At 42.9% G+C, this 71,241-nt stretch overlaps 3 protein-coding genes across 8 annotated transcripts; 2 read left to right on the top strand and 1 right to left on the bottom strand.

The window, feature by feature from the left end:
• Nucleotides 1-1,609: 1,609 nt before the first annotated feature.
• chchd1 (coiled-coil-helix-coiled-coil-helix domain containing 1) lies at nucleotides 1,610-4,883 on the bottom strand. Its single transcript, XM_082557733.1, has 3 exons — nucleotides 4,547-4,883; nucleotides 3,956-4,074; nucleotides 1,610-1,995 (listed from the first exon to the last, which is right to left on the bottom strand). The coding sequence occupies exons 1-3, from the start codon at nucleotides 4,683-4,685 to the stop codon at nucleotides 1,885-1,887; spliced, it is 369 nt and encodes a 122-aa protein (XP_082413859.1). The 5' UTR covers nucleotides 4,686-4,883; the 3' UTR covers nucleotides 1,610-1,884.
• Nucleotides 4,884-19,264: 14,381 nt separating this feature from the next.
• LOC309720193 (rap1 GTPase-GDP dissociation stimulator 1-B) lies at nucleotides 19,265-47,485 on the top strand. 4 transcript variants are annotated; one of them, XR_014280429.1, is made up of 15 exons: nucleotides 19,265-19,487; nucleotides 24,404-24,508; nucleotides 26,421-26,543; nucleotides 27,125-27,250; nucleotides 28,332-28,460; nucleotides 29,889-30,014; nucleotides 30,582-30,725; nucleotides 33,423-33,554; nucleotides 36,550-36,684; nucleotides 36,845-36,970; nucleotides 37,608-37,747; nucleotides 37,877-38,003; nucleotides 41,849-41,977; nucleotides 43,429-45,911; nucleotides 47,063-47,485. XR_014280429.1 is itself a non-coding variant. In XM_082556862.1 (15 exons), the coding sequence occupies exons 1-14, from the start codon at nucleotides 19,475-19,477 to the stop codon at nucleotides 43,554-43,556; spliced, it is 1,683 nt and encodes a 560-aa protein (XP_082412988.1). In that variant the 5' UTR covers nucleotides 19,265-19,474; the 3' UTR covers nucleotides 43,557-43,590; nucleotides 45,685-47,485. The 4 variants fall into 4 exon arrangements, 3 of the variants coding, with proteins under 3 accessions (XP_082412988.1, XP_082412989.1, XP_082412987.1); XM_082556862.1 differs by having other exon boundaries at nucleotides 43,429-43,590; nucleotides 45,685-47,485; XM_082556863.1 differs by having other exon boundaries at nucleotides 41,849-41,936; nucleotides 43,429-47,485.
• A 4,037-nt stretch (nucleotides 47,486-51,522) lies between these two features.
• On the top strand, nucleotides 51,523-64,840 carry galm (galactose mutarotase). 3 transcript variants are annotated; one of them, XM_082557535.1, is made up of 9 exons: nucleotides 51,523-51,623; nucleotides 52,526-52,712; nucleotides 53,568-53,722; nucleotides 54,691-54,804; nucleotides 54,943-55,035; nucleotides 56,659-56,740; nucleotides 61,447-61,597; nucleotides 61,713-61,887; nucleotides 64,509-64,840. In XM_082557535.1, the coding sequence occupies exons 2-9, from the start codon at nucleotides 52,526-52,528 to the stop codon at nucleotides 64,584-64,586; spliced, it is 1,035 nt and encodes a 344-aa protein (XP_082413661.1). In that variant the 5' UTR covers nucleotides 51,523-51,623; the 3' UTR covers nucleotides 64,587-64,840. The 3 variants fall into 3 exon arrangements, with proteins under 3 accessions (XP_082413661.1, XP_082413662.1, XP_082413663.1); XM_082557536.1 differs by lacking the exon at nucleotides 51,523-51,623 and adding an exon at nucleotides 51,628-51,694; XM_082557537.1 differs by lacking the exon at nucleotides 51,523-51,623 and adding an exon at nucleotides 51,719-52,433.
• The last annotated feature ends 6,401 nt before the right edge of the window (nucleotides 64,841-71,241 follow it).

The raw sequence follows: 71,241 nt of genomic DNA, 5'->3' as shown, positions 1-71,241 counted from the left end.
CCAGGACTTTCAAATGCTTCTTACGGAGCCACTCCTTTGTTGCCCGGGCGCTGTGTTTTGGATCATTGTCATGTTGGAAGACCCAGCCTCGTTTCATCTTCAAAGTTCTCACTGATGGAAGGAGGTTTTGGCTCAAAATCTCACGATACATGGCCCCATTCATTCTGTCCTTAACACGGATCAGTCGTCCTGTCCCCTTGGCAGAAAAACAGCCCCATAGCATGATGTTTCCACCCCCATGCTTCACAGTAGGTATGGTGTTCTTGGGATGCAACTCAGTATTCTTCTTCCTCCAAACACGACGAGTTGAGTTTATACCACAAAGTTCTACTTTGGTTTCATCTGACCACATGACATTCTCCCAATCCTCTGCTGTATCATCCATGTGCTCTCTGGCAAACTTCAGACGGGCCTGGACATGCACTGGCTTCAGCAGCGGAACACGTCTGGCACTGCGGGATTTGATTCCCTGCCGTTGTAGTGTGTTACTGATGGTGACCTTTGTTACGTTGGTCCCAGCTCTCTGCAGGTCATTCACCAGGTCCCCCCGTGTGGTTCTGGGATCTTTGCTCACCGTTCTCATGATCATTTTGACCCCACGGGATGAGATCTTGCGTGGAGCCCCAGATCGAGGGAGATTATCAGTGGTCTTGTATGTCTTCCATTTTCTGATGATTGCTCCCACAGTTGATTTTTTCACACCAAGCTGCTTGCCTATTGTAGATTCACTCTTCCCAGTCTGGTGCAGGTCTACAATACTTTTCCTGGTGTCCTTCGAAAGCTCTTTGGTCTTGGCCATGGCGGAGTTTGGAGTCTGACTGTTTGAGGCTGTGGACAGGTGTCTTTTATACAGATGATGAGTTCAAACAGGTGCCATTCATACAGGTAACGAGTGGGGGACAGAAAAGCTTCTTACAGAAGACGTTACAGGTCTGTGAGAGCCAGAGATTTTCCTTGTTTGAGGTGACCAAATACTTATTTTCCACCCTGATTTACGAATAAATTCTTTACAAATCCTACCATGTGGATTCATGGATTTTTTTTTCACATTCTGTCTCTCACAGTTGAAGTGTACCTCTGGTGCAAATTACTGACCTCTGTCATCATTTTAGGTGGGGGAACTTGCACAATCGGTGGCTGACTAAATACTTTTTTGCCCCACTGTAAGTACATGGATGGAAATCACAATGGAAATCTATAACATGGAAAAGATAACAGCTTCTGTTAACCACAAGCTGGAGAAATTTACATCATACTGGGAAAACTGGGTCAAATATATCACGCCTCACAGGCCAGATTTTATTTTTACAAACCAATAACTGTGATGTATGAGAGCATATATTTATAGGATCACCCCCTACCAACACATCCGTTTTTGTTTTGTTTGTTGGTTTTGTTTGTTTTCTTATTTCGGATTATGTGATTGTTTCAATTGCTTCTATAGTTGTAAATATTCTCTCTTTATGACTTGGATGTAAATTAAAATACTATTTTGGTATCTAAGGCAGATAACCTAAGCAAGAAGTATGCTTACATGATGTACAGACTGTGAATGCCTGCTTTTGAAACCTTAATAAAAAAAAATATAAATCAAAAAAAAGAGTTTCAATTCAGGACATGAAACAGTTCCTTTATATTTTAAAACTTGTTTTAAAATAAGACAAGAACACAAGTGCACATTACAAACTACCAGTCAGAGGTATGAAGGAACCTTACAGTAATGGGTAAAAGCAACAATCACCCTTTTCAATATTCCACTCATTTGTTTTATTTCATTATTTGTTTGGCAACTGGCAGCTCGACACACCAGGACATAATCCAAATTCATCTCCGAGAGCGTCCTAGTCCAAAGCTGTACAAGAAGAGCATTAAAATGTTTGTGTATCAGATCTCTTTGCACAGGTTGGGATATCTCTTCAGAAGCGCCGTGGCTTGCTTTGGTGGCAGACGTCCTCCCTGGATGTTGCTCTGTCCAGCTTTATTCTTCGCATCAGCCTACGAAGGAAGAAGAAGATTTATTACAGATGTGTTTATGAGAGTAATGTTTCTAAACTACAACAAGGACACTTCTGCCCACTTTCAGCCCAACATTTTGCAGGAGTTCAGAGTTTAGAAAGAATAATGAGGAAGAAGCACAGGTGTGTGCTTCTAGTCTCCCAGGGCTGTTGCTGAGCCGGCCGGTTCACGGAAATGTAACTGTACCTTCTATAAAGTAACCGAACTCTCAGCTCAATGTCAAAACACAGAAAACTGATGTAAACCACCAGTCAAAGGTCGAATGTTTTTTCTTTATTTTCATAACTATTTACATTGTAGATTCTCACTGAAGGCATCAGAAGTATGAATGGACACATTTGGAATTATGTAGTAAACACAAAAATGTGAAATAATTCAACTTTTTTTATACTGTAGATTCTTCCAAATCCCCCCTTTGCTTCGATTAATGCTTTGCACACTCTTGGCCTTCTCTCCGTGGGTTTCACGAGGTCGTCACCTGGAATGGTTTTCCAACAGTCTTGAAGGAGTTCCCAGAGATGCTGAGCACTTGTCGGCCTGTTTGCCTTCATCCCAAACCATCGCCACTGGGTTTAGGTCAGCTGACTGTGGAGGCCAGGGCACCTGGTGCAGCACTCCATCACTCTCCTTCTTGGACCAATAGCCCTCACACAGCCTGGAGGTGTGTTTGGGGTCATTGTGCTGTTGAAAAATAAATGATGGTCCAACTAAGTGCAAACTGGATGGGATGTGTCTGCAGGATGCTGTGAGCCACGCTGGTTCAGAATTCTGAATAAATCCCCAACAGTGTCACCAGCAAAGTACCCCCACACCATCACACCTCCTCCTCCATGGTCACGGTGGGAACCATGCATGCAGACCGCAGTGGACCATCAGACCAAAGCACAGATGTCCACTGGTCTAATGTCCGTTGCTTGTGTTTCTTGGCCCAAACAAATCTCTTCTGCTTGTTGCTTCTCCTTAGTCGTGGTTTCTCTGCAGCTATTTGACCATAAAGGCCTGATTCACACCGTCTCTGAACAGTTGATGGTGAGATGTGTCTGCTACTGGAGCTCTGTGTGGCATCTATCTGGGCTCTAAGCTGAGGAGCTGTTAACTTGTGATTTCTGAGGCTGGTGACTCGGATGAATGTATCCTCAGCAGCAGAGGGGACTCTGGGACGGTCCTCATGTGAGCCTGTTTTGTTGTAGTGTTTGATGGTATTGTGACTGCACTGCACACAGTCAGTTTTAGCCATTTTTAGGACTGACTGACCTTCAGTTCTTAAAGTCATGATGGGCTGTTGTTTCTCTTTATTAGCTGATTGGATCTGTCAAATAGGGCTGTCAACTATTTACCAACCTGCCCTGCACAACACAACTGATGGTCCCAACAGCAATAAGAAGGCAAGAAACTCCACAAATGAACGCTGACAGGCTCACCTGTGAGGTGACCATGTCAGGTGACAACATCATGACGCTCACTGAGAGAAGGCCGAGGGTTTGCAGCCCTGTCAACAAAGCAAAGTGTGGCTGCTTTGAGGAATCTAAAATATGAAACATATTTCTATCCATTTATTTAGTTATCTTTTTTTTTTTCTTTGCTACATAATCCTGTGTATCTTGCTTCATATATTTGATGCCTTCAGTTTGTATCTACAATGTAGAAATGAGGAAAAATAAAGAAAAATCATTACATGAGAAGGTGGTTCCAAACGTTTGACTGGTAGTGTATATCTGTTAGGAATGGTTGTTTTCTGCCACTTGGTTAAGGTAAGTTGTACATCAAGATCACACGAGGATACATAATTTGCATATGATGCATAATTTATTTTCCATTTGTGTTACTCTAAAATAACAGTAACACTCTTCTCCATCCCCATTCTTAGTTTTTCTGTACTGCTAGAGTCACAGTTAATGCATGGGCATGTTTCACTGAATTCTGCAGAGCATGGACATACCTGAGCCTTTTCCACACACATATAAAAGCTGTTAATCTCATTAGAGCACAGAGTGTCCACAAAGTTGTTCTGCTTCCAACAGGCCATCAGGACTGACATTTCAGTGATACAAGAGGCCTCTGTGGAGAAAGACATTCGTGTTTACACATTAATCCAACTTGAGTCATTCATAATAAATCATTTAACTGGACTTCTACAGGCAACTACAAGTGTAAAGTAAATCCAGATACTTGTGTATAAACACGTAACTCTGTTGTAGTTCTTTGAGAAAAACGTTTAATAAATGAATAAAATGTCTATTTGTGATTGATCTGAAACATCCTGCAGATCAAACTGACGTTTTAAATCATCTAAAGGCGGAGACATCTGTCAATTAATATTGCTCTTCTATTCTTCTACCACATCAGTATCCGGTAACTTTTGCAGCATTTAGTTCAATTTGAGTGGAGCACAGCCCCAAGCTCCACCCTGCTGCTACCATCAGCACTGAACTACGCTGCATGTAGTCAGCCTGTGGTGGGCCTTCTGCAGTCAGCCCTCTCGGTCCGTTAATCCTGCCGCGCTGATGTATTCATGTCTTTATGTTCTTACCCCCTTTCTTGGGTTTTCGGTTCGCTACAGCGTCTTTCAGAACCAGAGCCCTGTTGGGTTTGAGCACTGGTTTTCCGTTCTGTCCGCGGAGCAGTCTGCTGACCTTCTCCTGGAACACGATGCCTCCCTGCGTGGCCATCGTAGTGTGAAAGTCCTCCCCTCACTGTGCCTCAGCTCCACGGGGAGCTGCTGCCTCGCCGAGGAAATATTTTGAAACTTTGAGAATGAAAAAGCAGAAGAAAAGCTCTCAGTGTTTGTCTCGGTGCTTCATTACCTCACCAAGCTTAGCTGCGCGGCGCCATGTTTTACCGTAGAAAGAAATTAATTGTCGTAAAGGTCTTCTTCTGCTTTATATTATTATTGGCATATATTAGCATTGCAGCAAAACGCTGCATTACCGCCACCAACTGGCGTGGAGTGTGGACCGAAATGTCAAAAAATAAAGATAAAAAATCAAATCCTCCCAAACAAACGAGTCTGCCTTAAAAACAAACTATGGCCTGATAACTCTCACTTCTCCAGTTCTTACGAAATAAATCAACCAAGTCCAGCTTCACGTTCACATCACCAAGCTTTTGGATCATTGTCTTTTTTACAGCATCATATTTCTGACGATGCACTAAAACATGTTCTGTTGTTTCTTCTTCTCTATTGCAGAGTCGGTGTCGTAATGTGTACGTGTGGCGTGACATCATTTGCAAACGTTTTTTTAAATAATTGAAGGAAAACAAGTTACAAGAACACAAAAACGTTTAAAAGACAAGCCAGGGACTCACAGCAATAGCATTAAGAGTCAGAGAATATAATGAAATGAGACAGTAATAATGTTTTCATAAATAAGTAAATACACAGCAGGAGATTTTAAATAAAAACTGCAGTTTCTTACACAATTCAAGTTGTTTTCACAGCTTTCTGGTTGATGCAGCCAGCAATAGAGCTTCATTAATGTAAAAAATAGGACAGGGTTCTTGTTGCTAAATTTACAGTTATGAATGAACAGATTGATGGCATTATAATGGCATGGTCCAAAGCCAACAATAAAAGGATACTCAGTGGTAGCATCGGCTTGATACAAATCTTTATAAAAATCAAAAAATAACACAATTATTACTTTCAATGAGATGAGAATAATTATACTCGATAATAATCAATAATATAAAATATACAAGTTTTCTATTACTGGAGATATGTTGAGTTAGTTTTCCAGAAAATAGCTTCACCATTCCAGGAAGATACATCAGGGTCTAACTCCTCTAATACTGAAACCAATGAAGAAGTGAAATGATAAAATTCTAGCATCAAGCAAAAATGTAATTATATGCAACATTCTCTGACTGGAAGAAATTAGTTTAACATTTAAACCTATTTTCTGCACATTCCAGCTCATAAAATAAAATATTTTGTGTGTTTACACTCAGTCTTTCAAATAGATGCAAGTAAAACACAGCAGAAAATAAATAAAGTCAAAGACTCAGCGGTCCTGTTGCTCTATTTTCACCTGTAAAGCAGGCGGAGGTTTACCCTGGTGCAGGTGTGCCGCGGTCAGTGGAAGAATCCGCGAGTTTCTCTGTGAGTTTCCCATCACGTCGTAGCTACTCGGTGCTTGCTCGGAGGTTTAGGGGTTTTTTCGCTGTAAAAAGAAGTTTTCTTCCCACGCACAGCGGACACTAATGTTTTTGTCACTTTTTATGGAATCAAACTCAAAGTAAGGTCAGTGCTTCCACGCTTTAAACGCTGCACGCTCATACTCTCTCTGCACTCGATATATGATCCATTGTTGATCTGCACACAGCTGTTGTCACTAACGTCGCACTCGCTTACGTCACTGTCATGAGACATTCTCGCAAAATAAATCATGGTTTTAGTAACGCAGTAACGCAGCGTTCCTACGGGAAAGTAACGGTAATCTAATTACCGTTTTTGCAGTAATCCCTTACTTTACTCGTTACTTGAAAAAAGTAATCGGATTACAGTAACGCCATTCTCGTCCTTTTAGATCTGAGCTCAGCCTTTGACACCATTTCTCACTCTGTCCTTCTAAGCAGACTTTCCTCTCTCGGCATCTCTGACACACCCCTCGCCTGGTTTCAATCATATCTCCTCGACCGCTCCCAGTTTATTCAACTAAGATCATTCCGCTCTCGTCTATTCCCCGTCACCTCTGGTGTACCCCAAGGCTCAGTTTTAGGCCCTCTTCTCTTTATAATATACATCCTCCCTCTAGGTACCATCTTCCGCAAATTTGATCTTCAGTTTCACTGTTTTGCTGATGACACCCAGTTATATCTCTCTTGCAAACCTGATTCCTCCCTCCCACCTTCTTCCCTTACAGAATGTCTATCCAAGTTAAAATCCTGGTTTTTTAATTTTCTAAAGCTCAATGAGGATAAAACTGAGATCCTCCTTATTGGCACCAAATCCAGCCTTTTGAAGGCTAACCTTTTCTCACTCACCATCACTCCACAGTTTTCCCTTCTCCTCAGGTTAAGAGCCTTGGTGTCATCCTAGACAGTTCGCTTTCCTATAAATCTCACATCAGTAATCTCACCCGTTCTGCCTACTTCCATCTACGTAACATTAACAGATTGCTTCCTTCTCTTTCCACCCAGTCTACGTCCATTCTTGTACACAGTCTTGTTACCTCCCGTATTGACTACTGCAATTCTCTTCTGCATGGTCTCCCCCAAAAATCCCTCCATCAGCTTCAACTGGTTCAGAACTCTGCTGCTCGCATTATCACCAGAACCCCTCCTACCAGCACATCACCTGTTCTTCAGGAACTTCACTGGCTCCCAGTGGAGTTCCAGATAATATACAAACTTCTGCTCACCTTCAAGGCCATTCATAACCTCGCTCCTTCTTACCTTTCTGACCTGTTAACCACCACCTGTTCTGCCCGCTCACTTCGTTCTTCTTCTTCTATCCAGCTTGCTGTACCTTCCTTCTGCCTCAGCACCGTGGGAAGCAGAGCTTTCAGCTGCTCTGCTCCCAGGCTGTGGAATTCTCTGCCCCCTGAAATAAGAAACACTGGTTCTCTCCCAGTTTAAATCCCAACTCAAAGCTCATCTGTTCAAATCTGCATATTCACTGTGAATCCACTGTTTGTTCATTTTATCTTGTGCTTTTGTTTTATTGTTCTTATTCTGCCATTGTTTTACTAAGTGTTTTATCCTATTGTAAAGTGTCCTTGGGTGACTTGAAAGGCGCTCATAAATAAAATCTATTATTATTATTATTATTATTATTACTGCCCATCTCTGAACCCTAGTAAATACAAAATGCAGACTCTTTTTGATGATGGTTTCATTTATTGAAGGAAAAACGCTATCCATCTACCCGCCCATGTGACAAAGTGCCTAACCTTGTTAAATTCTGAATTTCTTTAAATAACAATATATTTTGGAAAGCTCAGATCAGTTTCAGGTGTGAGTACTGCCACACCTGCTGAATCAAGAAATCCCTTAAGCAGAACCTGTCTGACAAACTGAAGCAGGCTAAAAGATTTAATTTTGGTTGATTGTCAGTTGTTGGGATAGGATATCTTTCTAAGCCATGCTATAGCTATTAGGAATGGTTCTTGGTCAAAGTAGACATTCATTTTACCCGAATCTTTCCACTCATAATTGTTTCCCTCCATTTATTTTTCACAACATTAATTTCACCTTCCTCTGTATCCTCCTCACACTTTTGTTGGGACCATGGGTGCTTCTGCACAGCTGGTGCTAGTAACAGCAGCCTCCTGTGAGCCTTGTTGTTGCTGCTACAGTTGATGGTGCAGCTGCTGCTGCAGCCCTGACTTCTAACACGTCGGTTCATCTGACACACTTTGCTGCATTTATTCTCAATTTTACAGCTCCACCATTTCCCCATTTCTTCCACACTATACTCTGTTGGAGCGCGAGCTCACCGCAAAGGCCAGGAATGAGTCAGCTGCGTTAAGAGATTTAACTGGGTAATCTAATGAAAATCAAGGAATGGTCAGCTGTCAGTGTTTGTAAGGCCAACCAAGCAATTTGCAATCACGTTTACCTTCTGGTGCTTTCAATAGTGAGACATACCCTTCCCCCCAAAGTCCTTAGAGAAGAAGTATAAATACAAATATGTGGTGCTAATTATGAGATATTAGCCTTAAAGATAAAAGTGATTCCCAACAGTTACTCAGTCCAGCTCTGTCCACAAATGGAGAAAACCTGGAACAGAAGAGAACCTTCCCAAACCAAATTACTCCAAGATTGCACTGATGATTCATCCAGGAGGTCACAAAACCCAGGCGTCCATGGGAGCTTTCCAAGGAGAAAACTCACATTTAGTCATATTACTACCACACACCTGTATTTGTTTAGGATATCATGATAAACCAACACAAAGTACTGTGGAATTGTGAAGTGGAAGGAAAATACTACAGGGAGTTTAAAATGTTTTACAAATAAAAGTTTGACAGATGTGATGTGATTATTTATTAAGCTTCCTTTGATACCCAGTATGAATCCAGCTGATCTGTGAAGGCCTCAGATGTTTGTGAGAGAACATTAGTAAACAAACAGCACCACCACCAAGACTGAGGAACACATCTAAGGGGGTCAGGGATGAAAGTGTGGAGAAGTTATAAAAACAAAAACAAACATCTCAAAGAGCACTGTTCAATCTATCATCCAAAAAAAGAGTAAAGTGGACCTAGTTTGGAAAGAAGAATGGGTGAAAATTACAATCTGTGGATGTGCAAAGCTGGTAGAGACTTGCAGCTTAATTTCAGTTAAAACTGTTCAACAAAGTTCAAAGAAAGTTTGATAAGACTGTTTTATTCCTTTGCCCTATGGGTCACTAATTTTCTCTGCCAGTTTGACACCTGTGAAGATAAGAAAAATAAGGATTTTAGCCATACTTTATTCGACTTCAGCACTCTGGAGGACTGCAAACAAGACCTGGACCGTCTACGGTATTTTATTGATGTTCCGAGCACGCTCCGTAAGTCTGTGGAGTTCAGCCCAGAACATCACGCCACTCAATCAGGTGATCTGCATCCACACTAGAGGCTTTCTGTGCTTCTCTATTTTCTTGTCTACACAGAACAATTAATGCAGGTTTAATCAGCATATCACTTTCCTGTTTTTCTTGTTATTATTATTGTTGGTTTTGGGTCAATCAGACTAAATCTTGGGTGGCTGTACGGTCTTATTCCACTTGCCCTGAAATTGAATTAAATATTTGTGTTGTAAGTGAAAATGTTCTGATGTCAAATCTTAATGTTCAACCGATATGCGTTGCTGAAATTAACATGCTGTCATCTACTTGCCCTTTACAGAATAGAAACACAGATTTTGCCTAATGGAGTACTCAAGACCCCTCGCGTTGAAAAAAAACTAAAGGAATGTCAGATTATAAGTGGAGTGCACATCACTAAGATACATTAATTTAATCTGAAGAACATTTTTAAGGTGGCGAAGTAGATGTCCATCACTACAGTCATTTGGTCTCATTCTGCCTCGCCTTCCTCGATCCTCAGTATGTGCTCGGCTTCTCTTCTACTTGGTCTATGTCTACATGGTGTTCAGAGAGAATGCAGGACAAGTCTTAACATCTGCTGTTGTCTGAGGGAGGCGGCATCAGCACAAATAACACTGGTACGGTGCGTGGTATCATGTGCCAGCTTTGTAACAACAGCTTTCAGAGTAAATAACACACCCATACAGTCATACTGTAAAAATATATGAGGAAATCATGAGACATAATCTGAAATGTCACCTTAGCTGCAGGACTGGCTGTACTCAGACTCCACTCTTCAGCCTTTTGAAGCTCTCTGTCTGAAAATAGCTGCGAGCGGAACGTGTGAACGAGAGGGCAGGAGGAATATCTCAGAACAACAAAGAGACAGCTAAATAATTCTTTGTTCATCACTATCAGAGATGAACCCTGACTCGTTAAAGGAAAGTGTGCGTTCAAACTGCTTTCTGTATTTTAGATAATCTTTTAAAACTTTCACAAAAACTACAATTTCATTTTGAAAACACACACACTTTACTCATTAGTTAAAAAACTGGTAAATCCACTCTTTAAACCCCTGGTGAAACTCTTTCCTGTTAACTCCCCGTCGGCTCACACACTTCAGAACATGTTTCAACACATTCTGTCAGTGTAATTTCCCCCCAAAGGGCTGGAGCATGTATTCACTTCAGTTTGGTTGTCTGTCTGTCTGTTAGCAGACCACTTTTTTTTTCAAGATACCAATACCAGCTGGAGCTGATTTAACTTTGGTGAAAATCGGGTCAAGATCACACCACAATGTGACAATTATTCGAACTTTATATTATTCACAATTTTTCCAGGATCATTTTCCAACTTCACAACAATATACTAAACCTTGGGAGTACCTAGGTTATAGTCATGACCTGTTTGAAGCTGAGGCTGAGCTTCAGAAGCATTGTGTCAAGGCTTGGTTCAGCTGACTTGTGAATCATTGTCACGATCTGATGTGTGTTTAGGTGGTGATTTGGTGAAAGAGATAGCGAACCAGTACGCGACATAATGGGACATGGAAGCAGTGATGACCTTCCACCTGTTCATAAGTAAACGTAATCTTTTATCTGTTTTGGTATCTATCTATCTATCTATCTATCTATCTATCTATCTATCTATCTATCTATCTATCTATCTATCTATCTATATATATATATATATATATATATATATATATGAATGAAACACCCAGCACGCCCCTGCGGGCGGTTTATCCTTCAAGCTCGGGTCCTCTACCAGAGGCCTGGGAGCTTGAGGGTCCTGCGCAGTATCTTAGCTGTTCCCAGGACTGCGCTCTTCTGGACAGAGATCTCCGATGTTGTTCCCGGGATCTGCTGGAGCCACTCGCCTAGCTTGGGAGTCACCGCACCTAGTGCTCCGATTACCACGGGGACCACCGTTACCTTCACCCTCCACATCCTCTCGAGCTCTTCTCTGAGCCCTTGGTATTTCTCCAGCTTCTCGTGTTCCTTCTTCCTGATGTTGCTGTCATTCGGGACCGCTACATCGGTCTTGCCTGGTGTGATAGACCCCAGCCTCTATGGATCTTGTACTCAGAGCTTGTTCTTGTGCTGCCATGATTAGTGCCTCTGTGCTGTCTTTCAGTCCAGCTTTGTCCAGCCACTGGTAGGATTTCTGGATATCAGCCACCTCCTCTATCTGCCGGTGGTACATACCGTGCAGGGGCCTGTCCTTCCATGATGGTTCCTCGTCTCCCTCCTCTTTCTTGGGTTTCTGCTGCCTGAGGTATTCACTGAGCACTCGGTCAGTTGGGGCCATCTTCCCAATGTATTCTTGGATGTTCCTTGTCTCATCCTGGACTGTGGTGCTGACACTCACCAGTCCCCGGCCCCCTTCCTTCCGCTTAGCGTACAGCCTCAGGGTGCTGGACTTGGGGTGAAACCCTCCATGCATGGTAAGGAGCTTTCTTGTCTTTATGTCAGTGGCTTCTATCTCCTCCTTTGGCCAGCCTATTACCCCAGCAGGGTACCTGATCACGGGCAGGGCGTACGTGTTCATGGCCCGGATCTTGTTCTTACCATTCAGCTGACTCCTCAGGACTTGCCTGACCCTCTGCAGGTACTTGGTGGTTGCAGCCTTTCTAGCGGCCTCTTCATGGTTCCCATTTGCCTGCGGGATCCCCAGGTACTTGTAACTGTCCTCTATGTCTGCAATGTTGCCTTCTGGTAGTTCAATCCCCTCAGTTCTGACTACCTTCCCTCTCTTTGATACCATCCGACTACACTTCTCCAGTCCGAACGACATTCCAATGTCATTGCTGTATAGCCTGGTAGTGTGGATCAGTGAATCGATGTCTCGTTCACTCTTGGCATACAGCTTGATGTCATCCATGTACAGGAGGTGGCTGACAACTGCTCCGTTCCGTAGTCGGTATCCGTAGCCAGTCTTGTTAATGATCTCACTGAGGGGGTTCAGGCCTATGCAGAACAGCAGTGGGGACAGAGCATCTCCTTGGTAGATCCCGCACTTGATGGTGACTTGTGCTATGGGCTTGGAGTTGGCCTCTAGTGTTGTACGCCACATCCCCATTGAGTTCCCGATGAAGGCTCTTAGGGTCCCATTGATCTTGTACAATTCTAGGCATTCCAGTATCCAGCTGTGGGGCATTGAGTCATAGGCCTTCTTGTAATCAATCCAGGCAGTGCACAGGTTGGTCAGTCTGGTCTTGCAGTCTCGGCTGATTGTTCTGTCTACCAGTAGCTGGTGTTTTGCGCCTCTGGTATTCTTGCCAATTCCTTTCTGTGTCCCGCTCATGTATTGACCCATGTGCCTGTTCATCTTAGCCGATATGATGCCTGACAGGAGCTTCCATGTAGTACTGAGGCAGGTTATTGGTCGGTAGTTGGAGGGGACCGGTCCCTTCTTGGGGTCCTTGGGGATCAGGACCGTCCGACCTTTGGTTAGCCATTCCGGGTGTCTCTCGTTAACTAGCAGCTGGTTCATTTGTGCTGCCAGACGCTCGTGGAGTGCAGTCAGCTTCTTCAGCCAGTAGGTGTGAACCATGTCGGGCCCTGGTGCTGTCCAACTCTTCATACTGGAGACCCTTTCTTGGATATCTGCCACTGTGATGGTTACTGGACCCTGTTCAGGGAGGTCGCTGTGGTCTGCCCTCAGATCCTCTAGCCACTGAGCATTGCCGTTATGGGTTGCGTCCTTCTCCCATATGCTCTTCCAGTATTGCTCCGTCTCCAGCCTTGGTGGTGCTGTTCTCTTATTGTTCCCTTGCCACTGAGAGTACACCTTTGCTGGTTCTGTGGAGAACAGCTGGTTTATTCTCCTGCCTTCTATCTCTCTGGTGTACCTCCTCAAGCGGCTGGCCAAGGCTGTGAGTCTTTGCTTGGCAGTTTCCAAGGCCTCAGGTATGGACAGCTTGCTGTATTTCTTATGCACCTTCTTTGTCGCACCTTTCTGCAACTCCGTTAGTTGGCTAACCTCCCTCCGTGCTACTTTGATCTTGCCCTCTAGCCTCCTTCTCCATGGAGGGTACTGCCCCTTGTCGCTGTTCAACTTGTAGCCAAGCATCTCACTGATCACTGCTGCCGTATTGTAGATCAGCTTGTTAGTGTCGGTAATCGTGGTTGTAGGTATCGTCCGTAGTGACTGAGATTACCGAAAAGCACCACTGAACGACACAGGAAATCATTCCTGCCTGTGGCCATCTCCCTGTACAACGCATCCACTTAACACACTGTTTGCTGCTACAACTACACATGTTTCTTTTCCAAATATTTATTTATAAGTGACTTATGTATGTATGTATGTATATATATGTATATATTGTACTATTCTTAGTTAGCGTATTGTCTGTCTTGTCTTAATGTTGGTTTAAAATGGAGCACTGTAACAAAAAATAATTTCCCCCAGGGATCAATAAAGTATTCTGATTCTGATTCTGATTCTGATTCTAGTGCTGCATTAACATCATCTAGCAGACCTTCTGAGGGTATATATATATATATATATATATATATATATATATAGACTGAAGGTGTCCACAGCAGAGTGGGCAATTTCTAAAAAAAAATGTATAAAAAGAAAGGTGTATCCTCTCTTAGTCATGTTGCAGTAGGCTTTGGCTGCCAGGGCTTTCAGTGATACACTCACATTCAAACTGCTCTTCATATTTGTGGCCACCAGATGTTACCAAAGAGGACTGTGTTGCAAAGCTCCTCTGCCCTTCTGTCTCTTCTCCTCTTGCTCTCTCCCTCTCTGTCTGTGTGAGAGTGTGCAGCGAACCACGCCCTTGTCTTGCAGAGGTGATCCTTTCTTTTTTGCTTCCCATCCTTTGTTCCTGCTCACCTGAGTTTAATTAACTGTCTCACCACTAGGAGAGATCCTTACCTGAGTACAGAACTGACCGTGTTTGTGAAACTCAAACGTGTAGAGTTACAGCTGCAGTTAGCGCCTGCCTAATGCGTCCCTTAATTCTGGCAAAGCATTGGCCAGGGTTTAATCACCTGTTGGGGCAGTGTGCTTTGATGCATTCCCGACCTATAGGAGTGTGTAGCAACTTTGCTGCACTCAGCTGCATGTGACGCTGAAACAGCTGCAGTAATTCACTCCTTCACTTTCACTTTTCCTCTAGAGCAGTCTCGTGATGACATATTACACTCAGCCTTTGACCAAGTGATGAAAATTGATGGTGATACTCGCACGCAAGAGGAAAATACCCAGTTGTTGGTGCTAAAAATCTACCGGGAAATAACTTTCCAGGCGGATTTTCCGATGGTGCACGCCCTGCCCTGAGTGTGAGAACCAAATGGAAAGTCCTAAAGTGCCCATGGGCCCACTGCTTTTAATGGAGGTGCCTTCTGAGCGCGTCAGCTTGAACCGATTTCTCCAGAGATGTGCGGATCAATATCGATAGTATCGATACCAACACTAGTATTGGTATCGGATCGATACATTGCTTTTATCCTTCAGTGTGTAGCCCGCTGAACTGTGTTAATTATGTCTTTGGGAAAAATAAACCTCCAACATGCACTATGAAAAATGTCCAAAGCTTTTTGTGTGCTGAAAGACACAAAAACATTCCAGGTCTCCAAAAACCCAGTTTCTGTTTAAAATGTTTCACAATTTGCTAGTTGAGAATTCGTCTCATTAATCGTGGCACACTACTCTCCCCCATTTAGCTGCCTGAGTCACATCGACAGTACTGGCCCTGTATTTACTTGGTACTGGATCGATACCAAAATGTGTAGTGTGGCACAGCACTGCTGTGAACGAGGGAAAGTGTGAATGTTGAAGGTTTTTGTTGAAGCGTCCAGGTAAGTATCTAAATGTTAAATGACAACATATGTGTGTTCAAATAGCATCGACACACAGCTTCAGGTTCTTTATTTCTATATGATAATTCTTCATAATTAAACAATAAGAACAAGCAGTCTGATGTCCTGCAATCATTACGAAGCTATAATCTGAAATACAATAACACATTAAGTTTTTGCACAAAGTATCGGTATCGGATCAGTGTCATCGATACCACCCTGAATTTTACTCGGTATCGGATCAGAAAGGAGATCAGTGGTATGGCACATCACTAATCACCAGCGTGCATGGAGATATGGCTTTGTATTAGTTGTGGCGAATGATTCAACTCACTGTACCACAGAACTGAGAAAAAAGGAAGAAGTGGTACACACGGGTCTTTATTTGTTAGAGTGTGACACCGTGTGTGCAAAAGAGGGTATTACAGCTAAAAGGAAAAAAAGTGGTAGGACTGAGCTAAAGTACTCTCTGGCTCCATCCGGTGGAAGGAGCGTGAAACTGCAGGTCACTCCCCAGCCCTGGTGGACACGGGTAGAATTCATTAGAAGAGTAATAAATGCATAAATAATAAATAAATATTCTTGTTGCGTTCCCATATGTCTCCACTTCGTTAGTGACTCTAGTCACATGTATATAATGTTTCCTCTGTGAGAGCGTCTGTTCCTCTATCCCTGTGTCGCTCAGGATCTGTGTTCCCAGAGTTTCCCAGCCTCTACAGTTTTTTCAGTTCAGGTTTTCTCTTTAGTTTCTCATTTTTGATTGGTTTTCTTATCTTTGTACTGTTTTAGAATCATTAAATGGTTCACTTTTCGTTAAGTTCATTTCCTGCCCTCACTCTGCACTCTACATGATCTGCTGCCCGCAGTCTTGACAGGTCCTTTACTTCTGATACATGATTATTATCATCATTATTTATTTTTATTGTTATTAGCAGCAGTGGTATTTGACAATAGTAACTCATTCAATTAATCAGAGTTGTAAATCATTAGTATAGTATATTTTATGAAACTGATAAAACTAATAAGTGCTGCTGACCATTAGTCAGGATTACAGATGCCCACTCAACAGGTAGCAGAGGACATTACCTTATACGCACAATCCTTTGTACCAGCTTTGAACCAAACTAAGCTTTATAGACAGGAACAGGCAATCCTCACAGCCATGCCTCTTAGGCTACGTTCACACTGCAGGTCTTTATGCTCAATTCCAATTTTTGATCAAATCCGATTTTTTTTGTCATGTTGCTCACACTACAAATAAAATGTGACAGCAAACGCGCTCTAGTGTGAACGGTTCACGGTCCTCAAAGCGGCCCGCATGCGCAAAAGAAGACGTCACACACAACGTGCTCTGTTTACGGAAGTAAAAATGGCGGCTACAGAGCTGGTAGGTGTTGTTGCAGGAATCTATCAATTTGTGCACAGTCGTAACCGACAGAACACTTGCCTAACCCCCACCTGTCTCCCTCTTCCCGCTCCACCACAATCACCCACACATGCAGGGCCTTGGGGTGCAGGTGTGTCACCAGGGTGCAGGGGAGGCATGTCTGTGTCTATATGGTCTGGTCTCCCCACTCTCCCTGCCGGTGGCTGACGCCCTCAGACATCGGTGCTTTGGTGGTTCTTGGTGTCCGCGCCTGGGTACTCAGGTATGCACCGGCTCCCGGTGGCTGCTTGTCGGGGCCTGGCGCCTGTGGCTCGGTCGGGCCCCTTTGGGGGGTGGGGTGCCCTCGGCCTCTGGGCCTGCGGCTCAGTCCCCTCTGGCACAGCTGGCTGCCGGTGGAGCTCAGGGGCACGTCACTGCAACCCCCTCTGGCTTCTGCTCCGTGGGTGCTGGGTGACCCCTCGCCCGGGCCTCTCCTCAGCTCTTTCCAGGAGAGTGGCGTGGTTGCCCCTCCATTGGTCTTCCTTGGACTTTCATGCTCTGGGGGCCTCTGGATGTCTGGAGCCTGGATCTCCTCCATACCTGCTTCATGCCCTGGGGGACGGGGCTATGGCCTCTGTATAGGAATTTCTTTTACTTATGTATTAATCACATTATTTTATTGTATGATACCTTGGTGCCACTGGATTTTAACATGTCTCACACTCATACAGTAAGACAAATGGTGGGGGGTCCAGTAAGGAAGTTGGGGGAAGCAGACGACTCCACAGGAAGAGTCTTTTGTGTCTTCGAGGACTCTGGGAGGCAGCAAGGGAGTGTGAACCTTAAGGTGTGAAACAGCTGTGTCCTGCCTTTTGTTCCTGGAGAAGGTTTTTAACTGAGAGCCATGCTGGGCTCAGACTCTGCAGGGACTCATGCAGGGACTTCATCAAGCTTGGTTGTCTGTCCTTTGTGTGTTTGATTAAAGAATGTTAGCTACCGCTCGTCTGCAGGCTTTATTTAATGGAAAACTTCCACAACACCCCCCACACCCTCTAGCAGATCGTTACATGAAGGAACCTTTTGAATACAAGCGTGCTCATGCTCACAGGTGTACACACGGGTGCTCACAGACACAAACTACACCTTTCTTGGCTGCTACCTCAAAGCACACTATGCGCTGTCGCTCTTACGTGCTGCACAATGCTATCGGGCGATCGTGGCTCAAGAGTTGGGTGTTCGCCTTGTAATCGGAGGTTGCCGGTTCGAGCCTTGGCTCCGACAGTCTCGGTCGTTGTGTCCTTGGGCGAGATACTTCACCCGTTGCCTACTGGTGGTGGTCAGAGGACCCGGTGGTGCCAGTGTCCGGCAGCCTCGCCTCTGTCAGTGCGCCCCAGGGTGGCTAATGTAGCTGCCATCACCAGTGTGTGGATGACTGGATGTGTAAAGCGCTATACAAATACAGGCCATTTACCACATAGATATATATACACATAGATTATCGCGATGGTTTTTATGCTTGTTTTCTCTTTTTTTTCTCAACTGGTGATCCAGGTGATACATATATATATGTATATGCATGTGTATTTTTTGCCCCCCCCCCCCCCCCCCCCCCCCCCTTTTTGTTGTATTTAGTATAATCCTTTATGATTATTTCTATTGTTTTTAAATCATTTATTGTATTTATCTATTGTATAAGTGTTTTTTCTCCTCTTGGGTATTTGTTACAGACAGCAAAGGAAGAATTTGGGGGGAAACATGTTTCTTTAGTGTGCATATGACAATGAATCTTTAACACACTGGGCTATTCAGCGTGATCGATCTGAAACACAGCAGCAAGTCCACCTCTGAATGGCTCAAAAAGAGGATTTGGGATGACGTAGTCAAAGTCTGGACACAAATCAGACTGAAGCATGATTTAACCAGGCAAACCTTCCAGAGTGGGTGAACTAAAACACGTCTGTAAAGAACAGTGGGCCAAAAATTCCTGTACAGTGATGAAAAAGTCTCATTGCCAGTTATTACAAATTTCTTTTTTGCCATGAAGAGTGACAAACACATTTATTCGAGGGCAATCAGCTTTTGTTTTTGTTTTACACACGAGGTCAGGAAGGTTTGGATAACCTTTTTATCACACGCTGCATTTTGTGTTTACAAGAGTTCTTTATGTCAAATATTAAAAGTTGACCATCTGAAATATGCAAAAAGAGAAAAAATCAGAAAGGGCAATGCACACAGACACGCACTTAAGTTATAGCCTGTTTTCCCAAAACATTTAAAGAGCTCCAGAAATATTTGTATTTCATTTGTAAAAACTCCGCAGATATTGTCTTTTCTATGTGATATCATGTTTACACCATCAGTCTCTAAACTAGTCCCTTGTTTTATATGATAAAAATATACATACAATAATATATAGCAGTGAAATATATTTTTAAAAACATCAAATATGATTTGCTTGTTATATTGTACATAATTGTCTTTGTTCGTTTGTAGCTTTTCTTTCACCACCTGTACTTTGAATTTGTCAGGCAGAAAGAATGAACACACGACGCACGCGCAGTGGGAGCAGAGAAGGGCAGCGTGAAGCGAGGCAAACGAAAAGGAGAGTTAGGTAATAGGATTAGTGGAGGAAGAGCAAGGACAGGGAAGCAGGCAGAGTGAGAGGCGGGACACACCTGACTGAATCAGGGAGGGCGGCCTCTCTGCACACAGACGCGCACTCAGTGCTAGCAAGCAGGCGAAGGCAGTTAGCCAGCAGCCATGACAGACACTGGTGAGTAGCTACATCCTCTGTGTGTGTGATGCTTCTATCCTTTCTTGCTCTGTATAAAAGGTAAAACGATTTGCAGCCGGCGTGGTGCACTGTGCTGTTGCGCCACTCTGCAGACCAGCAACAGTGAGTTGTTTGTGCCACCGGCCAGTAAGATTGCAGCACTGTGCAGTTCAGCAGTGGATGGACATAAACTTACCAGCTGAGCCACACAATCAAACAACCAGCCTCGTCTGTGCAGCGGCTTCTCCGGTCTGTGGCGTTGCTGACTGCTGCTCTGAGGCATGAACCATTTCTTTGCGTCCTCATTGCTCATAGATACCATCATAATACCAGTACTATCCAAAATGTACCGCGGAGTCTAACAGTGGAATAAACACAACGAGCATCACAGTGACAGGATTTAGTGGCGGACGGACTGATGGGATTGGATTTCCCAGTTGTTGCTGTTATTGTGTCCATGCATGCAGTCACGTTTGTATATAGGCACCCTGGGGACTTCTTGGCATTACATTGTGAGACTGACTAGGAAATTGTTGGCCTGTGCTTTAACACAGACGCATGCACACAGTGCCGCCCTGACTGCTCAGCTGGTTGTCCACCAATCCAAAGGTTGATGGATCGATTCCCTGGCTACTGCAGTCTGCATGTCAAAATATCCTTGGGCAAGATGCCGAGTTGCCTGCGCTTCATTCGTCTGAGTGTGTGTGGATGAACGCTATAGAAGAAAGTGGTTGTATGAATGTGTGTGCGACTGGCTGAATGAGGCTTGTAGTAACAAGTGCTCAGCACAGAAGAGTCTATAAGTGTCTTTACACATGCAGAAGGACACGAGGGCTAGATCGTGACATACAAGTGTGTGTATCCGTTTCCTAGCCCCCTCCACCCGGGCTATTTTCAATCGACTTTATAGGGATTAGCCGAGGTGATTACCATCTGCACTCTGTGTGTGCGTCTGACTGAAATGGACTGTATGTGTTTAAGAAGCTCTTTAGCTTTGTTATTGAGTTATGCTCCGTGCCTCTGGTTGAAGAAATGTGCAAGCGTGCACAGCCCTGTGCTGGCACGTGTAAACTGTTCAGACTTTATCCAACCACATCAGAAACATCAGTGTTGGACGGCTCCTGAAAAATCTGTTGTTTCCTTTATACTTATTTAAAGGTTTAAGTTTAACCAAGACTTTGTTTATTGGTGGGTAAAAGAGGGAAAAAAGCATCATGTAAGTCGTATTATATATTGTACAAGATCAGGATTAGGAGAAATATAATTTTGTTGTGGGAGTTCAGCTGAATTTGGCAAATAGTAGATAAGATAAGATAAGATAAGATAAGATAAGATAAGCTTTATTAGTCCCACACGTGGGAAATTTGTTTTGTCACAGCAGGAAGTGGACAGTGCAAAAGTTATGAGGCAAAAATTAGAATACAATAAGAATAAATACAGTACACAGCTGTACAGAATAGAATAAAATACTATATACAGTAGAATACAATAAAATAAATATACAATAAGATAAAAATAGAATACAAATACAAATACTATATACAACTGAGTAAAAATACAACGATGACAGAAAGGATTATTGCACTTAGTATTATTGCACATGTATGGATGTATGTGCTTGATCAGTTAAAGTCTTTATTATGGAGTCTGACAGCAGTGGGGAGGAAAGACCTGCGAAATCTCTCCGTCCCACACCGTGGGTGCCGCAGTCTCCCACTGAAGGAGCTGCTCAGTGCTGTCACAGTCTGCTGCATGGGGTGGGAGACGTTGTCCAACAGGGATGACAGCTTAGCCGCCGTTCTCCTGTCACTCACCACCTCCACTGGGTCCAGAGGGCATCCTAGAACAGAGCTGGCCCTTCGGATCAGCCTGTTCAGTCTCTTCCTGTCCCCAGCAGAGATGCTGCCGCCCCAGCAGACCACGCCATAAAAGATAGCAGAAGCCACAACAGAGTCATAGAAGGTCTTCAGGAGTGGGCCCTCCACTCCAAACGACCTGAGTCTCCGCAGCAGGTACAGCCTGCTCTGCCCTTTCCTGTAGAGGGCGTCTGAGTTATGAGTCCAGTCCAGTCTATTGTTCAGATGAACACCAAGGTACCTGTAGCTGTCCACAGCCTCAATGTCCATACCCTGGATGTTCAGTGGTTGCAGTGGAGAATGCTTGTGCCTGCGGAAGTCTACCACCAGCTCCTTGGTTTTACTGGCGTTGATCTGGAGGTAGTTCAGCTGGCACCAGTCCACAAAGCTCTATAAAACACTCTAAAAATAAGGAGGATTTTCACTCCTGATATTTGATGTAATTAAACATTTGTCCCCAGTTCTTGTTAACCTTTCAGCTGATGTCTGCGAAGGTTCTCAGTCATCCAGGTCATCGTAGTCTAAGGAGCTTGGAAAGTTTCTGGACTTCTTTAAGTTGCTTGAAGACGTTTCACCTCTCATCCAAGAAGCTTCTTCAGTTCTAAGAGTCAATTGGTGGAGAGTCCCAGTCCCGTCTTCATGCAGCTGAAAGAAGTCCAGACGCTTTTCTTTCTGACCTCGTTAGACTTTCAGCTGATGATTTCTTGAAGAAGTTGTGTTGTTGGCAGGACTCTAGTGTGGTTTTTAGTGGTAGTAGCTCTGGTCTCCAGCAGCTTCTTCATATACGTTCTGCATGTGGTGGAGCATCATATCAGCTACAATACCCGTAAGAGCGCTGCCAAGACTTGTAGAAGAAAATAGGAAAAACATTTTTAATTGTCGGATAATGACGTCGGCAATCTCGCAGGTTAAAGCTCTAATGCCAGTTTGTCACTTTTTTCTCAGTTGCTGCTTTGTTGATTATTCTGCTTTTCATCGTGTCTTTTCTGCTTATAATGAAGCTTTATTAATTAGGGTAGCTTGAATGTTTATAGTCCTTATCTTTCCAGACTGTTTTCTCACTATTTTTGAATTTTATTATATATTTATATTTTAAGCCGTCAGCAGTGCAACAAGGAGCAGGATGAGCACTGCCAGAGTCCTACAAAATGACCTCCAGCAGGCCATTGGATGTAGGGCTGCTCAATTAATCGAAACCGGAGGAGTTGTACTTACATCTGATGCCATCAGCTTGTCCTCGGTCATGGTTTCGTTCCACATATAGTTTTGCAAAAATTGCATAAAAAGCGCTTGCAGGAACAAAAACATAATATTCCAGAAACACGCTTTGCCGATCCGATCAGCTGTTCGTAACACTTCCCACAGTGAAATGATGCACCTGCTGTTTTCTTTGCAAATTTGCATCATAGGATTGTTTTTTGTTTTTCCTGCAGTATATAAAAATTGCTGTATCTCCAAAATAAAACTATGAAGACACTCAAAATAAATTTCCTGTTGTTGTAAACTATTTTTTGCAACTTTATTGTATTTAAAGTTTTGAGGGGTAAACCTCTTAAATTTCTCCAAGTAGAAATATATGTAAACAAAACAAAAGCGATTTTCAATATTTTTTGTAGTTTATTGCACTTTTTTGCAATTTATGTAATTACTATGGACTTAATGCATACATATTATTAAAATATGGGCTATAACAGTTGTATTGATGTATAGCAACTTGAAATGCTCCCACAAATGGCACTACAGCATGTAAAAAAATAATATAAGCTCTGGTGGACTTGGTTCTATAGTAGGTCTTAAAGGGTTAAATAAATATCGTCAAATAATCGAGATCTCAATTTCAGTGAAAATAATCGTGATTATCATTTTTGCCATAATCGAGCAGCCCTAATTGGATGTGAATGTCTCTGACCAAACAATCAGAAACAGACTTCATAAGTGTGGCCTAAGAGCCTGACGTCCTGTAGCGGACCCTCTGCTCACTGTGGAGCTGTATAATCTACTGTATATCATTCTGGGTTGTGAAGGATCAGTCCTTCATCCCCAACCAGGTGCAGCAGATGGCAGCCCCTCCCTGATCCCCGCTCTGTCGGAGGTTTCTTCCTGTTAAAGGAGGGGTTTTAAAACATGTCTTTCCTCACTGCCGTGCAACAGCTGGGCTTTCTGATTGTTGCATTCTTTGTATTGTTGTCATATAAAGCGTGTTGAGGTAACTGTTGTTGTGGCGCTATATAAATGAAATTAAATTCCATGCTTTCACTTTGGTTTTTGTTGTGTCTTTAAATTCAGCTCTCTGTAAGTGGACCATTTTCATTTCAGTCTAACATTTCTCCAACAAAACAAGTTTTCAGTCAAACTTCATTCTTAAGGTTCCAGAAGCCATTCGTTGGTATGTTTTTTTATTTTTCATGTCAGGTAACACGATCACTATTTATTATGTGTGTGTATGAACACCTTGCTGTGTTGTGGGTTATAAAACCAAATGTAACAAATTGTAAGCTTAGCCTGTCAACAGATACGAACAAATGTCCTGTTATAAACGGGTCGCAGCAGATGGCCCCGCCCCTCCCTGAGCCTGGTTCTGCTGGAGGTTTCTTCCTGTTAAAAGGGAGTTTTTCCTTCCCACTGTCGCCAAAGTGCTGCTCATAGGGGTCATATGATTGTTGGGTTGGGTTTTTTTTTATATTATAGTAGGGTTTACCTTACAATATAAAGCACATTGCGGTGACTGTTATTGGGATTTGGCGCTGTATAAATAAAATTTAATTAAACTGAATTGAATTATAGGATCACTTAAACCTGAATGCCAAGTTAGGCATACAGGACTTAGTGCTTGGTAGCCACTAACCAGTATCTGTCTACGATTTTGTGTTGGTAACAAGGTAACCCAGCTCCTTATTTTGTCAGTGCTACAGATTTTCCAGATCTTGTTGGCAAATTTTTAGTTGCTTCGTTGTCAGAATCATAATCTTATTCAAGTTGTGTGCTATCTATAAAATGGCATGGCTCACCTTGACTTCCGTGTTACTAAAGCTAACAGCTAACTCTTGTTGTGTGTGGCAGACTCTCTGTGTGAGGCGTTAAAAGCTATTAGTGTGAGTACAGAGCTGATTGAAGAAGAGCTCAAGCCTCATTTGGATACAGTGCTGGCTGCGCTGCTAGAAAAGAGTAAGTCATATAACACACACATCCCAGGAAGTTGACTCTGTTCATCTGGACGTTTTCAGTGGGAAACATTTCTTCAGTCTCAGCTGACTCCAGGTTTCTCCAACCTTATCAACAGTACCTTTGGATAATGGCTGAAACTAGCACCACTAGGCCATGTTTAATGATCATTAACATGCAAATTGTCATAAACATTGATCAGTGGCCATGAGTACCATTCACAGAGAGTGGAGAAATGTTCATGCATGAAGACATTTTAACCCACTTTGACAAGGACTGCCTAAAGCTAGTACGTGAGTACGAGCAAACAGCACGAGAGATGGCTGACTACAGCTGCCACCAAAACAGGATTACTCCTAAAAGTCTGCAACTGAGATCTTCAGTTAAGGGCCTGCGCAACAAAAGTCCTCCAGAAGGCAAAGATCCAGCTGTTCGGTGAGCATATGAGACAAACTCATTTTACTCTGGTATCCTACCCTGCACACCGCCCAGTCATTGGTTCGGGTATGTGGATGACACCTGGGGGGAAATCAAATTTCAGGACGTGCTGAGTTCACTGATCACATTAACTCGGTCGATAAATGGCAGGCTAGCCTTAAGTTATACTGTGAGATTTCCATCAGTAATGGGAGACATTTAAACGTTAATGAGTACCATAAACCTACACATACGGATCAGTATTTAAGGTTTGACTCTCATCATCCATTGGAGCACAAACTGGGTGTCATCAGAGAGGAATACCATCCCCACAGACAAAGCAGCCAGGGAAGCAGAAGAACATCATACCAAGAATGTGCTAAGTGAATGTGGTTATCCCAGTTTTGACAAATATCCAACTGGGAAGGCACTTGAAGAAAGCTCCAGACGACCGAGGAGAGATGGAAGCGAAAACCTTTAGTGACCCTTTATGTGTCAGGACTATTGGAACAGCTGAGACGCATTTTCACAAAACACCGGTCCACCCTGAAGATCGGGTCCTCTCGGCACAAACGGTAACATGGTGTACGCTGTTAAGCGCCAGGAGGATTTCCAGGATTTATACATCAGGGAAACCAAACGACCTCTGGCAAAGCAGATGGCACAGCACAGAAGAGCCACCTCGTCAGGCCAAGGGTACATCTGTCACCATCTTACAATGCTGTGATTGCAGCCTTTCCCCAACTCTCTGTGAATGGTACTCATGGCCACTGATCAATGTTTATTGAGTTGTGACAATTTGCATATTAAAGATCATCAAACTGACCTCACGGCTCATTGTTAGTCAGTGGTGCTAGCTTCAGTCATTATGCAAATGCACCGTTTCTAAGGCTACGTGCACACTGCATCGTTTTCTCTCTGCTTTGGTCTCCCGTCCACACTGAGACGGCGTTTTCCTCAAGGAAAACCACAGCGTTTTCAAAACGTTCTCGAAAACGCGGACTTTCTAAAATGATGACACATTTTAGTCATCTGATGCAGTCAAGTGACCAATTAAAGCTAGCGGAGGGCATTATACAGCAGCTGTTTTGATTGCTCTCAATTTTGACAGCCCTGTTTAAGATTAATATCAGTTTGCATGCTCCAGATAGCTTTTCTTCAAATTCTCACTCGCTTTTGTGCATGCGCAGGACTGGAACATAAGCGTTTTGGGCCGTTTCAGTGTGGACGCACAACTCTGTGAAAACGACTGAAAACACTAGTGTGGACGCGGAGCGTTTTCAAATCTATCTGGGCTAGTGTGGACGTAGCCTACGGTTGGAAACCTGCAGTCAGCTGAGACTGAAGAAGTCCCCCAGCTGAGTGCCGAAACATTTGTCCCACTGAAAACGCTTCGTCCAGATGAACAGAATCAACTTTTTGAGTCACTTTTCAACTAACATCACATATTGCACAGTGAATTTTATCATTCTAAATGAACGGACTTTTGCATTCACAGAGAAAGATGCTGCTATCGACGTTGCCAAAAGTGGTATTCTACCCATACTGGCTCAGGCCTTACAGAGAAAAAGCAGTCTGAGCTGCCAGGTGGCTTTGGTGGTGGCAGAGATGGCCCGAGAAGGTAGAACACTTGAATACTATAAAACTGGGTGTGCTTCATAAAACAGTTTGTACAGTATAAGCTTCCTTATTTTGTCTTGTCTCATGTTCTCTTTGAAGAGCTTTAGGATTCTACAAGGTCCTTAAAACCAGTTTAACTCATGTTAAGGACCTTGTACTATGTTTATTTTTAATTACAATAATTATTAAATATCAAATAAAAATATATTGCAGTGTATAAGGAAACATTTTTATCCCTTTTAAGTAACCTAAAGCCAGTATGTGTAGGATTATACAGATGAAGCCACTTTAGAAAACGTCCAAACTGGTTTAGTTTAGTGCCACTTTCAACTTACTGGGTTGACGTTTTATCTGTACGAGGTTGTTGTGTTTTTTTTAATATTATTTCTGATATGAAAAAATGCACTTAAATTCCACACAGAGTGGCTGAAAATGTGACGCTTTTAAAAAATGCTTATGCTCCAGTGATGCGTCATGAGACTAAAACACCAGGTTGCTTCATAGCTGTTGAGTAACATATGCAACATAGCATTTAAAATATACCAGCGTTTACAAGGTTTAATGTCCTTGCATGTGTTGTAGCTGCAGTGAGGGAGCCATGCATCGAGGCAGGCCTGGTGAAGGTGTTGGTTCCCCATCTGAACAGCGATGACCAAGAAATGCTGCTGAACTCTGGCAGGGCCATCGGGCGCATCTGCTTTGACAACTGTGAGTTGGTGGGACACTGCTGGCTCCGTCAGCAGGGCGTTCTCAGTGTGCTGATGAGTCTGATTTCTTTTGAAGGCTACAGAGAGTGACAGATCTTAATTCCAAACTACATGATATTCTTGTCATGGTAACTACATCATGTTAGGCAACTACAGATCAGTCATACGAGCTGCTTTCAGAACGTGTCAGGTTTCCTAGATGCAGCGTTGCTTTGCATCCATTATTGCACTATGCAAGATAAAATAACTGCATGATGCCTATTTTTGTTCCTGACTGCCAAAACTGTCCAGATCCTGCCATAATCGGACTGATATAGCGTGAAATGTTATATAGGAGCTAACTTATGCTTTGAAATATGTGAGACTGTCGCCATAAAAGCAGGCACACAGTCAACAACATTACACAGGGTGCGCTGGAGCATTCAAAGCATGGTTAACTGGTGTAGAGTAAGCCTGCCAGTACACTGTCTTAGTGTACTAGTTTCTATGGAAGCCCATTTCCGCCACTAAAAAAAAAAAAAAAAAAAAAAGGATCCATAACTCGAAATTTCGATTTATTAACTCAAAATTTTGAGAAAAGCCACTCGAAGTTTCGAGTTAGCGCTGCCAATCAGTAATCTACGTGAATGACGTCATTTCCTCGTTACCCAGAAGCTGAAGCGTCAGCTACAAATGCTACAGCTAAGCTAGGTATTACATCCAGTCGCACAGATTGCTGAGTGTTTTCAGCCTGGCTTCACAAATGATGAAATCCCTGTTATTAGCTGAATCACACGGTGTTACTATCAGCAAACGTACTCGCCAAAGCGCCAATTTGTTGGGATCCGTTTTTGAGTGCGCGCTCCTCTGCGCCATATGCTTCCGGGTAACAAGAAAGCGACCTCATTCACGTATATTTTTGAGCTCGATAAGAACCAGTCCGTGTACCACAGAACTGCCTCTCGTTAAACGCTTAGAACTTGTCAGCATCCTGAGAAAAAGCTCTGAGATCCATTTTTTAACAAAATGATAAAAATGGATATCTAGAGGTCTCCCACTTTATTCCTTAACACTTATCTCTGTCTCCTACCTTTTTTACCTAGCATACCAGCAGGACCAGTTGGTCCAGAGTGGTGTAATCCCCAGACTCGTTTCCATAATGAGGGCGTATCCTGACAACGATCCACTGGTCAACGTCTGTCTGCTGGCCTTGTGTAACCTGGCAGACATGGGTGATTATTTACTATTTGTATTAAGTGCTGTTAGATGTAGTTTGATCGTCAGTGCTTTAGTGATTACACATGTTCTTTACAGCTACAGCATTGCCTTTAATTAATGTGCCTGCAACCAGTGTTGGGTAAGTTACTTTAAAAAAGTAATTCATTACTAATTACTTAGTCAATATTGTATTTTAAATACTTATCTAATTACTGTGTCAGAAAAGTAACTTAATTACTAAATAAGTAATTTAACCAAATACTTCTTAGAATCCCTCTAAACCTCGAGTGGCAGACGATAGAAATTAAACTCTTTAAATAATGAATAAAGACGGAGACTCTGCAGTACGCAGCGGCAGCATCTCTTCCACAGTGTAGCCTGCAGTCGTTTTTAAGCTCACCTTCAGACGCTTTCTGCGCTGCTGAAGTAAAATCAGGTTTTGCTGCCTAGCGGGAGTTGCCGCGGTGTTATCCATGGATGATGAACAAGGATCGCTCAGAAGTGTTCGTCTATGCTCCGTGTCAGGCGCTTCAGTAGATGACTCGTGCTATGAACAGCAGCCCATAGTTTTTACATATTACTGTAATGTTCTTGTCTGCTCGTTTCAGAAAAGTGAAGAGACGGGAATATGTCCACCTCAAAAAACAGCCACTCGCTTCAGTCTGACAGCTTCCGCTGTAGAAAACGACTGTGCAGCAAACCGGTGTGAAATGACGCGCAGCTGCACTACAGCCATGTTAAAGCGGCAGAGTTTACTTCTACGTTTAGAAGACAAATGATTGAAATGAAATATTCAGCCAGTTTAATTATTTTACCATGTAACGCAAGTACATTGTAAGTAACTGTAATTGAAATACCTAAAAATGAACAGTAATCAGTTACTCTACTCTTTCAGTGGAAAAGTAACTTAATTACAGTAACGCGTTACACCCAACACTGCCTGCAACCCTAAACATGAAGCAGGGAGGGTTTTCTTTTGTGAGCAACATGCCAGAGATAAATGGCTGACACAGTAAATACTTTGTCACTCACTGTGGTAACCACATCAGGCCAGAGTAATCTTTTTAAGCCTTTTAACAGAAGAAAGCATTTAGCATTTGAGTTTAGCCATGCTTTAGCACTCGAACTACTCAACAAACTGTACGTTACAAATGTATTGGTATTAATATGGCATGCACCTGGAGAGATTTAGGGTTCAGTATCTTGCTCAGAGCACTGACCTGTTGAACTGCTCTACCTCCTTAGCCACAGTTCTTTTTAGCTACTGTGATCTAATGGGGTGACTAATTACAGCTTACACAGTTAACATATCCAGGTGTCCCAGAGGGAGGTGGGCTAATACTTCAGAAATGAAAAAAGAACGATTCACTGTGCAGCTGTTCTGCTGTGATTATGATATGTCACTAACTCTGTAGCTGATTACACACCACATGTGTTTGCAGACTCTGCAAGGGAGGCGCTGGCACAGCTGGATGTTGCAGATGTACTGATATTTCAGCTGAAACAGGCCCCTGATGCTGAACGCCGACATGTCATTTTGGAAATACTGGGCTCTCTGGGAGAGAGCGGTAAGGGCATGTTTTTAATCGATCGGTGAAACGTTCTTTTTAGTACCGTGTACTTTTCGAACCTTTTGTTGCTCCACTTCCAACTTATTTGAAACATGCTGCTTTCATCCAATTCACAATGAGCTAATACGTTTCATGAGCTACTAAAATATTAAATCTGTGTTTTAATGTCAGTTTAAATGCGTCTACGACATTTGCAGATCCGTTGTATTTGGTTTTCCTCTACTTTTTACGCAGAGCCCCAGCTTTTCTGGAGTTTGGGTTGTAGGAAGCTTGAGGGAGATGGAGAGCAGCCTTGGCATGTGCTTATTGTTTTCAATTTATTGTGAAATACATTGCCTTGACTTGAACTAAGAAAATGTGTCTCCTATTATGAAAGCACTCAAAGACTTTTACCACATGTGCTGCTCAGTAACAAAATAAAGTCCAAACATTAGTTTTCTTCATGCATATGTTCATGATTAATGGAGACAGTAGTAAAACTTGTTGGGTTGTCGTCCTGAGGCAACTGTTGTTGTGATCCGGTGCTCTATGAGTAAATTGAAATGAATTGTTCTGTGCCACCAGATACTCTGAAACTACAGTTTGCAGAGTCAGGAGTCCCAGAAGCTTTATCCGAGATGATTCGGAGTCTGCAGGGAGGGTCTGACCCACATGACCTCTGCAGCATCAAGATTGCCTCCAACCTAATGGTGTCCCTGCTTTTAGGGGGTACGTAATGCATAGCAACAACATTGTCTTAGTGTAGGTTTGAAAGGAAGAAGTGGTCAGATGACAAACAGGAAGACAAAGTGCTGAAATTGCACTGCGCTGGGATCCACTCACCAAGACGCTCGCATAATGCAGAGCTCCTGAGCAAAACCTCTGTTCCCCCTGGCTTTGCCTCTCATTGGGCATCTACTGTCTGTAAGTAGTTTCCCTTAGTGTTGAGAGGTTTCTTTTTATTTCAATGACATCTAAGAGTGGCATTGCTAAACAGGGCAGAAGCTATGCAAGCATGGTGACAGAGACCACGCTGAAAGTTCTAACAGCCTGGAGTATTGCATCGAATGCTTTTGTTGAACTTTGTCCCAACTCAGTAGTGTGCTTAAACAACTGCAGGAGGACGTCTGTGCTGTGAAAACGTCACAAGTTCAGTTAACACAGATATTGCCGACAGAAATGAGAGACTGGAAGAGGCAGATCGTCGCATTATGAACAGCTGGCTAGAAGCTGAAGACATCAAAGAGGCCTGACCAGCTAGAAAGAGCAGCAGTGTCTTAATCTGTGATTGTTAGAGTGAAGTAACGTGTAGAAGGTGCAAAACTGTACAGACCATATCAAACCTCTGATAGCACAGGTGGTGTACATACAGGTCCACAAGTATTTGGACGGAGACAACGTTTTTCTCAATGTTGTTCTGCACGTTATCACAGTGAAACGAAACGACTCAGATGTAGCTGAAGTGCAGAATTTCAGCTTTAATTCAGTTGAACAAAAAGCATTTTTGACACAATCCCTTTATTTCGGGGGCTCAAAAGTAATTGGACAAATTAAATAGCTGAAAATAAAAAAATCGTTTCTAACGCTTGATTAAAACCCGTTTGCTGGCAGTGGCAGCCTGCAGCCTTGAACTCATGGACATCACCGGCTTTCCTCCTTTTGAATGCGCCTCCAGGACTTTACTGCAGCGACGTTCAGTTGCTGTTTCTTTGTGGAATCGTCACCATGGACAATGATTCTGCGATCATCCACCACTGTTGTCTTCTTTGGACCTGCAGGTGTTTTTGCGTCGTTGTGTTCACCTGTGATTTCTTTCTACCAAACTGTAGGTTTTGCCAATATTGTACCAATTTCTCAGGTGTTTGTTTTCTGTTTTCGCAGTTTAAGGAGGCTTGTGTCACCTGCATGGAGAGCTCCTCTAACTGCATGTTGTCTGTTCGTAGCAAAATCTTCCAAATGCAAGCACCACCTCAAGTCAACTCCAAACCTGCTTAGTTGATAATGAAACAACAAAGGAAATGTCCACACATGGCATTGAAATAGGCTTTGACTCAAGTGTCCCATTGTTTTTGGTCATTTGCCAGAGTGGCAAATGTTAAAGAGCTGAAATTCTAAAGAGTTCATCCAATTTAAAGGCTGATACCTTCAAATAAAAGCTGAGAGTCTTCACAACATGAATATGTTTAGGTACACAGGGAAAAAACAAACTTGTGTCAGTGTCCAAATATATATATATAGACCTAACTCTGCCTATTCTGGATAATGATCATCAGCTGAGACCTCTCTGTAAATGATCCAGACACTTTTCTTTCGTTTGGCACCGACGTCTTTGCAGCTGACTCCTCACTGCTGTCTCAGGTCACTAAAAAGGGAAGGAGACCTCACTAGAACCACATCTCCACCTGCTCCATCACCCTCCCTGCCGCTGCCCCTTGAGCCAAAGACCACACCACTGCCACACTATCGTTGGAATATTCCAGACATTCCTGGAATGTGAGCGAGTGATGATGCAGTGAAGGAGAAACATAAAACAGAGGTGCAGGGCATGGAAAAAGAATGTGAGATTATTAAAGCACGTAGAAAGTTGCAGACAAAGAATATTTGGCTCACGCTGACCTTCCCTGCCATGCTGTGACTCCGTTCTTGTAGTTAGAAGATGAGGTTTGATGACCACATAGCACTGGATTTCATCACAGTGAGGGGTGTGTTGTTTGTTGGTGGGTTTGACAGGTTGTTTACTCAAGGGGAGGGGTATTTTGGTATTTTGTGGTTACTTCTGAAAACGTTTGTTCCTGGGCAAAAGTCAGAGGTATGTTAAAGAGTGGAAGCACAAAAGAAAGGATACCATATGAACATATATTATCCTGTATTAATAATATAGGGACAGAGTAATTTCATGGCATAGCAGGGGTGCTAATAATTCCATTAAGCTTAAGAGATGTTTGCTTTATCTCAAATCACATTGGGCAGATGCAGCATTTATACAAGAAACATCTATGATTGGTTCAGAAACAGCTACATTTAGCAAGTATTTAGTGGCTCATTTAATAGTAAAAAACGGGGAGTGCCAAAATTGGATTTAGTTTCACTCAAAGAGCACGGAGGTAGAACATATGTCTGATCATCTGGCTAAAACTGATTACAGGCACACTTGAATCACTGGTGACGAGGACTAATAACCGTCAGGGAAAGATGCATTTTTCTCTCTGATTGTCCAGTAAATACGTTCATTGTGTCGAGTTACAAAACAAAATTAGTAAATAAAAGAAACGCACTGCACTTGTCACTGAATGTGTTGTGACCAATCGAATATGTAATCTCTGGTGTTGGTGCACTAGTGTATTGATTTACCTAATGTCACTGCTGCATGTGAATCTAAATCACGTTGCTTTTTCAGTTATTTTCAAAAGACTGTTTGTGTGTCAGATGAGTCCATGCAGAAGTGTTTTGGTGAAGGATCAGGTCTGGTGTACCAGGATGTTCTGTCATGGCTCCAGAGCTCCAACACCCAACTGCAGCTATCGGGAGCGCTGGCCATCGCCAACTTCGCCAGGAATGGTGAGATGTTTGTCAAAAGGACACACTACATGGTCTTTTTGACTGTTTTTGACTGAGTCTGGAGAGACAGTTCCACTCTTTACAGCTCTCTAAACTTTTTTTAAGATAACTTAAGATTTCTTTTTCTTGGTTTTCACCCATTTTTTTCCGGGTGAAACATCTCAAAAACCCACTTTCTTCTACTTCCTCAGCAGAAAGGTTCCATCAGACTATCTGTCCAGACAGTTTACAGTTTATACATTAAATTCGAAATGGACGTTTTTTTAAATCTGATGTTTTAAACAGATCAAAACACGATATAGTCATTCTCATTCATTAACAGTTTCTTTAACATACTGTTTTTTGTGTTCAGTGGTATTTAGTGTTATCACGTGATGTTTTTCTGGGGTGAAATGCTCGTACAGCAGCGGTCCCCAACCTTTTGTGCGCCACGGACCGGTTTATGTCCGACAATATTTTCACAAACCAGCTTTTAAGGTGTCGCAAATAAATGCAACAAAATAAAACCAGTACCGGTACCAAAAGAAAGAAAATGTATTTATAACACACGGGAAAAGACCCAGGGAAACCACCAATCTCACACCTGAGCCCCAGCTCTCGCGGCCCAGAACCACACAGCTCCAGTCTCTGTCCCGGGAGTTGGGGACCGCTGTTGTAGAGCGCACATCTCGAATCACCCCAAAAACAACAATTGGCTGCACAAGTTGGAATTTACTTTGAATTTTTTCTAATCCACGTGGAGTCAAAGTATACTAAAATACTCAATTATACCCTAATATTTGGTTTTATATCCCTTTACATATTGTACCTCGGCCAGATGCTTTTGGTAGCCATCGACAAGCTTCTGGCATAATGCTGGATGGATATTTGACCAATCGTCTTGGCAGAATTGATAGTTTACTCAAATTGGTTGGTTTCCTTGGATGAATCCAGATTTGAAATGTATTCCACAAATTTTCAACAAGTCTGAGTTTGGGGCTGTTAGCCTGCTTTATCTTTTCCTAATCCAGTCGTGTTATGTGTTTGGGATCATTGTCCCTTTGGAACACCCGGCTGTGTCCAACTTTCTGTCTTGCTGCTGATCTGAGATGAAGTTACAGAATTGGAGGTAGTCCTCTTTCTTCATTATTCCATCCAGCTTGTACCACTACCACTGGCAGCAAAACAGCCCAAGACCATAACGCTGCCAGCACCATGGTGGATTGCTGGTACGGTGTTCTTAGGTTTTGTTGATCTGTGGAACCAGCACCCCACTACAGGAAGTCTGGATCAGCGCTCTGTTTAAAAAGTCCAGTCTCTGATCCTATGAGCATTACCCAGCAGGCAGTGCAGAGCTTGGATGGAGCCGGTGAGTGAGGACGCTGTTCTAACTGCCTCTAGCCTCCAGGGAAAAAAAGCGAGACCCGAGTAGCTTTGCAGAGCCACTCCTACCAGCCATACCTGCTGCGGCAGCGCTTTTGGAAGAGGACGAGGTTTAAATCAGTGGCTTGGAAAGCTGCCCAAAGATCTGTTTCTTTAAAATGGGCAAAACACTACGTGTATAAAGGCTAATTTACACTACTGCTGTGCAGAAATGATAAGAGTTATGTGTGGAGGAGTAAAGCTGAGCTTTCCAAACCGTGAAGAAAGGTGGGATTGAAGTGCCCCCAGCTTACCTCTCATTACATCTGAGAGTGGGTGAAAGGTTTTATGTTTACAGTGATGCAAAGTGCTGTAACAGAGTTTCTTTATGCGCGTTTGCAAAAAGTAAATCATATTAATTTTGTGCATCCTCTTTTTAACCCTTTGTGAAACCATAAAGGTAAAAATCTGAGTATTAAATCCACATTAATACAAATAGTTCTTACTTTTTTACCCACTCTCAGATGTGATGAGAGATAAGGTAGACTTCAGTCTTTTTCAGGCCCACATCCAGTTTGAAAGGCTCGCCGTTACTCCTCCAAGCATGCCTCTTAACATTTTAGCTCAATCTTTGTGTCTTCTGACCATAAACCTTTTCTCCAGAAGGCATTTGGCTCATCCATGAGGGCAGCAGCAACTTTCAGTCACGGTTGAAGGTGTCGGTTGTGGAGCAAGGTTGGGTTTCTTTCTTTGTCAGCCCCCCCCCCAGACAATGTAAAAATTGCATCATTGTGGACAGTGTGGGTCTCAGACATGGACAAAGTGGGGACATATCAGAATAAATTGTTTGAAGTGGTGATTCAGAAATCTGTAGTTGTACAGAAATGGCCCCAGGAGAACTTCCCAGGTTGTGTAAATCTGCAGTTCTTCATAGATCTTCACTCTGGTCCAGTAGCTTGTGTATTGGTCTGCCCAGTGAGTACTGTCACACAAGTTGTCAGAGTTTTACCCCTCATACTGCTGGATAAACAGCTCACTCAGGGACGAGGTCACACAGAGCTCAGGTTTTCACTCGCGAGGGGGAAGCAGTTGTCTCCAACCCACTTCAACTTGCTTTCCCCCTGCAGGTTGTTTTTATTGCTTACACACATGAACATTCATAAAGCATGTTGCTGTATTACCTATGAGAAATTACTATAACTGGTTACAAAGTGTGATTGTGCTGTGCAAGCATGGTTATACAATGTGTGGTTATATGATGGGAGTGCAGCTCTGCCAGGTTGTTGTTGGTAGAATCTGTTCTTCTCAAGGCTGCTTGTTGCCCTTATCAATGTCGTGCACGTAGTCATGTGCGTGGGTTACCTCGATAGCAAACAGAAGCATTCTAGCTTTCTAAATGGCAACCTACAGCACATACATTAAACCTAACACAAGTCCTGCTGGCACAGACAAACTAGCAGTTAGTCAGTTATTCTACTGCACGAGTCATGTATTTGAGACTGTGTGTATAATTAATAAAAAATAATAACAAAATTAAAACTTGTGCACCAATTCTTGCTTTACACAGTAGAGAGAAAAGCCCCAAATGACCTTCATGTTAATGTTTGTTTGTTTTTAAGTAGTTGGGTTTTGAGGACTGTTGTTTTTCTGTCAGACAGTAACTGTGTGAAGATGCTGGACCTCGGAGTGGTTCCTCACATCCTGACATTGTTGGAGCAGCACGTAGATGAAGGAGACGTATCTGTTCAACATGCTGGACTAAGCGCACTCAGAAACCTTGCCATTCCGGGTACAGGCTTCCACTGCCTAAGCAATCAAAAGAAACAAGTTCAAGTACATTTCATAACCTAAAATGATCCTGAATGTGTTTTGTCCTTAAAATCAATGTGAATTGATAAAGTAAAAGTGAAACGCTGAGAAAGTCGATAATATGACGTGTGTGTTCCCAGCCACCAACAAAGTGCGAATGCTGGAGGACGGGGTGACTGACAGAATAAAGACGCTGCTGCGCTCGGACATGCCCCCAGTTCAGTTCAAACTGCTGGGCACTCTGCGTATGATGGTGGATGGACACGGTGAGCAAAATGCTTAAAATGCTTCAGTTTGGAAGCAACAATTGTTTAGTTTTGATGACATGTGATAACTTTGATTCTTCCCTTTGGTAGAAGACCTCTTATTGACCGTTGGGCACCAAACAGCATACAAACACACTGCTTTCCTGCAAAAATAAACTATGGGGCTAATGTATCAGCAGATCCAGTGAAACACCTGTCCATGTGGTGTAAGGTCTGAAGGGGATTGGGATAATGAGTGCTCTGGGTTTCTGTATGGGACACATTCTGTAGTCGTTACCAGATTTTCACACGTCTGAAACAGAAAGCCCGTTTAAAGAAATTAAATGAAAATATGAAATGAAAGTATGGAAACTTCCATCCAGGCCGAAAATTTGAAGGTATCAACGAGGCCATCGTCAACACAACGCTGAACAACAAAGGAAAAGCACCTCGCCAAGTCAAACACCTGACGTTAATTCAACAGAAATGTTGTGCGAGGATCAAAATTACATTTCACATGAGGAGACCCACCAAAAGTTCATGCTTCACTCCGATTAATGTAATACACAGTACATCTTTTCCCCCATGTACAGCTGGCAGTCTTTATTAACCGTTGTCAAAACAAACGTCTTCTACCCTGTGCTGCACTGTGTGTCAGAGGAAGCTGCGTTAGTGCTGGGGAGAGATGCTGACCTACTCGATCGGATCATGGAGTGGTGCGAAGCCAAGGATCATGCAGGAGTCAGAGGAGAAGCCAGTCGCCTGCTGGCTGCTCTCATCAGACATAGTCAGAACTCTGTGAGTCAGATTCTTCTACTGGGAATGTTTCTCTGCTTAAGTTCTAATTTGTTTGTGTTGGTTATCGAACTCGCTTTGTCGGATGTTCACTTATTATCTTATGATCGGCTGATTCTCTCTCTTTAACAGGAAGTTGTCCGTGAGGTAGCCAGAGCCAATGGAATTCGGCATCTTATTTCTATGGCATCAAGTGAACATGTCATCATGCAGAATGAAGCCCTGGTTGCCCTGGCAATTGCAAGTGCCATTGACATTGGTAAAGCAATTTCAAGTTCTTCGGCTGAATTTATCAGACATGTCAGAGTGTAGTTCTAGTGAGATCTCTCAAGTTGGGCCTGAGATTTCTGATGGCCCAAGAAGCTCTGCAGCGCTTCTAAATCCTAGAAGGATCCAAAGTGTTACTACGAAGGGTTCTCCAGGTAGGAATGAGCAATTACTCTGGAATATATTTGGGAACGTTCCAACACTGGCTTTGGTTAAAAAGTACAAACTATCAGACACTAGTTTGGTCTCGTCTGGAAGTGACTTTGAATTATTTGGTGTATCAAAGGAAGAGCCTGGCACTCCATTAGCAGTGTTGGGAAGGTTACTTTTAAAATGTATTCCACTACAGATTACAGATTACATGCCCCAAAATGTATTTTGTAACGTATTCCGTTACGTTACTCAATGACAGTAACGTATTCTGAATACTTTGGATTACTTAATATATTATCATGCTGTTTACAACTGCATGAATGTACGATTGCTGTGATTTATTACTGTTACTGAAGGTCCGCGGCTCCGAACCGTAGTAAAGGCTAATGGCTGGCTAATACGTCGGGTTCGTAGCTGAAAACTAGCTTTACTTTGTTGTCTGGGTCAAGTTTGAGACAGAGAGAGGCGTTGAAAGGCTGCTTATTGTTTCAGAGGAAAACAGGAACACGGCGTACAGTCGAGTCTTAACAGCTTACTCACAGCTGGGCTCGTCAGGCTCTCTTCTTGGCTGCAGTGGTTGTTATTATATTTACATGCTTCCAGCTCCCGTTTCTGCTCGGTGACAGCTCGTACCTTTTTCTCCCTCCCTCGCTCACAGACACATAACGGTATGGTGGTCCATTCTGCCTGCAGCACGGACTACACGGCCCATCAGGCTGCATGCTTTAGGGCGATGCCTGTAGCATTCGGCCTATTAGCTTAGCACCACAACAACAACAAAAAGGCGCTCTCTCACCCAGGAAACACACAGACGCAGAGAGCGCGCGTGTCACTGTAACCATGGCAACCATAACTCTGCCGCCTGGAACAACAGAACAAACAAAACCCAAACAGTCCTGAAACAGGAAAGTACCGCCGTGGAATCCATTTATTTCAACAAAGTAACTGTATTCTAAATACCACCTTTTAAACAGTAACTGTAACAGTAATATTTTGTATTTTAAATACTTAACATGTATTCTGTTACTCCCCAACACTGTCTGTTAGTGTTCACAACACGTTGTAATTTGGTGTCTGTGGAAGTGAGTGACGTGTAGAGTATCACAGTAGTTTGGGCTCACGTAAATATGTTGTACATAGAATGACCTCATGATTGAAACGTCAAAACACTACCAGCCCATGCACACCCACCCGGGATTTAAAAATATTTTACCATAACCAGCAGGTTGTATGTTACACGCACACAGGTCCTCCACCAGATTCCCAGGACTGAGGATTCCTCTGGACAGGGTCTCGGAACTCATTCTTGGGATTTGTTGGAGCCACTCACCCAGTTTGTCCGTCTGTACCTGGACATCCCACAGTATCTTAGCTTGGTATTCAAAACCAGGGGGCGTCTCCCAGTGTGACCTGAGGATCTCCAGGCCATATTCAGCACAGATGTTTCTGTACACGATGGTTATGGCGTTCCATGTATGCCCTGCCTGCTAGCATCTTGCACCCTGCTGTTATGTGCTGGATTGTCGCAGGGGCACCTTTACACTGGGGTCTTGCCTGGTGTGATAGACCCCAGCCTCTGTGGATCTAGTGCTCAGGGCTTGTTCCTGTGCTGCTATGATTAGTGCCTCTGTGCTGTTTTTCAAACCATATTTTGCTGGCTTCTAAAGTTTTTTGCTGTTGAAACTGTAATTTCTGCTTGACATCCTTTACAAGGTTAACGGTGCAACCACTGCTAATCAACACACCATGAAGGCTCCCGACTTGGTTTGTCTTCTACCAAGGCTGACTTTGTTTTTAGCCTGTCTGTCAGTTTTTTCTGTCCTCAAGCCTCGGCTGTCTGTGGTCTCCCACCATACTCAGTCTTCTGTGGGGCCGTCTGCTCCAGAGCAGGATGATGCTTTAGCGTCCGTGGCTACTGGATGCCCCTCGCTCAGCCCAACGATAATGGGGACCGTTTGGACAATGAAGATGGGATGGCTGCCCAACAGGGATGCTGGTCCAATTTCATTCCTCAACATGCTCCTCCTTCTCATGGCCTGCTCAGCACTGGATTGGCTGTCGCAGCTGTGTCACCCCCGGACTTTCTCGCCACTTCAACACTCCTCCAGGCTGCCTGGCTCCAGCACAGACGCCCTAGCCTTCTCTCTCCTCCAGGCTGTAGCAGACGCATGGCGGACCTGACCACTACACTTTTAAACACTGTTCTTTATTCTCAGTTGTTGTTTCTTTTGCACTCGGCTGCAGCTTTTCAGCTGCCAGCCACACATACACAACAACAACTACCCAGTACAGACTTGAATGCAGAGGAGGCGTGACGAGCTGCTGCAGCTCCAGTGTGTCAGCCTCCCTGCAGTGGCGCCACAGACCTGCCACGCAGGCCGTTTTCCTCTGCCAGGTACTACTACTATTGTCGCTGCTGCCACAGCTGCATCTTGGCGCTCACATGCGGTCATGCCCCTGCTCATCATCGACCACCTCCTCAAGGCCGAGTCTACCCACGTCTATGGCTCAACACTTGGCGATGCTCGTACCGTTTGCTCTCCTGGGGCCTGTGTGAAGGATATTACTCTGACTGCTCTTCAGCTGTTGACCACCTGCACATTTGGTTCAAGGGTGCTGCAGGAATGAAAACATTGCCTATGTGGACAATTTCACATCATTCCTCAAACGCCCGGAACTATTTAAACAGCTTGTTGTATATTGTAATCTATCAACTCCCAAATCCTGCAATAATTTCTTAAATGAATTCTTTTATCTGTTATTGTTCATTTTGGTAAAAGCATCTTGGTAGCTGACTTTACATATTCATGGTGCCTCTAACCGCACTACCACAGAATTTCTTAACATTGCAAAGGCGTTTAATTTAGTGCAACATGTGGTGGCCACACACTGGACACAGGTTTTACTTTTGGCTTCTCTATAAGCACTTTGTACACGTCTGATCACAAATGCATAATGTTTGACACCGTTGTGCGTCCAGTGTTGTCTTCCCAGAGAAAAACGATTACACCTTGCATCTTTAATGAGCACTCAGCAGCTCAGTTTTCTGCTCTCTGACCTTACTGCATCAACAACTACCTTTTCAGATATCAGTGACTTAATGAATTGGTTGAATAATGTATGCTCACCATTTCTGCATCATGTTAAAATTCAGATTAGTCCAAGTTACAAATTCTTCCCGCTGGATCAGTGATCATATCCGCCACCAAAGAGAAAATCTGAATGTAAGTGGAAAAAGACTCCTCTCCATGTTAACTATCTCCTTATGATGCAGTTATTAGTCACGCTCAACCAACTCAGCTTAGGCCACGTACACGGGGGTATTTCTGAAAATGGAGATTTTCAGTTTTAAATTTTTTTAAATCCTGTCCACACGTGCAGTTTTGAAAAAACATCTCCATCCACGTGTAAACGCTAAAACCAAAGTCAAACGCTCATGCCAGATCCTGACTGTGTGAAATGTTGGCCAATCAGAAGTCTAGAAGCCCGGGAGGGATCCTGGCTCCCCCTTAGAGAGAGAGGTGCCACTGAGCGCTGGTTCCACAGATCAGCACACAATACAACACAATAATGACCTGTTGCAATTTAGCAAAACACAAGATGTTTGATGTCAATACTGAACAGAGATGATGTCCATCAAAGAATATATGTTTACCTATTTTTGCATGTCTGTAAACAATGCAGAGTCTATGAAGGATCCATTTGGGGAGGCAGACCTGTTACCCATGCTGAAGAAGATGTTGGAGGATCCTGTGGGAGCGGTCGAGGTCAAGTTCAGTGCTTTAGGTCTCATTTGCAGCCTGGCTAACTCCAGTATGTGTCTGATTTTAAAGCAACACATAGAAATTGCAGTAATTCTGTCCAGTGGATGTAGAATGATAAAGCTGTGATGTCAGTGTCAAAGGAGCCACAAAAATGCAGCAAGCAAACCTCGTGTGCACCTTTTAGCTTACAGCTCAGTGTCACAGAGATTAAATCCCCACAGGCAGGTTACAGGAAGTATGAAATATGGAGGCCCGAAGAAAACAATAAAATCCAAGATTCAGCAGCACTGAGTCCTGTTGCTCTTAAATCTACGTTCAGCTGTTTAGCAGGAGCGCGGCGGGTGCTGCTCGCTCAGATTTGAAGTTTAATTTTTCACGCAGAGTGAACGGCGGACGCTGATGTTTTTGTCACATTTTACAGAATCAAAATTATGTCAGTACGTCCACGCTGTAAACGCTGCACGGTCGTACTCTCTCCATCACTCCATGTTATCCATTGTTGATCTGCACACGTCTGTTGCTGCCACAGACGCCGCACGCTCGCCACTGGGATGAGACGCTCTCACAAACACAATCACGGTTTAGTAACGCAGCGTGCTTACGAGAAAGTAACAGGAATATAATTACTTTTTTACAATACTGATTCTTTACTTCACTCATTACGTGAAAAAAGTAATTGGATTACAGTAACACGTTACTTGTGTTACTGCTCAACCGCTGCTCAGGAGACACTGAGCAGCATTCACCCAGGAAGCACAGGAAACCAGAGCTAGGAGATATAAAGCTATGTGGGACAACAATGGACAAGGGGAGACTGAGACAGTGTAACCAGAGAGGAAATGTAGTTGAAGACAAAGAGAAAGTAATTATAAACACAAAGTCGTGATTAATTTAACAGAAGACTTAAATAACAAGACTAGAAAATAGACCATGAAGTCCTAATGAAGACAACACCCTTCAACCCCGGGGACCATGACAACGTCACGAGTGTCACTCAGCTCTGTGTTTCAGATAGCGATGTTAATAGTAACAGGACACGAAGGCCATTCAAAATGGTTATTAGATATTCGGTTTTCTGAATTTCCAGTAGTAGTAGTGTGTTTACATTGGTGCCAATTTGGTGCAAAGTTGTCTTGGTTGCACAGCCTAAATGTGTTTCTCAGCCCTGAATGTTTGTGTAGCTACCTCGTGTACTTAAATGGTGGAAAAAATAAAGAGAATTTAAAAAGCAGAATTTTCATGCATCCTCAGCTATTTCAAAGACTTTTTCATAGAACGGCAGCATTATTGTAGAAAAATGGCTGATTCTTAGGGAGCCAGGTTTGAGCGTGTCACAGGTGACTCAGGTGTGTAATGTATTCAAACCAAGCTCTAAAGAACACAAAGTCTACTGTACACCCAATGATGATCAGAGAATATGCTACAGTGCATCTGCATAATTTGATCTGTTTCAATCAACCTCTTACTTTTCTCTTTTCTTTCTGTTCTTGTGTGCTCCAGGTGTCATGAAGGAGGCGTTGAACTCTGTGAATATGAAGGAAAGCATCAGTAAACTCACAGATCATAGCAGCAGTAAACTTGCCTCACAGGCCAGCTCCATACTGACCCTCCTGGGTGACACCAGCTAAACCAGCATCCTGCAGCAACAGGGACCCATCAGCTGTATGGATTTATCGAGCTTATTCAGTGGCATACTTAAACGACAGATATTTTACTGCACAAATATTGCAAAGTATTGAACTGGCTTCTTGTCACCTGTTCTGTAAAAATGAAGGGCCCTTTTTAGTCCCGGTGTGTGCATGTGTGGCAGGCAACAGATTATAGGAGTATTTGAGTTACGTGTTTGATTTGCTCAACATTATCTTTACACTGCACAATTCAGACATCATCTAAGCTCATTTATTTAGGTTTTCCTGTGAGTAGTAATGAGACATTTATGAATCAGATGGTCTGCAATGAGTATGTATGTGGGGCTCAAAGGTAACGACTGAATGAATAGCCACAGAAAAAGTATCCAGTCTCAGGCAGTCATGTACCATGACTAGCAACATCGTAGACATTTCACAAAGATAGCAAAAAGAAAGGGTAAGAGGGCAGGTGAAGTTAACTGGAGAACACATGTTAGGTGCACCGAGTTCTACAGTATTCTGGACCAAAGGGGATGGATGGAGAAATTTACTAAGAGCCACCTGATGGAGGCACAGGTGTGGAGGGCACACAAAAGTTACGAATAAAACCTCAGTGCTAATATCTGTAACTCCAGTACCCGGTCATTGGCAAAGATTTTATTATAATATATGTTCATGTTATATAAAGTGTTATTGAATATCACTGAATGCGAGCACCACAGTGGTGCAGTGGAAGCTCTTTCTGCGTTGCGATTCCAGGCTTGTAATCTAATCCAAGTGCTGCACAGGAAGTAGGATGTCAGTAAACGGTACCAATAATTTAAGAACAATTGAAATACTCGGGGGGGCACTCTGGACAGGACCCCAGCCTGACGCAGAGATAAGTAATAATGTAGAAATGATCATATTAAATGCACTGGGGAAAATGGGACAAACTGGAACTAGTCTGAAGCCGAGAAAGCTGATGAGAAGAGGAATGTGTTTGGGTGAACACAAACCAAGCATTTATAATTCTCAAAATTAATGTTCTAATTACAAGAAAAAGATGAAGAGCTGCCAACAGTGCTGGTTAGGGCGGGAACATGCTCAGACTGAGGAAATGCACCAGTGAGTATTTGTGCTATTGAGGCCTTGACAGCCTCCTGATATTTGTTAAAATTTCATAAGACACTGCAAGCTCTCCTGCACTGAGTGCCCTTCATTTAAGGCGGTATGACCTCAAAGGACAGCAGTGCAGACAGCGTTAAACCGATGTAGAGATAGAGCCTCACACTTCAGCACATATTCTGCAAATGGGCCAAGCCAGCTGATCACAAACGAGAGAGTGCAGCATGGTCACGACTCTTACTTCAGCAACCTTGATTTTAAAAGGCTGGCACGTGGTGAGAGAAAGTAGCATCCTCAGCGTTGCATGTACACACAGATTTGACAAGTAAAAGAACCAAATGAAGCGTCTCAGCTCGTATGACCGACGCACGTGCTGGTGAGCCGATACTAACGGGGAACAATCATAAAATCACCAAGAATGAAAATATTAGTCAGGTAAACGTTTCCGTGAGAAAGCCAAGAAAACCTTTGCTGGGCTCTAGCAGCTTGTGAACAGGGAATGGTAATTCCTCAACAGGTTGACCAGCCAGCTTTGCAAAGTATGGAGAGAGAACCCTGCTGTTAGATAACTGCCACTTCTAATGTGGCCATCGGTCATGTGCGTAGTTGTCTGTCTCTGTGTGACTGGTGACCTGTTCAGGGTGTACCCCGCTTCTCAACATATGTGGGATAAGCTCACACCCACCACGGCCCTAAATCGGATGTTATTGAATATGCAGCCAGAATAGTTCACCAAACAAACGGACCTTTTTCTCAATATCCCGAAGGTGAAGAAGTGACGTGTTTGCATCACTGATTAAAAGAAACTTTGACGATATCAAGGAACTTGTTTTGTCATGCCGGTGATATGAAGTGTGATGATTCTGAAGCAATATTGTTTGACCTAAAGTAGTTTTATTTTAATTACTCCAGTAACAAAACGACCTACTGGATAAGATTGTGATGTACAAGTGAATGTGCAATGCTCTGGTTTGTCTGTATTGTGGCAGCTGAGGTGATGTTTCTATTTATTTTCTGATAGGTTGAACCTGTTGAAGATGACACAGTCTACGTTTTATAATAAGCCTGTCAGCTACTATCAAACCAGGCTGTCTGTAAATCACCAGTGATATTCTGATGAGTGGACTCAAACATTAAAACTTGCTTTATGGCATATACTCTTCCAATAAGAACTGCAACAGATGTGAAGGATGAACATACAAATAACAGCAACAAAGGAAGAGCCTGAGAACAGCCTCTGGCTATGAGGTGTGTGTTTCTGAAAGATCACATTTATCTTCTCAATAGTTTTATTTATATAGCACCAACTGAGAGTTGCCTCAAGGCGCTTTACATCTTAAGTTAAAGACCCAGATGAACATGTCTTGATGCATGCGCAATCATCGAAGTAAGGATAGTTGACTGTGTTCCTCTGGACGTAGCACTTTTTGTTAGTCGGAGAAACTCATCCAGGTGACGTCTTCAGTCTCGGCTGACTGCAGGTTTCCCCGATAAAAAGAAACAGTAACATTTGTGTAATGACTGAAACCAGCACCACTGATGAACAATGGCTGTGAGGTCAGTTTCTCGGTCATTGATCAACAACCACTCATCGACGACCACCATTCACAGAGAGTTGGGGAATGTCTGCAATCACAGCATTGTAAGATGGTGACAGATGTCTGTGAAGGTTCTCAGGTCATCCAGGCTATCGTAGTCTAGGGCGCTTGGGAAGAAAAACGTCTGGACTTCTTTAAGTTTCTTGAAGATGAAGTCCAGATGCTTTTCTTTCCAAGCTCCTTATAGGGACACATGTACCCTTGATGGTCTTTCCCTTTTCACATAAATGTCCTCCTTGATTCCTCGCTCAAACCAGCGCTCCTCCCTGTCCACGGTCCTCGTGGTCTTTGATGACCATGGCAAAACTATACCAGGACATTTGATGTTGGTTTTTCTTTGAATTTTGTTTGTGTTATGTCACAGTGCTGGCTGAAGCACTTAACATATTTAGGATTGCAGTCATGTTGTCTGACTTATAGAAAAGCTCTACGATTGAAGACTTCCTAGTGGTCATGTCATGTTTTTGTAACTAGAAAAATTAGAATAGAAAAAGGTAGCATAAAGACTTTCCCAGAGCACGATGGGAACGTCCGATCAGCAACACAGCTCATGCTAATACCGCTCAGTGTTACAGAAACATTTATATATAGTTAAATAAAAGATCCAAATCATTTTATTTCAAATGGATGCATTTGTAGAATAAAAAAAATACACAACAAATGAACTGCCTGTTGGACAAAGTCACTGTTCTGCATTCTTGTAGGGTCTACCTTACAATATAAAGTACCTTGAGGCGACTGTTGTTGTGATTTGGCGCTGTCTAAATGAATTTACTCTCATCCATGTTTTGAATTTTACAGATTACTCAACAGACTAATGGGGCTCGAGCATAGCAGCAATATCCATACCTACAACCCATTTTAAAGGAAGCACAATGTGAAGAAGATATTCAATACACTGCACTTTTTAACATTTGTATATAAACTAAACATTCTTATGTAGTAGCAACACTTTTTCAGTGTGCATCTGTAGCTGGGTCATTTTGGGGAGTGGCTAGCATGTGTGTTCTGTACAACATAAAGTGAATAATGTGCTGATGGGCGTGAAGCACACTTTTGCTGTGATGTTTAATGTAATATTTGTGTGAAAGTATGTTCTGGATGTAACTACAAATCACTCAACATGCGTGAACAGATCTGTATTTATAGGGAGGGCATTTTTTTGGCCTTTTAGAAGCTTTGTTCTAGAGTGAAAACAATAAAGTTATACAGTGTCTTCCTCTATTTTGTTTCTACGGTGTCATTTTTTTCAGTCATGTTATGGGTTTTAGGCAAAACAACAACAACACACAACAAAATCTGAAATCTAAGAAAATATCAGAAACTGAACAGAAACAACTCTTTGGCTGGTGTGAAATGACCTGTGTTTCTGAAGAGGCCAGAGCATGATACACACTGAACATACAGCTGAAGCTCTGCTGACGGATCTATACATACGCTGCTTTCATCTATGGCTAAGCACGTTTTCTGACATTCCAACATTCAATTCAATTTTATTTATAAAGCACCAAGTCACAGCAACAGCTGACTCAAGGCGCTTCACATTCCAATGGTTGCATCCTGAGAAACTGAGGGTTCATTATCTAACCCACAGGCGTCAAACTGCAGGCCGCGAGGGCCGGTGTCCTGCAGGTTTTAGATGTGTCCTTGATCCAACACAGCTGATTTAAATGGCTAAATGACCTCCTCAACATGTCTTGAAGTTCTCCAGAGGCTGGTAATGAACTAATCATTTGATTCAGGTGTGGGGACCCAGGGTGAGATCTAAAACCTGCAGGACACCGGCCCTCGAGGCCTGCAGTTCGACAACCCTCCAACCCAAGGACACAAAATACAGACTGGAGAAGCCAGGGATCAAGCCTTCAGCTTTCCAAAAGTAAATGATATGCACTAACTCTTGAGCCACAGCCAGCCTAAACTGTACTGACTTAAGGGGCTTTATATTATAACATAAAGACCCTACAATAATGCGGAAAAACCCCAACAATCAGATGACCATCTATGAGCAAGCACTTGGCAACAGTAGGAAGAAAAAACTGCCTTTTAACAGGAAGAAACCTCTGGCAGAATCAGGCTCAGGGGGAGGGAACCCTCTGCCATGACTGGTGAGGGGACGAAGACACATTGTGGAAGAGAGCCAGAGGTTAATAAGAACTAATGATGAAACCCAAAGTGGTGTAAATGGACAGGTTTTAATATATAGTGCTTTTCTACTCTGCCTGAGCACTCAACACTACAAACATGCCTTATTCACCCATCGATACCAACACATTTATGTGTACAAGTTCTTTCTGTCTAACATATTGGTGAGCGACTTCAGCATTCTGCCCAAGGACACTTTTGAACGCAGACTGAAGCAGCCGGGGATTGAACCACTGACCTTTCAACTAGTGATGGGCAGATGAAGCCCCATGAAGCACTGAAGCTTTTCATCCAATTGGTTCACCCCAACGCGAAGCTTCATGAAGCTTCATTTGCTCTAGCAGGACACCTACTGGACGTAAAAATAATAGCTGGCATGAATTTGAAGAGTGTGCACACAGCCTGTAAATGTCAACAACAAAAGGAGTGTGTAAAACATGTATATTGTAGTGATGGCAGTATACTGTGTATATTTATAGTGGCAGTATGGAAAATGATTATTTGGAAATGCTTGAAATGGAAATGATCATTTCCTGTGAGGTGAGGTGTGGTTGGGGTGTGGACAGTGGTTGTGCTTTTCTAACGTTGAGGTATGGACAGCTACACACTGAGGCTTTGAGCCTCAGTCCTGCCTGTTCACATTTTATTCTGTAAAAACTAAATTTTCACTGCTTTTATGACCTTTTTAGTGGGGAGAACATAGCTAGGATTTAATGATTTAACAAATCTTTTGAATCCTTTGTCCTCCACAATGCTAAATGGCTGTGAGTCCTCAATCACCATGCTGACCAGGTCTTCATCTATTTGAGATTGTTCTCCTGAGGAAAGACAATAAAGATAAAGCACAAATATAAATATCACACACGTAACTTATAACAGTTGTATAATATTGTTATATCATTTAGTAACATTACTGCATGCTATATTATCATGGCATTTGATGGCTCACCTGGTCTTGCTCCACGATCGGTGTCCCCCTTATTCTCATGCAAAGCTCTGTAGTGCCTAAGCATGGATGTTGTTGTTATATCCCAGCTCCCTGGCACATAGCAAACACTTCACCTTGTACAAAAGTCAAGACAGCTCAACATAAATTGTATTGCACCATCAGTATCATGACAATACATCTTCTGTAGAAATTTACATACCTTGTTGGGAGGAATAAGATCAAAATGTTCCCACACAGGGGAGGACATCCTCCTCTTCTTAGCTGGCTCCATTCTCTCCTGACTTTCTCTCCTCACTCTCATAAACCTCCAAACTGTCTCCAAACTCTCACTAACCGCAACTCTCCATCAAACACCCACATTTTGAATGAAGTCTGAGGGGTTTATATCGCTGTCATATCTCGCGGCAAAGTTCGAACCACTTCATGAACCAGTCACGTGGTACAGCCGGGCAGCGAGGCTTCGGACGTCATCATTTTCAGCTCCTCCCATAAATGAAGCAAGCCTCGATACGCGCTTCGCGGAAACGCCCCCTCCATTACTCGACACACGCTCCGAAGCCTCGATACAGAACGTCACATCACTACTTTCAACTAGCAGATATACCATGCTACCACTAGAGCCACACTCACCCCGAACAGAGCAGACGTGTTCTGTTGTGCTCTGTTTGGGTGATGGCACTATGAGGTTTTTAAGATATTGATTATTCAAGACTTTGTAACTGAGGAGAAAGATTTTAAATTCAGTTCTGGATTTAACAGCATTTTTTTAAGGGGGAAAAACTCTCTACAAAAAACTGTTGTGTAGCTTTCATTTCCGTGTATTTTTGTGGATGTTTTATGTTAAATAAATAGTATTTACATTACAATTCTCAGAAAGTACTGTTATTATTCAAATGTTATTGGATAATTTAATGTGAGAAATTGACCGTGCCTTTTGCTCTGTGACAGCCGGGATAGGCTCCAGCCCCCACCCCACCCAAGTGGAACAAAATGGACTGACTTTAACCTCAGAATTCTGCCTTCAATGTCAGAATTCTGACTTTTTATTCATAGTTCTGACTATTTTCTCAGAATTCTGGCTTTAACCTCAGAATTCTGCCTTCAATGTGAGAATTCTGACTCAGAGCCACCCGTTTTCACTCCTTGGCTCATGTGATTAGGTAGAGGATCATGGTAAATGGTAAATAGTCTGTATTTATATAGCGCTTTACTAGTCCCTAAGGACCCCAAAGCGCTTTACATATCCAGTCATCCACCCATTCACACACTGGGGTGGGGATACTCCCACTGGGTTTAAATCTGGGACTGTCCACCATTTGACCTTAGAACTCAAGAAGCTTCTCGGATGAGAGGTGAAACGTCTTCATGCAACTTAAAGAAGTCCAGCTCCTTAAAGCTCCTTAAACTATGATGACCTGGATGACTGAGAAACTTCACAGACACGGCACCTTGTTTGGTTTCCCCATGTGCTCGACGTGCTCGTCATTACACCACTGTAAACTGTCCGGGTCTTCTTTGCGTCCTCCAGAGTGCTGAGGTTAATTGAAATATAGCTACAATTATACATATTTTTCTTACCTTTAAAGGTGTCAAGGAGTAAACTGGTGGAGATGTTTTCAGTCATCAACATGTGTGCATAAGCAGATGATAATGAAATCAATAAAGACTAACATTATCATCAATAAGTAACTTTTTGAAAAATACCTCATTAAGGCTTATTTTTAACCTGAATATTTAAAACAGCTTAGGCTGCTGCCCCCGCGGCCTCGGATAAAGCGGATGAAGATGAATGGATATTTAAAACAAACTAAACAATATATAAATGTAAAAAGTCAGTGCTGAAAAATTCCTCTGTGGAAAAATTATTCCATTTTTTTTAATTGGCACCCGAATGCCATCATTTGGGTTTTAGCACATAAATACAGCGCTTTGCTACGTTAGTCCTGTTTTTTTTTCTTACATTTTGTGGGCATCAGCTGTGTTATTAACAAACATATCAGCTGGAACTGATATTACAGGCAGTTTGTGAGTAAAGTCGACACAGAGACTAGCTTTTCAGTCTTCTCAGTAATACTTCTTCTGTTATATACACGCCATTAATGAGCGACTGTTTACGTGTCTATATTATACTAAAAAACATAGTTTTTGCCCGCCACGTGGGCGTGCCCAGTAGCTTTGACGTCACCCATTGCGCGTCTGCGTCATCAGTAACGGAAGCAGGAAAACACGACCAGGTCCAAAGTCTAGTAATGAGTGCGTGAAGTATTCAAGGTAAGAACGCGCGGGTGTACTGCTGCTGCTCGGAGCGTGTCGTGCTGAATAACTGCTGACTGTAAAGAGAGGTTGAGCGTCATATCCTGTATACGCTAAACTGAGCAAACTTGTTGTGCCAGAACGCGATTGTCTGCCAAAAACTGATTTCCAATGTTTCCGTGTATTTTTCACGTGTAATATCATCACGTATGTTGGTAAATAGACTTCGGTGAACAGCGTTTACAAAGAGGTTACATGTAGAATTAAAAATGATCTGTTTGTCAAGTGTCTTTACAACTCTGTGTTATTGTACTTTATAACCAATCCGCTCCTTTATCCCCACTTCAAATACTTTTACAGAACTATCGTAATATTTGCTGCCAGCGCTGCTCTTACAAAAGACATTGTTAATGTTAATGAGATTTTTACTGCAGAAATAAAGGTTATATAAAAGTCACTGCTGTTACTGTTACACGAATGTTGTTGTGGCTCCAGACTTTGTGTCATCCATGAGGGATGCAGTTGACATATGTTTCACATATTATAGCCCAACACGTTACTTATAGCACTTTAAATACGAACAATCCGTTTTTGGTAAATACCGGAAATCAGTTTTTTGCAGACAGTCACTTTTTGGCTCAACACCGGTTTTACTATCTGTGTTGGTGTGTATGTAAGAGACACGTGGGAATACTGTAAGCTGGTATTTTGACTCTTTTGCGCACAGTCCAGTGAGCATTAATAGGCTTCACACAGATGTTCGTAGCCTCTGTACAAACTGCTGACTCTACTGTGAGCTAGAACAAGATATATTGAGCCTGTGGGAATGTAAGAGCTGACCAAACTTATTTGAGTTAAATGTGAAGTAACATTTTAACCATTATTTTAAGCTTATGTTCTGTTCCTGTGCTTGTTCCAAGATGACTCAGGTAAGCCATCATCCATGGGGAGAGTGGCCTGGCCAGGGCACCGTGGACCTGTGGGTTGTCCAGTCTCCTCAGGTGAAGGTGGAAGTCCTAACCTTAGGTGCCATTATCAGATCAGTGAGCTACAGAGGGAACGATGGACAAATGGAGGATGTAGTCCTTGGCTATGATAACCTGGAAGGTAGGAGGGAAAGTAACTTGTGTTGTTATCTGCACATAAACCGGTTTAATTGTATAAAAAGCAATGAGATGATTAAAGTGGTTAATTTAAGCACAAACTCCTGAAAGTGATGTCTGTTGTTCAGGTTCTCTAGTGCAGGCAGACGTGATCGTGGGTTGTTTTTTGCTTCACATGAATCTGAACATCAGGCGACGGCTAAAGTGAAGCTCATGCAGTAGACTTTCTGTGTCTTTTCCCACCCCTGGAAACACCCATTATTTGTTTAGTAAAGAGATGATTGTCACTAATATATTGGATTGGTGATGCGCTCACTGATCTTAACCTCTTACAACGCCCAGCAGTGTTTTTCAGAAACGTGCACATTATATTCCTGATACTTATTGTGTCACTAGCAGTACGGCCTGCAGCTCTGTCTCACTGCCACTTTCCAGTGTGTCAAGTGTTTAGTTTTAACACTAATGGTACTTGTAATAAACTGCCATGTAACAAAGATTCACAAAGAAAATAGCGGCCATTATAAGTCTTCTCTATAAATATACGAAAGCTGAAACATCATCACTTGTCTTGATTTCGAGGACTCCAGTTTTTTTTCAACATTGCATGCTGCACATCGCTGCACCTCTCATCACAGATCCAGCTAACACGTCTGCATGAAATAGGCAAGAGTGCACCAGTCTGGTCCTTATTCTGGTCCCCAGTTTTCACGGCTGAGTCCAGTACAGAATCAAGTTCTTCAGGAATTTTCAGTACTGGGTGGGAATCGAACTTGTGACTCCCGCCCCAAAAGTGTGTAGTCTTACCACTACAATATCCAGCTTCCATATATCAATAAGAAGTATTATGCTTTGTTGTCAGGTTATGTATCAGATAAGCGGTACCTGGGCGCTGTGGTGGGCCGTGTGGCAAACAGGATTGCAAAGGGACGTTTTGTCCTTGAGGGAAAGGAGTACCAGCTGGATCTTAACAATGGACCAAATGCACTGCATGGAGGCCTGCGAGGCTTCAACAAGGTGAGGTCTGGTTAATATTAGTTTGTATCAATCACAGCTAAGTGTTTGACCATTATTTGTAATGTGTGACAATTTGTGCACACAGTGCAGAGCAGCTACCTGAACACGACTCCCACAGGCATCAATTATCCTGCTAACAATTTTAAGCTTTACTCCGTACGACTCTGGATACTGTAGCTCCTGTGAAAAAACCCTTAAATCAGAAGTACTGGACTCCGTGGTATAATTGTAAAACATGTAGCCTAAAGCAGATGACTCGTAGGCTGGAGAGGAAATGGTGTGTCACAAATGTAGAAGATCATCATCATTTGGAGAAATAGTTTGCTGCTTTATAGGAAAGCCCTCCGTAAAGCCAGAACATCTTACTATTCATCACTGATTGAAGAAAATAAGAAGGTTTCTCTGCAGCTCTGTAGCCAGGCTGACAAACAGAGCTCTGTTGAGCCAACCATCCCTTTAACGTTAACTAGTAATGACTTCATGAACTTCTTCACAAATTCTCATGTCTTTTAGACCCCAATCCTACAAGACTGCTCAAAGAAGTCCTGCCATAATTCTTCAACTAGTTTTGTTTTTTAAGGGGCTTCCTTCTCTGGGTTTAGACTAAAATGACCGACACAGGCTTTTAACACTAAACTACTGTACAGAGCTCTTCTTAGGCTTTTGGCATTGCCGATTCTGTTCTTCATGTTGATGAGTTCCTTCTGGCTCCACCTGTAATTTGAACAAATGAAAGAATGGCTGAAAAGAAGACTGGACACACTGCCCTTTTTTACATGTGCAATCCACGCCACAGGAAAACCCTCACACATCAAAAACAGCAGGGTTGGTCTCACAGAGTGAAATATACACCCATCACTTCACAACACCTACTTGTTGGCAGCTGTAGATTGAATTTTACTGAGCTCTGTAAGCTGCACTTTATGTATCCTGTGTACTCCACGATTCATGTGTGTTTGCTTCTGCAGGCTATCTGGCTTGCTGCAGCAGTGGAAGGTGGTGTGCAGCTGAGTCTTACCAGTCCAGATGGAGACCAGGGTTATCCTGGTGAAGTTCAGGTCTCTGTCTCCTACACACTGCAGGTAGACACATCTGGTTATGAATTCATACTACTGCATCCCAAATTTCCTTTTGGCAGAGCTAATTCGACGTTGCTGTTTAGTGATACTCAGACATTTGTTTTGCCAGCACAGATATTGAGTTTGAACTTGTTTGCTCAGGGGGAAGAACTAACTGTTGAATACCAAGCACAGGCTAACAAAACTACCCCCATCAACCTCACCAACCATTCCTACTTCAACCTGGCCGGACAGGTAAGTGACATGGACACGTTTCTGGGTGCCTCTGCACAGTGGTGTTTGTGTGGTTGGCACTGCTAGTCTCCTGGCTTACAAAACAATATTTTGCCCACTAGGAAGTGTGGTTTCAGTGTGTTGCCTCTGCTATGAACGGGCAGTCCTCTAAACTCCTTCCCCACATCCACACTCTGATTCTTGGTCCACAGGTGTAACGACAGTAACACAATCAGAATCAGAGACTTTATTTATCCCCAAGGGGCAGTTAAGATACAACAGAGCAGCATGACGTTGAAGCTAAGGACAGGGCGTAAGCAGGCAATAAGAGTGAGATAATAAATACACAGGATATACACAGTTTTAAAATTACAAAGCTGTTAAATTAAAGTGACTGAAAGGTGAATAAATAACTGTAAGTGAATAAAGTGTGGGCAGTATAAAAAGAGTGTAGAGTAGTTTATGTTTCTGGTGTGGGAAATGGTCTTATTGGAGTTAGAAAGCAGAGCTGCTTAAGGGGACAAAGGTGGCGCTCCTCAGCGGAGGCGTCGCCCAGAGGGCAGCCACTGAAATGCGGGGTGAAGAATGTGAGAGGGGTCGTTGATGATCAGGCTGCCTGTCTGAGGGCCTGTTGCTGAAAACCTGAGCCAGAGTTCTGACAGGCCAATGACTGTAGAGCACACTGATGCAGTGCGCTGCAGTCTGTTCCTGTATGAAGGCTGAGGGAGTGGAACCAGCAGCTGATGGAGAAGGTCATTATGCTTTCCAGGAAGGCGTAGGAAAAAGTCATCATGATGGCTGTGCTGACTCCAAAGGAGTTGAGTTTCCTGAGGAGGTGTAGCCGTTGGTGGCACCTCCTGAGAATCTCCTCTGTGTTAGCAGAGAATCTCAGGAGGTTGTCAAAGATGGTTCCCAGGTATTTGTACTCCTCAACCACCTCCACTGGCTTCCCATGGATGGTGGTGGTGACTGAAGCAGCCAGTCCATGTCTTTGGTTTTGCTCACGTTCAGTTCGAGTTTGGAGCCGTCACACCACCCTACAAACTCCTGCACAGCGGGCCCGTGGTGTTGTGAGTGCCTGACAGCAGTGACAGGAGAACAGTGGAGGTGGAACGGAGACCGGAAAGAGAGTCGTTGACCCGAACTTTCTGAGTCCTGTTGGTTAAAAAGTCCAATATCCACAGTAACGACACGGGGAAAGGTTAAACTGCAACATCTGCTACGAGGCACCATCACTTTTACTTCTTCACGATGTACAGATATAACAATGAAAACATATGAGCTCCGTCTTTAATACAACCCAACCTCCCATCTAGCTTCCTGTTTACTGATGACATCATTTCCTGTTACATACTATATGGATTTAAAGGTGATTCCAATGAGAAATCTAAAATAGCATTCTGCCCTAAATTAACTTAAACTCGTGATATCAAACACTGATACTCTCAGTCAGTTTTTCACAATTTTATTTCGTAAACTGTTAAAGGAGGAGGCAGGCCTATTTTGGCAGGATGTTCTGGTATTAGTGAGCGTTGGTTGAGTCTCAGACAGATCAACCCCTTCCTCCTCACATCAAGATGAGTAACGTGGCTATATGTATGGAGAGGATGACAGATGATCTGAAAAATCTTATCTGTGCTCCAGGGTGTAGCAGATATCTACGACCATCAGGTGTCCATCACTGCACAGTCGTACCTGCCTGTGGATGACACATCAATTCCTACAGGTAAAGATTTACTTCAATCCTCTTTAACTGCAAAAGTCAATGGAATGAAGTGGTTTATTTAACAGATGTCAAATATAAAACTGAATGATATAATAGGAAAATTCTCATTAAATAAGCAAATAGAATTAATCAATCTGTCAAAAGCATACAAGCATATTGGTAGTCTCTGACAGTTTGGTGCTTCAAATCACTTCAGTTACACTGTCTCGGGAACAAGACTGCAGACTTTATAATCAGTTAAAGTACATATCCATTTGACTCTTTAGCTCCCCTCTCAGTCCTTGAGCTTCTCATGTTCTCCTGGCGTTCCACGTATGCCCTGCCCGTTAGCATCTCGCTCCCTGGTTCAAGGTTCAAGGTTCTTTATTTGTCACATGCATAGTTATACAAGTATAACACACAGTGAAAAGTAACCTGACACGCTCCTCTACATGTGCAAAAATGGGGGGGGGGTAGAGGAAGAACATTATATATATATATATATATATATACACTGGGTGAATGTGCAGTAGTAGCAGCAAGCAGGTGAATTCTGTACATTAATATGAATAGACATCTGACTATTTTACAGGATAGACAATATAAACATATTTAAAATTAAAGGAATTTGAAATGTACATTATGTGCTGTTACGTGCTCGACTCAGGGACATCTTTGCACAGTATCTGGGGTCTTTCCTGTGGTAGATCCCAGCCTCTGCTGATTTGGGGGAAAGGGCTTGTTCCTGTGCCTCCAGGGTTGTTCTCTATACTGTCAGCTTTCAGCTCTGTCCAGCCATTTACAGGATTTCAGGATATCAGCAACTTCTTTTTCTAGTGGGATTGTTGTAAAGCAATGATTCCAGTATGTGTTTTTATTAGTGGGAGGCGTGTCAAACTCCAGTCCTCCTGAAACTTTTCCACGTGTCCCTGCTGCAACACACTTGAATACAAGTAGGTCATTAGTAGAGATGGACCGATCGATATTACGTATTGGTATCGGTCCGACGTAAATTACTGGATCGGATATCGGAGAGAAATAAAAAATGTAATCCAATCCATTAAATATCAGAAAAGCACCTCACAAAACTTCAAAACTTGCAACATGGTGTAACTCGCCTCATAACTGTAGCACGTCGCAGCAGTGTGCATCACGTGATAGAGCGGCTGTGAGTATTTGTAGCCTCGCTACCAAACCGGCATTTCATCTTCGACAAAGTTATCCCAGAGAGAAGTAAAGCAAGTGTGTAAGTTCATCTCTGAGTGTTTGCAAAGCATTCCCACGTTAAGCTTAACAAGCGATATATGGAGCGACTGCCTCTCTCTCCGGCTGCTACTTCAATCATGAAACTGCTTAATGATCAGCTGATCGGCGTTTCTGTCGCGAGTCCGTGTCTCTTCTTTGTTTTTGGCCCACTTTGCACCAGAAAGAGGAAACCAGCGGCTGAACAACAGCAGCACGTTTAAGCTTGATCAGCTGTTGTTAGCATGTATTTAATATTACTTTCTACTCGAGGATCTTTTTCTACAGCTGACGGCTGGTAACTGTGCAGGGGCGGATCTAGCAAAGTTTAGCCAGGGGGGCCGATAGGGCATTAACAGGGAAAAGGGGGCACAAAGACATACTTTTCTTTCTTATTCTCATTTAAAATGTCGAGCTTTTAATAAATAATCCGAATCTTACACCCAAAGTTTTCATCTGATCTAAAATGTATAGAAGTCCATTACTGTATATAGTAACTGTTAAGTCTAATATACCCTAGTAAGCTATAGTATTTTTTCCTTTGGGAAGATACCATCTGTGCAGTCTGCAATTTTGTTGAAGAAAGATGTTGAATCTATTTAATATTTCTTGAAAAAGAATTTATTTCCGTGCATTTTTTTCACACTGCATCAAATTAAAGTTGATTATGTCGATTAAGCATCATGAGGTGGAGGGTGGGGGGTGGTTCCCTATTTTTTTATTTTTTTTGCTGGGAGTTTTAGAGCCCTATTAGTTAGGTTGCTTAATATTTCTGCTAAGTACTCTTTAAAACACCAGAATAGGAAGGATGGAGCAGGTTTAAGTTTATTAGATTGATCAGTTTTGCTGAACTATGAAATATTTTGGGTGCAGTGTATTTTTTACATACAGGTATAACAGAATAGCTTTAGTGTTGTTGTTGTTGTTTTTTAAAACTTGAGTATGAACTTATACAAAAAGCAGCAAGATATTAAAAAAACAGTTCCATTGATCAAAAAACACTATATCGAATTCATATCGGTATCGGCAGATATCCAAATTTATGATATCGGTATCGGACATAAAAAAGTGGTATCGTGCCATCTCTAGTCATTAGCGAGACTCTGTAGAACTTGACTGAATGCTGAAGGTGGCAGGTGTGTTGCAGCAGGGACACATGGAAAAGTTTCAGGACAGCAGCCCTCGAGGACTGGATATGGGCTCAAAATGTGGTCATAAATATTTTGTACTTGTAAATCAGGATTTGTATGTGTAAAAATAATTTGTGTGTGCGTAAAAAAGATTTGTGTGGACTTAGCCAAAAAAAAAAGTATGAATTTTGACCCTATTTTTCTTCCTTTCATCTGATTGGTCAATGTCATGTCAATCACAAATGTAACAATCCAATCAGAGAACAGATGGGTTTGGCTGTCGAGGGGCGCTTTTTTTGAACTGCAGGTCTTTGAAGGGAATAAATGCTCTTTTACATGCCAACCCAGCGTTTTCCTTCATCACCACTAAGGAAAACCGTCTGTGGTCATCCGAGTGTGGTGATTTTTGTGTCACAGGTCTACGTGTTTAATACAGGGACTTCCACAGCCTTTTCAACAGCGCTGCGGACCGCGGGGTGGGGGCGGGCAGTGTTTTGGAAATGACAGTCTTCATTACAAAGCTTTCTTCGTTATGAATTAGCATACATGTTTTTATTGAACATTTGAAGAACCAGCAAAAAAAACCAAACTCTTGTAGTTCACATAAAGTCAGAGATAGAAAAGACAAGGAGCAGGTGCATCTAGTACAGGTAGAGCTGCTGCAAAAACCCACAGAGCTCAGCAGCCAGCGCAACAAATTCTGGATCCTTTGCTTTTAGTTAGCAGTTAGCATTAGCAGCACATCCTGCGTCCGATGTGAAAGGACCTTTATGCTGCGCACTGTGACTCACAGCAATGGTCCTGGGTCAGCCCTGACTTTGTGTTAAACTAATCCTAAAGTATTAATGGTATTTCTAACCACTGATATAGCACAACTTTTTCCTTTCAACAGCTGCTGAAAGTTAGGGGACCTAGCTGCTATCGGATATTTATATAGCGATCCTCCAAACTGTATCACCCTTCAAGGACCTGCAGTTCAAAAAAGCGCCCCTCCGGCAGCCAAACCCAGCTGTTCTCTGATTGGATTGTTACATTTGTGATTGACATGACATTGACCAATCAGATGAAAGGAAGAAAAATAGGGTCAAAATTCGTACTTGTCACTTGCAGGGTTTTTTTTGGCTAAGTCCATGCACAAATCTTTTTTACGCACACACAAATTATTTTTACACATACAAATCCTGATTTACAAGTACAAAATATTTACGACCACATTTTGAGCCCATAACTGGAGTTCAACACCTGTGATTTAGTGTGAGACAGGCAGAAAATCTCGGCTGAAAACTTTCTCTTTAACCTGCCGCTGTGACCACAGTTTTCACCCTACAGTGATCATTTTACCCTCAAGATGTAGCTACATGTGTCGTTTTTTCAACGAGTCCTTCCTCAAAGCCCAGAGATGTGTAACTTTTGAACTGGAGCCATTTGGTTCAGTCATCCTCTGCTCCCGTTTACTCCCTGTTTAATTTTTCCAACCAGTTTTGGAAAGAAAGAAAAAGACATCAGTTTTGAACTCGCTCTCCTGACCTCAGTTCAGCATAGAGCTATGTGCTGAATGTTACTGACAGTAAAAGAACACTGTGCCTCTTTGTTAGGTACACTTTTGTTCAGTCTACAGCAACAAGCTATTTTGGTGCAGCGCTGCTCTCACAGACTGACAGAGAGAAAAGTGGGTCTTTTCTGATGTCCTGCCTCCCTCATTTGAGTTTCATTTGTGGATGGTTTCGTCTGTGTCTCACCATAGTGTGGCTCTCCATGTTTGTGGCACTCTCACAACTGACCCATCTGGTACATGCAAGTTTGAATTTTTACAATCCCACTGCAGTCTCTCCAGAAATGACAAATTCTAGTTATTTTCCTCTTTAGTATGCAGGTGCTTAACTATATAAACCAAACCCACCGTTGGTGAGCTCATGTGAAGGCCACATAATGTTTGGAGGCCTTTGATTGGCTCTTGGACTTGTTGTATGGCTGGCGTTCTATCACAGTAATTCAGAAACCTCCCAGAGGTCACTGTGGGGATGAGAATGACGAAGCTAAGATCCTGTGGGATTTTCAGATACAGACAAGCTCCTGATGGAAACCACTGGACAATGGTGATAAAGCAGAGGAACGTGCCTGTAGTGCGAGATGCAGCTAAGTACTAGGTACAGCAAAGATAGTGTGCAGAACGCTCACTAGCAAATGATTTAGTTTGCTAAACATGTTACTTATGGACTTTTTGTCATTTAATATATCTTAATGCTCCAGTAAATAACTCGTAACTGCAATAATTCACCTTTATAGAATCGATTGTGTGACATTAATTAACATTCCTGATACGAAGTCATGAATTAATTCGCTAAATACTAACAGGAGAGATCAGAGAGGTGAAAGACACACCCTTTGACCTCAGAGAACCAGTTCTCATTGGCCCTCGTCTGAAGGAACTTCAAGGCCCAGGGTTTGACCACAACTTCTGTTTGTCATCACCCGGAGGTCCATGGACAGAGAAACGCGCTGCCAGGTTTGACACAGAAGTCATTTTCTAAAACATACTGTAGACACATGTGACATCCACTGAAGTTAAGGAGGACAAATAAGTCTCATCTTAATTGTTTATTTATTTATTCATTTTAAAGAGTCTGTCACCCAGCAAGTGGGCGTGTCTTAGAGGTTTCTACTAACCAGCCAGGAGTCCAGTTCTACACTGCCAACTTCCTGGATGGCTCCATCGCAGGAAAGTGTGGTTGTAGGTACAGGAAGCACAGCTCCTTCTGTCTGGAGACGCAGAACTGGCCTGATGCTGTTAACCAGGTATGATGAATAGAAACTCAGTGTTGTGTTTTTTCTCTTGTAGATGGAAGTTAGCCTTCGGTCAAGTTCACTTCCTGGCCTTACATGGATAGGCATGTAACATATCCTTCACGTTAATCTGCAGAGCTCTCTAGAGACTCATCTGTCTGAGACTCTTTGATTGCTCCCATCTCCAGAATAGTTTTTAATTCCTTCACGCCTACTTTTCATTGACTTCTAAACTCTTGAATGCATTGTCACACTTTGGCAAGTCTATAGGTATATATATTATATATATATTTATGCCTCCTGGTAGGGTAGACAGCAAAATGCTGTTGTGGCATGCAAACATATGCTCTCTTGGATGGTATAAGTTGGTCATCACAAATGAGCAAAGTGTGATTGGCAATCTGGCACCTGAGGCCCCAACTTATCAGATACCAAAGTCATTCAGCAGGCTCCTCGGAGAAACGGGCTTTGCCTCTCCAAACTTTTAGGAGGTTGAAATCTGTGTTGCTACACCTCTGTCAGAGAAGACAAGCTCATAAGTATCACAGTCCATACATATAGTCACTTTTCCCTGATTGCATCCATTGTCATGTATGATCTTTCAAAGTCTTCCTCAGAACTCGACCAGACCGTATGTGTGGTACTGACAAACAGTCATCCAAACAGACGTAATTAACCATTAGTCTGCTCAGAATCTCCTTTGGGATTCCAGCTCTGAGGATAACCTGAAATAGTGTCCATGTAACTCCCTCTGCAGAAATGTTGTGAGGTTGCATTACTTTGGGATATTGATAATAGGGCTTTGGAGCGTGATGTCACAGGGGTGGGCGTGGAAAGGATTTTGGCCTGATCCGCCATTTTGGGGGTCTAAGTAAGGAGCCAAAGCATAGCCATGGTTCATACTTGCTGTGTGGTCGGCTGCAATGTTCGATCTTACGACCGGCACGGGAATAAGTTTGGATTGTCTTTTTATGCTTTCCCAACCTGGAAGCAACATGAAGGAGCTCATGTATCGGATATTACCAAACGAAGGCGTCTAGCCTGGATAGCAGCCGTGAGACGAGCTGATATCAAGTTCTGTTACGTCTCCAGATATCAGCTGGTGTGCTCAAGACATTTTCATTCCGGTAAGTTCTAAATATGTTCACATCACACTTTATAGCTGAATAATATCATCGTCTCGGAAGTTATAGAAATTGCGATCAAACATCGAATGGAGTGACTTGATTGGTTGATGTAAAGACAATAAATGAAATGAGACAGGAAGGACACAAATTGGCATTAATAATTATCAATGTGTTAATTTGCATGTACTTTACAATTATGGGCATATAATATGATAACGATATTTTAGCAGTTAAATGATAAATGTGTAACATTAATTATGGTGGGGGGTGGAAAATGGCTATTTCACTCGGTGCACTCCAGCTGACTTACTTTGACGACGTACTCAGAGTTTGGCGGCTTGAAAATAGCCAAATCTTGCACCCAGCCATTTGTAAATTGGATGTGCGCCTCCAGTGACTTGTAATTACGAAACTGGTTCGCTGTGTAAGCGCTTACTCCACAAACAAGATAGGTGAAGATATCGGGGTAGGACAGTGGCGGTAAGTCGTCTGGGTCTTTACTCCACTGCCGTATTTCATATGGGTCCAGATTTGCGATGCACTCTATTTTTTTCCAAGTACCGCTGCTTCGCCTCTGGACGCAATCGGTCTCTATACCGTCCGTTTTCTTTTGAGCTGCTTTTAAGCATGTTTCTTGTCGTCGTCGTTCCAACACAGTGTGTTTGTTTTGATTCGTAGACCCCGAAAATGGAGCTGCGCTCCCACAATGCAATGCGGCGTGACGTCAACTCCAAAGCCCTATGATAACATTAGCCCTGTGCACTACAGTTGTATGGCTCAATGAGGTCTGTACCCATATGGACAAAGAGCACCTCCATTGATGACAGAAGGTGCACAGATGCTTAAACTGACTGGCTGAAAAAACAAAACAAAAGAAACAACGGTGGCATTGAGGGTGGGCTAGACATTAGCAGCTCAGATACCTTGAACACCCGACCAGTGTGTTCATGATCTGATTCATTGTTTTATCATATCCTATCTAACTGCCAATTTGGTATAATGACCTGCCTGGAAATTAATTTCCTGCTTTTATTTCACCAACAGCTGAGTAATATCTGATTGTAATTTCATGATTTATTCCGTCTGTCCTTAATCAATATGCTTATGTCTACATGGTGACCATTGTTTGTTTTTGTTTTTATTACCTGGTCAAAGTGAAGACTGCTGCCACAACACTGGAAAGTATTCTTTGGGGTGTGTTATAGGAAGTTGCAGAGCCTTCTGTCACACCACTGATTCTTTCTATCTCTCATACTGACTGAGCACATCTCTGATGGCTGTGGTTGCACTTCTACACATTACCCCACCAGTCCATCAAACCCTGGCCAATACCCCAAATCAAACAGTATGCAAACACTCATTAACTGCTTACTGAACAGCAGTGAAAACAAGTTTCCTCGTTGCTGTTTGGTTGTTTGTTTGGTTAAACAGACTAATGAGAATTAAAATAGAGTGTGTGTGTGTGTGTGTGTGTGTGTGTGTGTGTGTGTGTGTGTGTGTATTCAGCCTTCATTTCCTGACTGCCTTCTGCGTCCTGGAGAGAACTACCATCACATAACTCGCTACACCTTCACAACTGTCTGATCTGACAGACAGAAAAGAAGAAAATTTCATCGTTTGCAGCAGATTGTTTCATTTCCTAAAAGTCTGCTTTTTTATTTTGAATATAATTTTTGTTAACATTTTACAATATTTTGTTAAGCTTGTTTTAGTTTGAGCATCACAGAACTGATGAGATAAAGAAAAAACCTTCATAGTTCAACATGACCAAACTGTTATAATTTGATTTATGATGATGTGCCATACTTGTCATATTAAACACAATATTGATCAAGCGATTTCTCTCGTGCTGGTGCTTTGTTTCAATGTGTTCTCTGAAGAGGCTGGCATCGTGGCTGGTTACTGCTGTCACCTCGCACCAAGAAGGTCCTGCGTTTAAATCCACTGGTAGGCTGGTCCCGTTCTGTATAGATGTATTAATGCATGCTCAATCATCCAGGTAAGGAAATCCCAGAAAGGTTGATTCTGTTCATCTGAATGTAGAGTTTTCAGTGAGAGAAACATTTCATCACTCATCCAGGTGACTTCTTCGGTCTCAGCTGACTGCAGGTTTCCAACCGTATAAACGTACAAACAGTAAACGGCACATTTGCATAATGACAGAAATCAGCACCAATAGCGAACAATGGGCTGTGAGGTCAGTTTCTTGATAATTGATATGCAAATTGTCATGGCCACCGATCAACAACAATTGATTAATGGCTATGAGTACCATTCACAGAGAGTAGGGGAATGGCTGCAATCATAGCATTGTAAGATGTACCCTTAGGCCCCCTCCTCCATTCCTCTTTCGCATAAATGGCCTCCTTGACTCCACGCTCAAACCAGCGTTCCTCCATGTCCAGGATGTTACATCGTCATCCTTGAAAGAGTGTCCACTGGCCTGTAGGTGTAAATAGACTGCAGAGTCATTTGTGTCTAACCGTTTTTCCCCACTCGGCGAGACACCTGCCGGGGATCAAACTCTTGTAACTGGTGATTCTGTTCTGAGACATGTGAAGCTAGAGACACCAGCAACCATAGTCAATTGTCTTCCAAAAGCCAGAGCAGGCGACGTTGAGGGAAATTTAAAACTGCTGGCTAAGGGTAAACGTAAATTATAATTCACGTCGGCAGTAATGACACCCGGTTACGCCAATCGGAGGTCACTAAAATCAATATTGAATCGGTGTGTAACTTTGCCAAAACAATGTCGGACTCTGTAGTTTTCTCTGGTCCCCTCCCCAATCAGACCAGGAGTGACATGTTTAGCCGCATGTTCTCCTTAAATTGCTGGTTGTCTGAGTGGTGTCCCAGAAACAATGTGGGCTTCATAGATAATTGGCAAACCTTCTGGAGGAAACCTGGTCTTGTTAGGAGAGACAGCATCCATCCCACTTTGGATGGAGCAGCTCTCATTTCTAGAAATATGGACACATTTATTAAACCCCCCAAAATATGACTATCCAGAGTTGGGACCAGGAAGCAGAGTTGCAGTCTTACACGCTTCTCTGCAGCTTCTCTCCTCCTGCTACCCCCCCAAAAACCCATCTCCATAGAGACTGTGTCAGCTCCCAAACAGACAAAAAACAAACTAAAAACCAGCAACAAACAACTTAAACATAAACAATTACAAAGAAAGAACAATACAGCATCCACATCTGAACCAAAGAGTAAAACAGTGAAATGTGGATTATTAAATATTAGGTCTCTCTCCTCCAAGTCTCTGTTAGTACATGACTTAATAATTGATCAACAAATTGATTTACTCTGCCTTACAGAAACCTGGTTGCAGCAGGATGATTATGTTAGTTTAAATGAATCAACACCGCTGAGTCATTCTAACTACCAGAAACCTCGAAGCACAGGCCGAGGGGGCGGTGTGGCAGCAATTTTTCACACCAGCCTATTAATTAATGAAAGACCAAGACAGACTTTTAATTCATTTGAAAGCCTGATGCTTAGCCTCATCCACCCCAGCTGTAAAACTCAGAAACCAGTCTTACTTGTTATCATCTATCGTCCACCTGGGCCTTACACAGAGTTTCCGTCTGATTTCTCAGACTTTATATCTAATTTAGTTCTGAGCTCAGATAAAATAATTATTGTGGGTGATTTTAACATCCGTGTAGATGCTAAAAATGACAGCCTCAACATGGCATTTAATCTGTTATTAGACTCAATTGGTTTCTCTCAAATGTAAAAGAACCCACCCACCACTTTAATCACACTCTAGATCTTGTTTTAACATATGCATAGAAACTGAACATTTAACAGTGTTTCCTGAAAACCCTCTGCTGTCTGATCATTTCCTGATAACATTTACATTTACATATCAAACAAATATGTAAGACTGCTTTCTTCCATTTGTGCAACATCTCTAAAATTAGAAATATCCTGTCTCAGAGTGACGCTGAAAAACTAGTTCATGCATTTATTACTTCCAGGCTGGACGACTGTAATTCATTATTATCAGGAAGTCCTAAAACCTCCCTGAAAAGCCTTCAGCTAATCCAAAATGCTGCAGCAAGAGTCCTGACAGGGACTAGAACGAGAGAGCAGATTTCTCCTGTTTTGGCTTCCTGTTAAATCCAGAATTCAAAATCCTGCTCCTCACATACAAGGTCTTAAATAATCAGGCCCCTTTAATAGCAAGATGGTGGCACGCACAGACACAAGGCTCACTGCTTCTCACATTCAGTGCTTTGTTTTTTTGCTTTTTCTATGTGCATATGTGTGGATGTACAGGGAGTGCAGAATTATTAGGCAAATGAGTATTTTGTCCACATCATCCTCTTCATGCATGTTGTCTTACTCCAAGCTGTAGAGGCTCGAAAGCCTACTACCAATTAAGCATATTAGGTGATGTGCATCTCTGTAATGAGAAGGGGTGTGGTCTAATGACATCAACACCCTATATCAGGTGTGCATAATTATTAGGCAACGTCCTTTCCTTTGGCAAAATGGGTCAAAAGAAGGACTTGACAGGCTCAGAAAAGTCAAAAATAGTGAGATATCTTGCAGAGGGATGCAGCAGTCTCAAAATTGCAAAGCTTCTGAAGCGTGATCATCGAACAATCAAGCGTTTCATTCAAAATAGTCAACAGGGTCGCAAGAAGCGTGTGGAAAAACCAAGGCGCAAAATAACTGCCCATGAACTGAGAAAAGTCAAGCGTGCAGCTGCCAAGATGCCACTTGCCACCAGTTTGGCCATATTTCAGAGCTGCAACATCACTGGAGTGCCCAAAAGCACAAGGTGTGCAATACTCAGAGACATGGCCAAGGTAAGAAAGGCTGAAAGACGACCACCACTGAACAAGACACACAAGCTGAAACGTCAAGACTGGGCCAAGAAACATCTCAAGACTGGTTTTTCTAAGGTTTTATGGACTGATGAAATGAGAGTGAGTCTTGATGGGCCAGATGGATGGGCCCGTGGCTGGATTGGTAAAGGGCAGAGAGCTCCAGTCCCACTCAGACGCCAGCAAGGTGGAGGTGGAGTACTGGTTTGGGCTGGTATCATCAAAGATGAGCTTGTGGGGCCTTTTCGGGTTGAGGGTGGAGTCAAGCTCAACTCCCAGTCCTACTGCCAGTTTCTGGAAGACACCTTCTTCAAGCAGTGGTACAGGAAGAAGTCTGCATCCTTCAAGAAAAATATGATTTTCATGCTGGACCAGTGTTGGGACTAATGCGTTATTAAGTAACGCGTTACAGTAACTACTTTATTATTGTGGTAACGAGCACGGTAACTAGCTATTATGCCAAAACCGGGAACGCGTTACTCGTTACTGGGATTTAGATAGGCTCGTTACTCGTTACTTCGTGTGGTGGCTGTCGCGGAGCTTCCACAGATTCAATAACATTAGCAAGTGGTGGAAGCCAGCAGGTGGATGAAGGAAAAGGGAGGCAAGAGGAGAGACCCGAAGCGGCCGCTGTCAGGTGAACTGAACTTCAGGTAAGAAGTTATGACCTGCAGTCCATCTGGGTCAGATATGAACCAAGTTTAGGTGGAGTTTATTTTCATTATGCTGACTTTTTCGTACTGCGTGCTAGCTAGCATGACGGAGTTTCTATACAGCTGGGTGGTGCTATGATACTGATGTTGAACTTTATTTTGTTCATAAGGTTAGTTAGTAGAGTTGCCAACCGTCCCGTAAAAAAAAGAATCGTCTCGTATTCAGAGAAAATATTACGCGTTTCTTATTGAGGTGAAAATGAACAGTTTGTCCCGACTTCAGCTACAATGAAAAAGACACAAAGCTGGAGTTATTCTGTGTTTACGCTGCACAGCTGCCTCTACTTCTCTCATTCTCCCCCTCCCTCTCCTGTTTCTACTTCAATCATGAAACTGATCAATGATCAGCTGATCAGCTTTTCTCTCTTGTTTGTTTATCGCTCACTTTGTGCCAGAAACAGGAAACCAGCGGATGTCGCGCTAAACAACAGCAGCACGTTTAAGCTTGATCAGCTGTTGTTAGAATTTATTTAATATTAATTTCTAGTATCAGCTGATGTTTGCTGGAGCCACAGCTGTAAAGCTGCTGGTCATGATATGGTTTGGTTATCTGGTGAGAGGGAAACATGAAGATGAAACCAGGAGATGTCCTTACTGAATCATCAGAGCTGTGATGGAGAAACAGGTTTAGGTGACATGAATGAGTTGAAGGGACGTTATGAACTGTTTCTGAGAGACAAATAACACCAGGGTCCTTTTTTAGGTAGCTGACAGCTGGTAACTGTGCAGGGGCGGGTCTAGCAAAGTGTTGCCAGGGGTCCATGTAGGGCATTAAAAGGGAGAGGGGGGCACAAGGAAACACTTTCTTATTCTCATTTAAAATGTCTCACGTTTAAAAAAAAAAAAATTATCTGATGTGCAGACCAGCTGGCTGGAGTCTTCATTAAGATCTTCAACACTTCACTGCACCCCAACTGGTCGCAGCAGATGGTCGCCCCTCCCTGAGTCTGGTTCTGCCAGAGGTTTCTTCCTGTTAAAAGGGAGTTTTTCCTTCCCACTGTTGCCAAAGTGCTTGCTCATAGGGGGTCATATGATTGTTGGGTTTTTCTCTGTATCTATGAAGTGCCTTGAGGCGACTTATGTTGTGATTTGGCGCTATATAAATAAAATTGAATTGAATTGAATTGAATTCACTGTCCCAGTCCTGCATCCCGCCGTGCCTAAAGTCGGCCACATTGTCCCACTGCCAAAGCGGACCAACATTAGCAGCCTCAACGACTACCGACCAGTTGCTCTAACACCTGTTATAATGAAGTGCGTCGAGAAACTGGTCCGACGTCACATCATGTCCTGCCTGCCACCCACACTCGACCCGCTCCAGTTCACATACAGAGCTAACAGATCAACTGAAGATGCCATTGCTACAACGCTCCACACCACCATCTCTCACCTGGAACAACAGGGGCGTTGCACCAGGCTGCTCTTTGTTGACGTTAGGTCTGCTTTCAATACGATACTCCCGGACAGACTAATAGTCTGTCAATATACAATATACAATATCCACTAACTGCTGGATATTGGACTTCCTTTTACCACCTGCCGCTGGATCAGAGACTTCCTCTCAGACCGTGTACAGAGAGTTAGAGTGGGGCCTCAACTTCCCTCAGCCCTCAGCCTCAACACCGGCTCTCCACAAGGCTGTGTACTGAGTCCCCTACTGTACACTCTGTACACACGACTGTGTTAGTTCCCACCCAGACAACACAGTCAATAAGTCCACAGATGACACCACTGTGGTGGGGCTCATCTCTGGGGGAGACAAGACAGCATGCAGAGCTGAAGTTCAGAGGCTGTCAGATTGGTGTGCAGACAACAACCTGGACCTCAATACCACCAAGACAAAAGAACTGGTAGTTGACTTCAGAAGGAGGAAGTCTGAGCTGCAGCCTGTCAGCATTAACGGGGAGTGTGTGGAAAGGGTCTCCAGTTTCAAGTTCCTGGGTGTGCCCATAGAAACAGACCTCCAATGGAGCTCTAACAACCCTGTGGTTTTGAAGCAGGCCCAACAGCATCTCCAATTTCTGAGAATCCTCAGAAATACGGACCTGAAGAAGGAGCTGCTGATTGTCTTCTACAGCTGCTCCATTGAAAGTGTGCTGATATACTGCATCTGTGTGTGGTTCTCCAGCTGCACGAAGGCACACAAAAAGGCATTTAGTCACTTTATCCATAGTCATTAATATGACCTAAAAAATCATTGGACATCCTCTTCCCTCCCTGAAGGACCTGTACAGCTAGCGCTGTTTCAATAGGGACAGCATCCTTAGGACTGTACACACCCCGGACACCAGATGTTTAATCTGCTGCCGTTTGGCAGATGTTCAGGCCGCTGAGGTCCCAGACAAACAGACTCTAGGACAGCTTTTACAACAGGGCAATAGCCCTGATCAATGCAAACAGCTGACCTGATTGGCTACCTCCCTGGACTTTTTTTGGGGGGGTAATAACAATAATAAACAAACTTATTCTTCATTTTATTACTAAGTTAAGTTACTGTGTCGTGTCATGTTGTGTTGTACATAGTTCCGACGTGGGCAGGTTTTCCAATTTCATTGTACTATTGTACTATGTATGACTGCGCAATGACAACAAGGAGTTATCTTATCTTATCTTCTTATCTTAATGACCTTGTAGTACCATATCACCCTATTAGAGCACTTCGCTCTCGCTCTGCAGGCCTACTTG

This window comes from Aulonocara stuartgranti, assembly GCF_965226115.1.
Source record: "Aulonocara stuartgranti genome assembly, chromosome: 13".
Taxonomy (NCBI): domain Eukaryota; kingdom Metazoa; phylum Chordata; class Actinopteri; order Cichliformes; family Cichlidae; genus Aulonocara; species Aulonocara stuartgranti.
This window is presented reverse-complemented; position numbering and strand designations above follow the sequence as displayed.

Excerpts from the sequence above, each read along its gene's own strand:
- galm (XM_082557535.1), top strand. The coding sequence starts at position 52,526 with ATGACTCAGGTAAGCCATCATCCATGGGGAGAGTGGCCTGGCCAGGGC. Across the intron at positions 52,713-53,567 it reads TGGCTATGATAACCTGGAAG|GTTATGTATCAGATAAGCGG; the intron begins GTAGGAGGGAAA and ends CTTTGTTGTCAG. Across the intron at positions 53,723-54,690 it reads GCCTGCGAGGCTTCAACAAG|GCTATCTGGCTTGCTGCAGC; the intron begins GTGAGGTCTGGT and ends TTGCTTCTGCAG.
- LOC309720193 (XM_082556862.1), top strand. Across the intron at positions 28,461-29,888 it reads GTGTAACCTGGCAGACATGG|ACTCTGCAAGGGAGGCGCTG; the intron begins GTGATTATTTAC and ends ATGTGTTTGCAG. Across the intron at positions 41,978-43,428 it reads TTGCAGCCTGGCTAACTCCA|GTGTCATGAAGGAGGCGTTG; the intron begins GTATGTGTCTGA and ends TGTGTGCTCCAG.
- chchd1 (XM_082557733.1), bottom strand. The coding sequence starts at position 4,685 with ATGGCCACGCAGGGAGGCATCGTGTTCCAGGAGAAGGTCAGCAGACTG. Across the intron at positions 4,075-4,546 it reads CCGAAAACCCAAGAAAGGGG|AGGCCTCTTGTATCACTGAA; the intron begins GTAAGAACATAA and ends CTTTCTCCACAG. Across the intron at positions 1,996-3,955 it reads TGTGTGTGGAAAAGGCTCAG|GCTGATGCGAAGAATAAAGC; the intron begins GTATGTCCATGC and ends CTTCCTTCGTAG.